The 66,201-nt window shown below is 44.7% G+C and overlaps 1 protein-coding gene across 1 annotated transcript; it reads left to right on the forward strand.

Moving 5' to 3' along the window:
* Positions 1–10,561: 10,561 nt before the first annotated feature.
* On the forward strand, positions 10,562–19,880 carry LOC136456079 (uncharacterized). The gene is made up of 5 exons (XM_066455841.1): positions 10,562–10,768; positions 14,256–14,398; positions 14,538–14,667; positions 16,001–16,192; positions 19,498–19,880. Exons 1-5 carry the CDS (start codon positions 10,598–10,600, stop codon positions 19,708–19,710), a joined length of 849 nt encoding a protein of 282 aa, XP_066311938.1. The 5' UTR covers positions 10,562–10,597; the 3' UTR covers positions 19,711–19,880.
* The last annotated feature ends 46,321 nt before the right edge of the window (positions 19,881–66,201 follow it).

The raw sequence follows: 66,201 nt of genomic DNA on the forward strand, positions 1-66,201 counted from the left end.
GCGACAATCAGGCTATGAGTGCTATGTTCGCCGCCATCAGAGCGTATGAGGGTCTTGAGAGTACCTACTGGACTTTGACTGGCTTACATGGTCATGATAAGCTCAATGGGAGAAAGCAGAAGAAGAGACAGGCATGTGCTATAGCTAGTTTGTAGGAGCAGTTGGCTAATATGAACTTACAGCAAGACCAGGCGGTTGAGAGAGGTGATAGAGCTATGCAGCGGGTGCATACGTTGACTCAAGCCAACAATAATGCAGACCGCATGATTGGACAGTTGGTTCAGGAAAGGAATGAAGCCTGGGATAAGAGGGACCTTCTGCTGTAGAGGGTCGATGAGCTAGAGGAGTACAACATCAACCTACACAAGGAGTTTCATGCGCTCTACAATGGGGTTGGCCCATATGCTCCTCCAGACGCCGCTAGCATGGACATCGATGACGACAACGAGGATGAGCCTGTAGTTTCACCTAGGGGAAATGGTGACATCTCCGATCTCGATGATGGTCCCAAGGAGTAGGCTAGATGCCTTGCGCTAGTATCTAGGTCCTATCGTGATGACCTTTCTTTTGTTGGCATGTAACCTAATGTATTTTGCTTCGAACCTATGAGACTTGACATGTGATTGGAACTTGGCTATTAATGCGATATCTGAACACATAAAAGTCCTAGTGTATGTATGCTGGCAATTGGTTGTATGGACGCGAAGTTTGCTGTTGAAGTAATTTGATTAAGTGATGTTGTTTTAATTGGGATGCGATTGTTGTGCCTCTGTTTTATTGTATGAATTTATTCTCTCCAGTAAATTCAGTATGGCATAATTTTTCCTTCACTCGCAATTATTACAGCTTCACTTAATTATTACTTGTTGCTAAAATATGCAGATGACAAACACTCGCTGTACCACGTATGAAGCCGCTGAGACCGGTGCTAACGATGTGGGGACCGGTGGTGGTGGTGGAAACCATGGCAACAACAATGAGCCTCCCCATGAACCGCATTTGCCACCTCCTCCCCCGTTTACCCCAGAGATGTTCCTCGCACAATTGCTTGGGAGTCAGCGCAACACGGAACAATCCCAGAAGAACATGGAGGATTTTCTACGTACCATCGCCAACAATGTTCAGCGCAGTAACAATCAGGGTGGTGGCATTGGGGTGAACCAATATAGTAGCTTCAAAGATTTTATGGACACCAGGCCGCCAATATTCAAGGAAGCAACAGAGCCACTTGATGCTGAGGAATGGATCAACACTATGGAAGATAAATTCCGTGTGTTGAGGATGACTGAGGTATTGAAAATGGAGTATGCTGCACATCAGTTGCAAGGACCCGCGGGAATGTGGTGGAAGCACCATCGCACCACCTTCCCCCCAAATGCTCAAATTTCGTGGAGAGAGTTCGCTGAGGCCTTCCGTGGAGTTTATATTCCACTTGGGCTGACCGAGATGAAGTTGGGAGAGTTCTTGGCATTGAATCAGGGCACCAAGACCGTGACTGCAATATTTGCATGCCTTCAACAACTTGTGTCGTTATGCTCCCGACATGGTTGACACCGATGCGAAGAGAATCACTAGTTTCAAGAGGGGACTCAATCTAAAGATGATGAAGCATGTGGGTACCAACAACCATGCTAGATTCAATGACTTCATCAGCGATTGTCTAAAGCAGGAAAAGAATAACAACGCCAGCACCATAGCTAAGACTCACAAGAGAGCCCTAGAAGGTGGTCCTTCCCAAGCACGAGCACCTGCAGGAGGTCATCCTCCCTATCGTCTATCTGCACCTGGCGCGAGGTTCAGGCCACCTCAGCAGAGAAGTCAAAATTTCTGTGGACCCTAGAAGCCTTACAAGATGGCAGTACAACCCAACAAGGCAGCTGCAATTGCGGTACAAGGCAGTTCCAAGGGAGTTGTGGGATCTGCTGGGATAGTGAGGGGACCCTGCTATAATTGTGATCAACCCGGCCACTTCTCGAGGTTTTGTCCTTATCCACTCAAGAAGAAGCAGTAGACTTATAATGCTAGGGTGCATAGTACGACTGTGGATGAGATTCCTGAAGGAGAGCCCGTAACCGCTGGTAAGTTTCCTGTTAACGAAAACCCTGCAGTTGTTCTATTTGATTCTGGATCATCGTATTCTTTTATGAGTCAAGCATTTGCACAGAAACATGAACAACTATGCATAGAATTAGGGTATGGTTACCGTATAAGTTCAGCAGGGGCTGATGTTTTGACCAATCGGATGATTCGAGGGGCAACCCTTGAATTAGGTAGCAGAAAGTTTTGAGTAAACTTGATAGTTATGCCTAGACTAGTTTTGGATGTCATTATAGGGATGAATTGGATGAAGGATTGGGGAGCAGTCATAGATATCAGGAAGTCGGGTACTTACCCTTAAGGATCCCTGGGTGAGGGTACTTTTCAAGTACCATTGCCTCGGAGAACAGACCTTATAAGTGTGACATGTGCTACTGAAGTTATTCCTATTCGTCAGATTCCGATAGTGTGTGAGTTTCCGGATGTATTTCCAGATGACTTACCTGGTCTTCCGCCAGATAGGGATATTGAGTTTGGAATTGAGTTAATCCCCGGGACAGCTCCGATTTCAAGGAGACCCTATCGGATGCCTCCAGATGAATTAGTTGAGCTAAAGAAGCAACTAGAAGAGTTATCAACAAAGGGGTTTATCTGGCCAAGCAAGTCTGAATGGGGATGTCCTGCCTTGTTTGTGAAGAAGAAGAAAGAGGGCACGTTGAGAATGTGCATGGATTACAGGCCACTTAACGCTGTAACCATCAAGAATAAGTATCCCTTGCCTCATATTGATGTTCTGTTTGACCAATTATCCAAGGCTAAGGTGTTCTCAAAAATAGACTTGAGATCCAGTTATCATCATATCAAGATTAGGCAACAAGATATCCCAAAAACTACATTTTCCACCAGATACGGGTTGTATGAGTATCTTGTCATGTCCTTTGGCTTGACAAATGCTCCTACATACTTTATGTTTTTGATGAATATAGTTTTCATGCCAGAATTGGATAAGTTCGTGGTTGTGTTCATCGATGACATTCTGGTGTACTCCGAGAATGAGAAGGATCATGAAGAGCATCTGAGAATTGTCTTGACCAGACTTAGAGATCATAAGCTGTATGCTAAGTTTAGCAAATGCGAATTCTGGTTGAAGAAAGTTCCTTTCCTTGGTCACATTCTGTTAGAAAATGGAGTTTCAGTCGATCCAAGTAAGGTGCAAGAGGTTATGGATTGGAAGGCACCGACCACCATTCCTGAGATTAGAAGTTTCTTAGGACTAGCCAGTTACTACCATCATTTTATACCAGACTTCTCAAAGATTGCCAAGCCTATGACAAGTCTGCTATAGAAGGATCATAAGTTTGTGTGGACAGAGGAATGCGAAACAGCTTTCCACACTTTGCGGAAACTGTTGACCACTGCTCCTGTTCTTGCACAACCGGACATTGAGAAACCATTTGATGTGTTTTGCGACGCATCGAAAACTAGATTGGGCTGTGTTCTTATGCAAGAAAGGAGAGTCATTGCTTATGCCTCACGTCAATTGAGAAAGCACGAGGTCAACTATCCAACACATGATCTTGAACTTGCTGCAGTTGTGCATGCCCTAAAAATTTGGAGACATTATCTACTTGGTAATGTGTGCAACATTTTCACAGATCACAAGAGTCTCAAGTACATCTTTACCCAACCAAAGTTGAATATGAGACAACGAAGATGGTTGGAATTGATCAAAGATTACAACTTAAATGTGCAATATCATCCTGGAAAAGCCAATGTAGTGGCAGATGCTTTGAGCAGAAAGTCACATTACTTGAATGTGCAGCCATTACTTGAAGATGGGTTCGATCTGATGCATCCTACTATGTTACATAGTATTCAGATTAGTTGCTCTTTGGATAGTAAGATAATAGAAGGCCAGAAAATCGACAAGGGAATATTCCACATCAAAGAGAAAATAAAAGAAAAGCCGTCTCAGCACTTTAAAGTGGATGAACAGGGCATGTTGTGGTTTGACGACCGTCTTGTAGTTCCCAAGGATCGAGAGCTTAGGAATAAACTCATGGATGAAGCTCACCTTTCTAAGCTAGCTATCCATCCGGGAAGTAGTAAGATGTATCAAGAACTAAGACCTCATTATTGGTGGACCAAAATGAAGAAAGAAGTTACAGCATATGTTGCCAGATGTGACACGTGTTGTAGAGTGAAAGCTATTCATATGAAACCTACCGGTTTGTTGCAACCTTTGTCCATACCTAGTTGGAAGTGGGATGATATAAGTATGGATTTTATCTCGGGTTTGCCCACTACTCAAAAGGAACATGATTCGATTTGGGTGATTGTGGACCGTCTTACTAAGACCGCTCATTTCTTGCCTGTCAAGACAGAGTATCGACCACCTCAATATGCCGAGAAGTATATCGTAGAAATTGTGAGGTTGCATGGTATACCAAAGACTATAGTATCTGATAGAGGGTCACAGTTCACGGCTCACTTTTGAGGAACATTTACACAAAGGCTTAGGAACTAGTTTGATTCATAGTACCGCTTATCATCCTCAGACAGATGGTCAGACTGAACGAGTGAATGCTGTTTTGGAGGATATGTTAAGAGCCTGTGTGTTGTCTTCTAAGGGATCATGGGAGTCATAGTTACCATTAGCTGAGTTTGCTTACAATAATAGTTATCAAGAAAGCATCAAGATGGCTCCATTCGAAGCTTTGTATGGCAGAAAATGTAGAACACCACTAAATTGGGTCGAGCCTGGAGATATAAGGTATTATGGCATTGACTTTGTAGAAGAGGCCGAGAAGAAAGTTCATATTATTCAACAAAATATGAAGGCAGCCCAATCGCGTCAGAAAAATTATGCAGACAGAAGAAGGAGACCTCTTGTGTTTGAAGTTGGTGACTATGTTTATCTGAAGGTCACGCCAATGAAGAAGAAACGGTTTGGAGTCCGAAGAAAGCTTGCAGCTAGATTCATAGGACCATACAAGATCTTGGAAAGAAGAGGTCCAGTAGCTTACAAGTTAGAGTTACCTGAGACAATGAGTACCGTCTTCCCAATTTTTCATGTATCACATCTCAAGAAGTGTTTGCGTGTTCCGGAGGAAAGAATAGAACCTCGGGGCATCAAACTCAAATCAGATTTGGTGTATCGTGAGCAACCAGTCTGTGTGTTAGACACTAAAGAACATGCTACTTGGAATAGTGTGGTAAAAACATACAAGATACAGTGGAATCATCATGATGAGGGAGATGCAACTTGGGAAACGGGAGAATATCTACAAAAAGCTTATGAAGTTTTTTATAACAAATGTTTCGTAACCCAAATCTCAGGATGAGATTTTTATAAGGGGGAGGGCTGTAACACCCCGGTGTTATGCCAACATTTAGGCACTGCAAATCATGCATATTATGCATCATCAAGCATCCTAATTATACATGCCTAATCGTGTAAATAATAACTGAAACCTTGCTTTGAAACATATGAAACATGCTCGTGAAACATGAATGTTGCATACACTTGTTTAGAGTTGTTTTTGTCCTAATTATGTTTGCTAGGTTAGTAAAACATGTTTGGCTATGATTGTAAATCATCTAGAATTATTTAGCACAATTTTTAGAGCAAAGTTTGTATTCAAATTATTGCCAAATTTTGCTTTAAAAATAATTTTCCAAAATTAGGATTTTGAGTTAAAATTTACTTTAATTTTATAATTCAAAATCTATCAAGAATTGGACTTTGGTCATAAGAGCAAAGTTATAGAGGATTAAATTCTAAGCAATTTTTATTTCTGGGCCATTTTCAAAAGAAGTCATTTTCTTGCTCAAAAGGTTATTTGAAAACTGATATTTGAAATTTCCTTGAAAGTCAAAAATCGAAAAATGCTTTTCTCCTTTCATGGGCCGTCGCCTCCCTTCTCGACCCACGGCCGAAGCTGGCCTGCCTCAGCGCCGCTCGCCCACGCGCGTCTGGCCCAGCAGCCCGCCGCTCGCCCGCGCGCTTCTGACCCAGCAGGCCATCGCCTCGGCCCAGCCCCGCGCCGTGTCTGGCCAGCCTCCGTGCTGCGCCGCGCCCAACCGCGTCAGGCGATGCCCGCCGCGCGGCAGCCACGGCCTGACTCCTGCCTCCATGCGCGCGCCTTCTTCTGCCCGGCAGCGCCGCGTTCCTCACTCACCTCCCCACTCAGCTAGCCACAGCAGCCTCAGCTCCCATGCGCAGCGAGCTCTGCCACTGAGCGCCGCGATCGCTCCATCGGCGACGTGCTCCTCCTCCCACGCCTCATTCCTCGATTCCTCCCACCAGCAGCTCCACCTCGTCAATCTCCTTTGGTGGTGCCCGCGTGTGTCTACCGTGGGCGAGGTGAGAGGCTGTGGTGGCCGACTTTCTTCTCCACACCGCCATGGCTGAGCTCGCCGGAGCTCATGCCTACGTAGGCGACCCGCTCCACCTCTATCCTCCTTTTCTCGCGCATCAGCACCGCTTTGCCCCCGCGACCCTTGTGCGCGCCTCCCCGTGGCTTGCTGTGGCCAGGAGTGCCCGCCCACGGGTATGCCGCGCCACCGTGTCGCCATGTGCGCCGGCGAGCTCGCGTCCGAGCTACTCTAGTGCCGCTCTTGGCACCTCGGGTTCGCCTTGACGCGGGGAAGCCGCTGGTGGTGACCTCACCGCCAGCAAGCTCACCGGTGGCGAGAGCCGGTCGGTCAACGGCGACCTCTGCTTCGGCTCCGGCTGACGCGTGGGTTTGGCTTGACCGCGGGTCCCACGTGGCAGCCTCTCAAGGTGCACTGCACCGGGTGTACCTAGCCTATTTGGGTCGCTGGATTTTTGTTTTAAAGAAAGGGATTTCTAAAATGGTTTCAAAAATTGATTAAAATGCTTGGAAAATGTATATCTCGAGTTATAGTGCTCCAAAATGGATGAAACAAATTTTGTTGTGCTTTTTTGTGACTAGATCTATCTGTTAAAAATATTGCATGTCATTTTTTAGATACTTTTCTATAGAGCTTTATTTAATTCTTGATATTGCTGATATCTTGTAAAATGGTTAGTAAATTCCATATGTATCAGAAAATATGATTCCAAGTGTGTTACTCTTCTTGTGTAATGTACTTCCTAGGAAAAATATGTGTCATGTATATACTGTAGAAAAATTATGAGGTGTAGTTCAAGTGCCTTTAATGACTGATTTTTGTTATTTTTGCTAGAGAGCAAAATTTGTATAAAACATGCATGTGAAAATTTTTGTACAGTGATTATTTGTTGTGTAGAACATAGAAAAAATATTTCATCTGGTGTTTGATACTTTTCACAGTACAAAGTATTTTCATATTCATGATCATGCCATATCTTGTTATTTTTGTGTAGACTAATCCACTTATTCAAATGCCATAAAATCTGATGGTAGACTACTTAGGGTACTACTGTGCTATGGTAATTTTCTAAGATTTTTCTAAGTAATAAAAATAAATGTTGCTATTCAAACCTATTATTAATTAGGGTTTAATCAAGTGTTATTTTATGTGTGATTAAGAAATTAGTGAAGCTTTGGTGTATCTTTGAAGCATTTAATGAGATGTGTTAACTTAGCATATTAGTAGTAGAAGAGAATGCAGTAGATGACATGTGCTTGTAGTATATATTCTTGGATGATGTTGACTACCTTGCATTCAAGCATATCCATTGTATTCATTTCATCCGATGCACTTTTCGCAAAAGCACTTACGCACATGCATCATATAGGATCGTAAACCAAGAACCCAGTCGTCATACCCGAGGAGCCCAAGGAGCAGCTCGAGGTGCAGCCGCAGGAAGTGCCCGAAGCCGACGAGGAGGACGTTGAGGAACTCCTAGAGTGCCCCGATCACCGTCCGAGCTCCTTCGAGAAGGGCAAGCCCCGGAGCATTTTCTCCCTGGTTTGCAATTGCTAATTAAATACTTTACTTTCATTGATGCATTACGTTCAGGAGTTGTTTGTAACCGTTGCTGCAATTATACCTTGTCTACCTTTGTTATACTATATCCTTGTTACCCTGGTATCCGCAGTCGAGTCAATGCTTAGCTGGCTTAGATCGATAGAAGTCGGGTGATTTCCTGTCACCTGCGAGCTATAGGTGGTTACCTGGATCTGCTTGGATAACTATGTAGTCATGGTATAACTAAGTGTTAAATAAAGTTGAGACCGGACGGAGACTTGCAGAGTTTTGGACTGTAGTGCTTTCCGTCTGTGTCGATTAAGGACCGACCGTTGTTGGGCCTCGAGTTCATGTTGAACGCATGCCTTATATTTAGCTGGCCGAATAAAGTACCTTCCGACCGTGAACCTAGGGAGATTATTCGGACTGAGTAGATTGCCCACAGCGCACTGTGTCAGAGCAGGTGTGGTAGGACACGGGGGCGAGATGATAAGACCAAAGTGCAGTCGGTCGGCCCCCGGGTACATGTGGTTCCTGGCAAACTCGAGATTCCTGGATAGTTGACTCGGTGACCAATACCTCACTTTATCGGGTGAGTGAGGTTTGTGTAAGGAATAAATCACCAGCTAGGTTAGGAATCGATTTGAATCGTCCATCGCTCCTAGATAGTGAGCACTTGACTTGAGTTACTTCATCGTAGTAATGTTAATGGAACATTTGGACAGTTATAATGAATATGACATTATGGAAGTTGTTAATGATCATTGGTTATCATTATTGGCTTAGTCACATGCTTGATCTAGTATAAGTGTAAATCTAGTAGACAGGTTAATAATAATTAACTTGACAATAATGCTTTTGGAAAGGTTCTTAAAATGCTAAAAATACTTCTTTTTGCAAATGAGTCAGCTACCCTACTATAAAGCCTTCATAATCCTTGGTGTCACTTTATTTTGGTTATGTCGGGTAAGTCTAGCTGAGTACCTTCTCGTACTTAGGGTTTTATTCTCACTTGTTGCAGATGGGCAGATGTATTACGACTACTGTATCAACTGCCTTTATCCTGCGATGGGTGATGCTTAGGACCATGGGCATGGTCATTCCATATGTCTTGTCTAATGCTTTTGTTGTAGATGATCATCCAGCTGGCACTGTATTTGAACTCCATGTGAGTGTGTGTGGTTTTAAATAAATGGCTTCCGCTACTTTTATTCGAACTCGTTTTGTAATAACTATGTTTACACTCTGATGTATCTGAGATGCGAACTTTTATGTAATATGTGATGGTGACCGCTAAACTTATTACGATCTTGGCTGGGATGTGAGTTGGTTTGAAATCCTTCGTGATTTCACGGACTACCGGATTATACGGGCTTAAGTTTGCTAAATCGTCTACTCTGGCGGATGATTTTCTTACTTAATTTCGTATAATTGGTCGATTCTGTTACAGCCAACACTCCCGAGCCTTTTGCAATAAAAAAAGGTGGTCGCAGTCTCCGTCAAAATCTATTGCACATCGAACAGATTGTTTCGGTTTTGCTACTTCTTTTTAGATTATTCCAAACTGGTAGGCTGTTGTGGACGAAACGCCAAAAGAACATTTGGACCTTGTTTGGCACTTTCAGCTACCATATTTTGTGCCAAGGGCATTGAAATTTCGCTAAGCTCCACTCCGCAGACGTCCCAGCTGTCCGCCCAGCCTCGTTGTCGCTAATCTGTACAGCAAGCTTGTATGTCGAGAAAAGACCCTTTGAATCGAAGTGCCAAGCTAGCCAATTCAGCATGCCTTCTTCGTTTGAGATTGGCAAAATAGCCTCGGCTTCCTCTTCCTAGAAAGTATCACGTACCAACTGTTCGTCCCACCCACCTGTGTTCGGATCAATGAGTTCAGTCCACTCTTGTTAGCTTCATCAGAGTTTGACTTGTATTTAATAAGCCGCGGCATAAACATTTATTATGATGTGGCAATATTTTTTAGAAGAGAGAGAAGAATTGAGTTTCATGGAAATGAAACTCTTTTGGCATGGTTATCAACTCTATACAAGTCATCAAATTAAATTTCTATAAAACCGTAGAATGAATCTTTCCATTGAAAATAGATGTTTCAACCTACATTTCATTTTATTCTATATAACTCTTGGAAATACCGCAATGAAAGTCCTTATTACAGATCATAAACGAAAAGCTCTATAAACATACTCTACTAACTAAGATATGAGAAATACTAATTAGTTAAAGTTGTAAAGATATAAAATGGTGTGGCAAAGATTTTTAAACGGCTACTACTTCTGTCTTGAAAGGAATACAAATTTAGACACGTTCTTGATTAAAGTGTTCAAAGTTTAACCAAATAGTATATAAATAAAAATATTAATTTTTTTAATGCACAATAAATATATTATGAAATATATCTAATTATAAATTCAATAATACTTATTTAATGACATAACTATTTATATTTTTATATGTAATTGGCTAAATTTAAATTACTTTAACTCCGTGCTGAGTTATATTTTTCGAGACGTATATATATCGTTAAAAAATGAAAAAACGGAAAATTACGCAACTAGCCTGGATTTGGTGCAGTGCGGTGCGGGCCTGCGGGAGCAAGCTCAGGAGTCAGGACTCAGGAGGGAAAGGGATGGCCACAGCGCACCAGCTCCGCCGCGCCTCCTCCGCCTTCCTCTTCAGCACCACCAACCCATTGCGCTCGTGCTCCCCTCTCGTCCGCCTCCAGCACCCCCGCGCCGCCATGGCCACCGACTCCTCGACCGCCCCGTTCCAGAAGATCCAGATCCAGCGCGAGGACAACGTACGTTACCCTTTTCTTTCACTCCCGTCCCCCCTCTCCCCTCCGTCTCTTCGCGCACACAGCCCGTTCGACCGAAAGGGCTCTTCCAGGGTTTATGGTGCCCTTCCTCCATTTAATCCACCTACTCTTCTTTCGAATCCGACTTGCATTTGGCGTCGACTGCCAGGCATTGAGGGTTCTCCCAATTACGTTCGATTTCGTTTAGGAAGCTCAAATGATAGTTTGTTTCTTTGTAATAATGAGATGAATTGAGTGTTTGTGGGTGGGCTGTCTTATGCATGATCAATCGATTTTATGATTTTCGTACATAATCCTTTTTTTTACTTGCATGGATTCTTTTATCATTCTTCCCTGTTCTCTTCCTCTTCAAATTTGGCTTCTTTTCTTGGTTGCTCGGCTTTCTCCTTTGCCTTTTCTTTTGTCTATCGAAGGAACATGTTTTTTTTTTCCTTTGCAAAAGATAAAAGGGCAACACATGTGGTTATGGTGTCGACAGAATACCCGCTCGCAAAAAAAAAAAAAAAACAGAGTAAATTGCACGGACGGTGGGACGAGTTTCATTTGGGTCCCTAAAGTACGAAATCACACGTTTGGCTCTTTAATGTATTTTAAGTGATCCAATCTGGTTTAAAATAGATACGAGGAGGGTTAGAGCTGACGTGGTTGTCCACGTGGGCAGCCACGTACCCGTGGGATCAAGGCCGCTCGCCCAGCCGGCCATGGCCACCACCGGCAGTGACAACCTCGCCGCTGGCCACAGCTGGCCGTGGTGACCCCGGCCCACATCGCGCTGGACCCCCTCGCATGCGAGCGCTACCCCAGCGCCTCCGCGTACGTGAGGCCGCGTGCTTCGGCACCTTGGTGGCTGAGGCTGACCCTGCCTCACGGTGCCGCTGCTGCCGCGTTCGCGCGTTACCGCTGCCGCTTCTGCATGCTGCCCGCCCTGCCCTGCTCGCTGGCCGCCTCTGAGCGCCGCTGCCCCCTGTGCCGCTGCAAAAAGCCGCTGCCACCATCCTGTGCACCGCGCCAGGCCAAGCCAATGAGGCAGCGCGCGTGCGCCCCTCGCCGAGGCATATTCCGCTCCGTTCGGTCGCTACGCGACGACCAACGACCAACGGCGCCTGGCCCATCTGCACCCACGCTGGCACGCTCTCTTAGCTTGGCCGGCCTTGGCCGAGCCAGAAACTCGTGGCCGCCGTCACCGCCATGGACGCCGGTAAACACCGCCACCTCCCCGTTTCCAAATTCGCGCAACTCGAGGCCTCCCGCTCCAATTCCTCGCACACATAGCTGCGCCCAGTTATCGTGTAGACCCTGGAAGTGACCCCGTTGCAAACCATCCACTGTGAGTGGCGAATTTTGGAATCTCGCCGCTGCGGTCCGCCATGGCCGAGCGAGCTCTTGCTGCGCCGCGTTCCACCGCCACCAAGCCTCCCCTCGCTCGACCACTAGCACCTTGAGGCAGGGTCAGCCACGGAGCCGTCGGATCACGCGGCCGCGCGTACGCGGAGGCACTGGGGCAGCGCTCGCGTGCGTGGGGGCGTCGGGACGGGGTGGGGCGGCGTCTGGCCAGAGGAACAGCAGAGGAGAGGTGGCCACGGGGCGAGGAGGTCGAGCGCGATGCGGGCCAGGGTTGCCTCGGCCAGCGCGGCTGGTGGCGAGGCTGTCGCTTCCGGCGGCGGCCATGGCCTGCTGGGCGAGTACGCCTCGAGCCCACGGGTACGTGGCTAACCACGTGGACGACCACGTCACCTTCTAACCTTCCTCGTGTTTATTTTTGACCTGGATGAAATCACTTAGATACATTGAGGAGTCAAACGTGCGATTTCGTAGTTTGGGGTTTGGGGACTTAGATGAAACCTGCCCAATACTTTAAGGACCGGCCGTGCAATTTACTAAAAAAAATGGTGTCAATAGAATACCCGTAAGGGAATTGCTACGTTGCCAGGAAACTAGTTGAATCCAATTCTGTTATTTACTGTCTTAAAAATTAGTTGGTAAATCAATGAGTTTTAGAAGTGGCTAAAACATGTTTAGAGCATATTCGTTGGCTTCTCCTCCAATAGTTCGTAGAACCTTGCTCCTAAAATATAGAAGAAAATTTTGCATCGGAAATCCTAAACTATTTCTAAATCACAACACTTTTATACTTTCTTTATCTCTTACTCTTTATTCTTCTCAAATCCTTCCACCTCCAGATTGGCACGTTGATACACGTGCACACCGCGCGATTGGATCGATTTTCCCAAGTGCGGAAAGATTGGGTGTTGAGATAGGGAGTTGTTGGAGAGCAGTTTTTTTTCAATCTTACTAAAAAAATCTAGATTGGGAGTAGGTTTTGGAAACTCTTGGAGATGCTTATGTTATGACCGGCGTCACATATACCAGGCGGAGGCCCATTAGTGGCTGAGCTTGTGCGCCGGCATTAGGGGGCTAACAGCCCATATTATCTATTATTTAGCCTATTTATTAGATATATCCCTTATTTGTGAGAGCTATATATATGGCTTGTAAGACATTTGGATAATTAAGCAGAAACAATCTATTGTTTCCGGCTTCCCCTGGGAGCCGGGAGTTCCTAACCCTAGCCGCCTCTACTGTAGCTACGCGAGGGTTAGGGCTACAGCCGCAGCCGCCCATCCTCCACCACGGCGTCCAGCCGCCGGCAGCGAGGTTCCCAGCCTGCTCCACCTCCCTCTCACCCCTACAGTACTCCTGTGATCTAGGCGGTAGGATCCGTAATCCTATCAGCTTAGTTCAATTTTGGATTTTGCTATGTTTGTTCGTCTGCTAATTTTCTATACTATGTACACCCTTACAGTATTATAGTAAACTATCAGGAAACCCGGATTTATTGAGGATTTTACAGAATCACTATTTTTTACCTTGACTATTTCAGATTTCTATCTTATTTTTGACTTCGTCGCATTTTTATATTTACTTGCCCTGTAATGAAATAGAAACACCATTAGTCCTTCAATGATTGGCCAACTATTTATTACCTAATTGACTTCAATGTGATTGGAATAACTTTGAATTTCAGTAATAAGATCTACGTGATGTATGGAATGCTATATCTTAGATAGATTTTCATAGATTTATATACGAAATTGATTCTCTGGTATAACTTATGACCTTATCCTATCCTAGATGGAAGGGTCAGAGTATAAATAGCAAAAATAAGGGAGATGTGATTTCAGCCAGATAATTTGGTGCAAACAGTGTAACAAAGCTTAGCATTTGTCTTGGTGACATGTGCAGCTGGCTTGGAGCTTGGAGCTTGGAGCTCCTGACATGGCTGTCTTGTTACCAAAATTTGAATACTAAAAGAATTGCTAGATAAGGATGCTTTCGCTTCTTTTTTTTTCTGTGAGCAAAAAGTCTATATGTATAACAAGTTTTCCTGAGACGCTACATATACAGTTCTAACAAGTTCTATTGCTTTGGTCAGTTTATCTCATATTCAAATGTAACCTCTTACCTGTAGACTTTTGATGCCTATGTTGTTGGCAAAGAAAATGCTCCTGGAATTGTGGTTTTGCAAGAATGGTGGGGAGTTGACTATGAGATAAAGAACCATGCGATCCACATTTCCCAACTTGGTGGAGGATACAGAGCACTCATTCCAGAGTATGATCATGTCTTGTGTTGCCACCTGTTTATCACTTGAGCTTATAAAATGAATGCTTCTTAAGATGTCAATACTTGCTTATAATATAGTGACTTGGCCAAGAACTTCGTCTCTTGACATGTTCTTTTCCCTTATCAGTTTATACCGTGGAAAAGTTGCTCTTGATGTTGCTGAGGCACAGCATCTGATGGAGGGTCTCGACTGGCAGGGTGCAGTCAAGGATATTCAGGCTTCAGTTAAATGGCTGAAGTCAAATGGATCACCCAAGGTAGGAGTTTCTTTATTTTGTTCTGCTTAGTCATTTGCTATCTGTATTTTCTGTTATCGTATGTTATATATTCTTACATGGAAATCGTTTCAATGAACTAACTGTTGTGAATCTATCACTAGCACCATACTAGGGTCCTTTCTTGTGAAAGAACCCATGATTGGCCCCCGGATGATATTAAACTCCAAAAGTCTCCAATCCTCTTGTTGAAAAGAATAGATTAGGCTTACAATTATACAGCTACCTTGGGTGTTTCTTTTCTTTACAGGAAAGATATGGTGCTCTTATTCAAGGTCTTGTAGACTTGAATAAAAGGGGTGTATTTCACTTGATTAACATTATGTTAATCCTACAGTTTACTGGCTTGGCCATCCAAACGTGTTGTTTTTGAAGCAGATTACTAACAACTAAAAACATTTACTTTTCCATACTAGAAAAATACTCAAAAATCAAATCTCTTATGTTATCTTCTTTTCAAGCTTTATGAGTAGATCTCCATGCATAAAAAGAACAAAGGCTAATGATAAACTTGTACCGCAAAATTCTATTTTCTGAGATATTTTGTGGTCCTGAATCTCCTTATAGTGTGCTGAAGAATTTCCATCTACAGTATAGGATCCGTGGATCAGGATTAGCCTGATTAATGCACGGTGCAAATTACCTAATTGTGGTAAGGACTCAAGACTACTGACTAGTGAGTAACAAATTCATGAAACAAAATCAGTGTAAACTTGTCTGAATAACTAAGGCATTTCATGTGCCTGAAAGTTTGCAGGAACTGCTGATCCAAAAACATTTAGAATAGGATTTTGTGCCCCGCACAGAATTTGTGCTATAGAGCAGTCTAACCATAACCAGTACAACATGAATAAAGGTATAACCCATACAGTATTATTTTATACTCCCTCCGTCTCAGGATAGTAGGCGCAACTCAAAAAACGCTAAGACCAAGGAGCATCTAATTACCGCATGAGTCTCTTCAGTTCCGTTTCTAAATAAATGCTGCCTCTTCACTTCCACCTCCAGATATAACTGCGGGAAACGTCACCATTAACCAAATCGTCTGGCCCACGCGCATGCATGTGCATGGAAATTTTCTCCCTGTCTACTCTAACTGACGTGCGCTAACGAGACGGGAGTAGTACTAGTCCAACAACCAGCAGCAGTAAATTCTGCATGCAAGCCGAGCAAGCGCCCTGTATCCTGGGACTAGCAAGAAAAACAGTTACGCCTACTATCATGAGACGGAGGGAGTAGTGATTAACATGCACAGTATCATACATATACACTAATCAGAAGTTGATAACCTTCTTTTCCATCTTTTTGTAACTAGGTTGGTGTTACTGGCTATTGCATGGGAGGTGCTTTATCAATTGCAAGTGGAGTTTTAGTCCCAGAGGTTGATGCTGTTGTTGCTTTCTATGGGACACCATCTTCTGAGCTTGCTGATCCTTCTAAGGCTAAGGCTCCTATACAGGCTCATTTCGGGGAGCATGACAGTTTTGTTGGTTTTTCAGATGTCACTGTAAGGCTATACCTCACAAGTCACTTATCTCTGTTGCTACGGCATTTGCCAAATATACATGATTTCCCTTTCTGTTTTGTATTTTTGTTTTTCACAATGCATACTTTTCACCGATTGATGCTGCTATTTAGCTCTTATTGTTGTCTCTATTTAGCTCAACTGTTGTCCATATCCAAGTTCCTTTTGATTTAGAAAGTAGATTATTTTCTATGCTTCATGTGGCAGATGTTGATGAACCTTGGGATTGCACTGCCCCCATGATAAGAGCAGTACACACTTAGTTTTTACCAACAATAACAACATAGCCTTTCAGTACCAAGCAAGTTGGGGTATGCTAGAGTTGAAACCCACCAAGAGCCCCGTCACGGTTCAGGCACTTCAATAGCTGCTTTCCAAGTACTCCTATTCAAACATAGATTTCTAGGTATATCTCAGCTTTCAAATCTATTTTTATTGCCTCCCCCCATGTCAATTTCGGTCTTCCTCTACCTCTCCTCATATTATTAGCTTGGCTTAGGACTCCACAATGGTGCCTCTGGAGGTCTCCTTTGGACATGGACAAACCACCTCAACCGATATTGGACAAGCTTTTCTTCAATTGGTGCTATCTCTAGGTCATCACGTATATCATCGTTCTGAACTCGGTCCATTCTTGTGCGACCGCAAATCCATCGCAACATACGTATTTCTGCAACACTCAGTTGTTGAACATGTCGAATCTTTGTAGGCCAACATTCTGCTCCATACAATATAGCCGGTCTAATCGCCGTTCTATAGAACTTGCCTTTTAGCTTTTGTGGTACCCTCTTGTCACAGAGAATGCCAGAAGCTTGTCGCCACTTGATCCACCCTGCTTTGATTCTATGGCTAACGTCCGCATCAATATCTCCATCCCTCTGTAGCATCAGTCCCAGATACCGAAAGGTATCCTTCTTAGGCGCTACTTGACCTTCCAAACTCACATCTCCCTCCTCCTGTACAATTCCGCCAAAGTCGCATCTCATGTATTTGGTTTTAGTTCTGCTCAATCTAAAACCTTTAGACTCAAGGGTCTAGCCGCCATAACTCTAGTTTCCTATTTACTCCTGTTTGGCTTTCGTCCACTAACACTACATCATCAGCGAACAACATACACCAAGGGATATCCTCTTATATGTTCCTGGTAACCTCATCCATTACCAAGGCAAAGAGATACGGGCTTAAGGCTGACCCTTGATGAAGTCCAATTTTAATCGGGAAGTAATCTGTGTTACCATCGTTTGTTCGAACACTAGTTATAATAGTTGTTGTACATGTCCTTGATGAAGGTCACGTACTTTGATGGGACTTTATGTTTATTCAAAGATCACCACATAACATTTCTTGGTATTTTGTCATAAGCCTTCTCCAAGTCAATGAAAACCAAGTGAAGGTCCTTCTGCTCTCTAAACCGTTTCATAACCTGTCTTATTAAGAAGATTGCTTCTGTGGTTGACCTTCCGGGTATAAAACTAAATTGGTTTGTTGATATATGCGTCGTTCCTCGCAGGCGCTGCTCGATGACTCTCTCCCATAACTTCATAGTGTGGCTCATCAAATTAAATCTCCGATAATTAGTACAACCTTGGATATCTCTCTTGTTCTTGTAGATTGTTACGAATATGCTTCTTCACTCCTTAGGCATCTTGTTCGATCGAAAGATATTATTGGACATCTTGGTTAGCCGTACTATAGCTATATCCCCGAGACATCTCCACACCTTGATTGGAATACCATCAGGGCCCATCGTTTTGGCCCCTTTCATCCTTTTCAAGGCTTCTCTGGCCTTCGATTCTTGAATCCTCCTCAAAAAGCGTCTGTTAGTGTCATCAAACGAGTCGTCCAGCTGAACGGTGGTGTTCTCGTTCTCACCATTGAACAATTTATCAAAATACTCTTGCCATCTGTCTGATCTCATCCTCCTTCACCAAAAGCTGCTCCCTCTCATCCTTTATGCACTTGAATTGGTTGAAGTCCCTTGTCTTCCTATCGCGAGCCCTAGTCATCCTATAAATGTCCTTCTCTCCTTTCTTCGTACTCAAACGTCGGTAAAGATTCTCATAGGCCCGTCCCTTTGCCTCACTCACCGCTCGTTTTGCCGTCTTCTTTGCCACCTTATACTTCTCTATGTTATTTGCACACCTGTCATGATACAAGAGCTTATAGCACTCCTTTTCCTTAATAGCCTTTTGCACATCTTCATTCCACCACCAAGTGTCTTTCGAGTCGCATCCGCTCCCTTTGGTCACTCCAAGCACCTCTGAAGCAACCTTCCTAACGCATGTTGCCATCTTCTCCCACATACTGTTTGCATCGCCTTCATCATTCCAAGGGTCCTCTTCAATGACCTTTTCCTTAAAGACTTTTGATGCCTCCCCTTCTAATTCCCACCACTTCGTTCTAGCAACCCTAGCTTGTTTGTTCCCACAAGCTTGCACCAGAAAGCGGAAGTCAGCCGCCACCAGCTTGTGTTGAGCGACCACACATTCTCCTGGTATCACCTTACAGTCCACACATGTTCATTTATCCCTCCTTGTAAGGACAAAATCGATTTGACTAGAGTATTGGCCGCTACTAAATGTCACTAAATGGGACCGTCTCTTATGGAAGAAAGTATTAGCTATCATCAGATCAAAAGCTATGGCGAATTCTAAGACATCCTCTCGCTCCTGGTTCCTACTACCATATCTGAAACCCCCATGAACCGCCTCGAAACCTGCACTTGATGTACCTACATGGCCATTAAGATCACCTCCTATAAAGAGCTTCTCGCTACTAGGGACAGCTTTGCTATAATAGACCCAAGCTGGAGCAAGGAATTAGTAGTTTCAGTGTTTGCCACCATGCCATTTGGTTCATCTTTTATATATATACTTCATCATCTGTAGTCATTACCATTAGCATCTCTTTAGGAGACATTTCCATGAGGGCAAACTCATAATTAGGCCTGAAAATTTACATGAAAACTGGGATTGCCCAGATCTCACTCTTCATGTGAACAAGGCCTGGGCAAGAGTGAAGTCAGTGTTGTAGCCTTCATGGCAATCTTTAATAATGTTATGTGCCTAGCATTTGGTGGATAACTAATATTTCTCATTATGTGTTAGTAATAGCAGTAAGTGGAAACATAGTTGTGTACGATATCTGCGTGTTAGTTTTGTATCTGGTGCTCCCAAATTGTCTCTCTACTTGATAACTACTCAAACAAACATAAAATACAGGAAGAGCATATGATGTGTATATTGGATTCTTTGAATCTAACACTACTATCTTATATGATGTTTCAGGCAGCCAAGTCCCTGGAGGAGAAGCTCAAATCTTCAGGGATACCATATGAAGTTCACATATACCCTGGATGTTCACATGCCTTCATGAACACTTCGCCTGAGGCCCTCAAGAGGAAGAAGGGGATGGGTCTGACTGATGAGAACCAGGAAGCAGTCGACCTGGCCTGGTCTCGCTTCTCTTCTTGGATGGGCCTTTTCCTCGGATCTGCTTGAGCCATTCCCCACTTTATGTGCTGTGTGATTATGTGTGGAGTCAGGTCCCATGAATAAAATGTTCAGATTCAGGATGCTCTATCCAAACCATACAAATAGACTGGGTTGTACGGTGCTCTGGATTTGGTCGTCCTGTTTATGGATAAATATACCGCAGTGTCGTTTCCTTATTTAATGTGGATGGATGCATATTGTGGAATAGCCGTCGTTGCCTTCTGGCAGCGAGCAGCGAGAAGGCAGCTAACTGCTGAACTTAGTGCTGGCACAGACACAAAGCTGACAATTAGCCTAGTTGAGGACGAGCTTTAGCTGGAGCATCTCCTAGAGCTGTATTAAACAACCTAATTTTCAATAAAAAGAAAAATAACAGACTCTAACTGTATGACTTTACAAATAATAAGTACTTCCTCCTTTCTCAACTGTAAGTCTTCTGACTTTTCTATTTATATAGTTCTGCTATGTACTACCTCTATCCTAAAAAGAATGCAACTATGAGTTACGTGCTATAAAAAGTAGTTCACGTTTGATCAAGTTTTTAATGAATAATATTCATAGTTATGTCTTTAAATTAATTTATTATGAAAATATATTTCGTAATTAATCTGATGGTATTTATTTGATATCATAAATATGGATACTTTTTATCTATAATTGATCAACTTAAGGTACTAAAACGTGGCATTGTGCTATAATTGCATTATTTTAGGGACGGAGGTAATACCTAGATATACATTATGTCTAATATATATAGTAAAAGACATAAAACAAGGTAGAATACATTACAATTTAAAATGGAGGGAGCGTAGGGTAATCTCTTGAATTTAAAAATATGTGCATGTGTTTTGGCATCTGCGTTATGTATGCTCTCTTGTCGTCACCGGTATGCATCTTGCTAGAAGCCCTAATTTGATTTTGATAATTGAGTGATAAATATTGGACTAATGTTTTCAATAAATATGATTGAGTTAGGTCCACATGATGGGTTTGAGCAAGGCTAGGAGATAGTGGAGACCATGATCATGGCCATAAGCAAGTGCTCAACCTCAGAGAAGAGATGGAAACCAAGGCCGAAGGCAAAGGTATATCGACAGGGCTTTGCTTTTGTAGGCCAAGGTGCAATAGAGGACATGATCGGATTTAGAATAGGTAGCCGTACTATTAAGTGGGGAGCTCTAAAGTAATTGTAATTGTCTAATGCCACTAGGTGAGCACTAACAATGCATGTGCATTAGACTTAGTGATGTGGTGAGAAGCAAGTGGAAAAGTTGAAAATCATTTGAAAAATGCTAACTTAATGTGCTTGAAGGTGAGGGTTGACACCTAAGAGGGGTGGATTAGGCAACTTAAAAACTATTTCTAAACTATGGCCTCTAATTTTAACCTAAGCAAAACCTATGCAAAGATAAACTATCTAGATATGCAACTACGATTTTGCTAGGAGTGTTGCTATCTCTACCACAAAAGAGTCATGCAACCTAGGTTTTAAACCTATCAAGTAAGCTAGGATGGTAAAGCATACAACCAGGGAACACAATGTAAATGTGGAAGGTAAACGGGCGACAGAGATGCAAACTCCCATTCGACGACGCCGGTGTTTTTACCAAGGTATCGAGAAGCGCGCAAGCTTCCCCATAGTCCTCGTTGGAGCCTCTCGCAAAGGCCAAGCTCCTAGTCGGGTAACTCTATGGATAGCACCGGGCCTTTCCTCATGCGCAAGTGGGTCTCTAGAATGCCTCTCCCAGACTGCTCCCCGCCATTTTCACTATCGAGCTTTCAGCCGAACCGTAGGCCTCGTTTCCTCCGGTACACGGTGGTGGCCACACCATAAATACGGTTGGTGTGGTCTCACAAAACTACAATCAACTCCGAGTACAAGCACGATGCATGCAAGCACCTTATGATCAAGAGGTATGCAAACCTCACTAAACACTAGGCCTAAACCTAGAGTAAGTGTTAAAGCGGGGGGTCTAACTAACATAAGCACTTCGCAAAGCACCTACGCAAATCACGGTGTATCACTAAACACTTTGGTGCCTAGAGCAACTAGAGATGAGTCTCAACTCACACAAGTCTTACTTGAGCTCACACTTCATTTTGTCGGTTATTTATAGCCCTAAATGTAAGATGTAGCCGTTGGAGGCACGCAAGCTTTTCTGGCCACCATTGGACTGTCCGACGCCTACCCGCCGGACCATTATGTCAGGGTCTAACCCTCACAACGGTCACGAATTGCATGTGTTGAGAATGCAAACCAACGGGGCAAGTGACACAATGACTTTTCCCCAAGGTCCGTTGAGATAGATCCCAAGTTCACCACTTCACTTAGAATGCCAGTAGAACACTAGGGAACTCTCCAAACCTAGATTGATGTCACTATAGTTTCTCTTGGCAAATCTCCTACGGGGACGAGCACAAAGCCCTCACAATTGCCAAAGACCGGAGACACCAACAATCACCAAGATTTTCTCCATGGTCCACCACAAACACCAAGCTAGGTGACGGTAATCACCAAGAGTAACTAGAAATCCCTAATCACAAAGATTACCTAGTGCTAATGGTGTAGCCAGGCCAAAATGGCGTCGAGGTCAGGTGTAATTCACACTGGGGTCTTTGCTTTTAGAGAACAGTGCAAAACAGTAATTCTCACTTAGTTTGCATAAATTCACTAGGGTCAACTGACCCCGACAGCAAAGCGTAGCTTTGCCCTTGCCTAGTGCCACCAAATGCAACTCTCAAATGCAAGTACTAGGTTTTTCCAACCTCTCACACAAATGAGCACCAAGCTTAGAGAGGGAGAGGAGAGGGAGGAGGTGTTCTTCAAGCTCTCAAGATCAACCACTAGAATACTCAATCTCTCACTAGGGTTCGCACCAACATTTGAGAGAGAGAGAGGAGAGGAGGAAAAAACACGGGCACTTTTTTGAATCTCAATGTTTTTCGGAAAAGGGGAAGAGAGTGAGAGACAAGGAGGAGGGAGTGGCCTTATCCACACCCAGCCGATAGCCCCTCCTCTCGGCCTTTTGGCCCAGGCGCACACCCCGCCTCAAAATTTCTGGCCCAAGGAAAATTCTAGGGCATCCCAACCAGCTCCAACAGTCACAAGAACGAATGCCCTAGTTGTTACACTCACTAACGTGCGGCCCTCATGGTTGGTCAACAGCAATGTTAGCACGTGCCCTCATAGCGAAATTTCTAGCTGGTCGGCCCAAAAATTCTGGTGTAGACCCTTAACGCGCGCTCGATCAATGGCCCACACAAGGTCCGCGCACCCCTACTCAGCCCACATCGGAAATATCAGTGTAGGTTGGCCTAATTTCTGGGACAGGGCCACATGCCCAGCAGTAGCTCACATGCTCTCTCTCTCTCCCTCCCTCTCTGCCTCCGAAAATGCTAAGGTGGCCTAGCACAATTGTCGGATCAGCAACATGCTCAACAAAGGGCCTCTGGCCGAGAAAACAGGTCGGCTAAGCCAGAAATTCTAGCCCAGCACTAGGCTCCAGCAGCAACCCCTTCAAGCACTTGAAGCTTCTCCTTTTTATATTAAGTGCTAACTTTTCCAAGGGAACCAAAACAAGTTGAGCACTAGAGTTAGCTTTTGACAAAGAATTTCTAGGGTTTTCTCATGCATCTCACCACATCACTAAGCACAATGCAAATGCAAATGAAACTCACACTTAGTAGCACTAGATGACCATTGCAAGTAAAACTTTTCCCTATTTATAGTATGACAACTGTGCACTCTATTGCACCTTGCTTGGCAAAAGCAAAACCCTATTATATACCTTTGCCTTGTGGCTTGTTTTGCTCCATCTTCTCACTATTTGAAGAACTTTTGCATGTGTGATCATGATCTCCATCTCCATTACCTCCTACGGCTTGTTCATCAATCATCAAGTGGACTCTAGCCAAACATCTTAAGTGAAAGCATTAGTCGACATGGTTGGCACTCAATTACCAAAACTAAAATAGGCTTTCAGAGATGCTCTTTGCCTTCCTCCGGTAGGGATGAGCTCAATAGCCCCACACAAAACCTTCTCTGAGCACCGTACAATTGTAACACCCTCGGTGTTATGCCCTAAACAACTACTAAATCATGTCATGAGCATCATATTTATGTGATAATGTATGTGATGGAATGTGTAGAGAACATTTTTGTAACTTCAGATGATCAATAAAAATGCTAAATGATAACCTATTCCATAACTCATATGTATGAAGTAGGGTTTCAAACTAATTTTTATTGAACAAAAATGCTATAGAACATATATGTGGTGCTAAATAAAGTTTGGAATATGAGTGAAAGCATCTAGGCCCCTAGTTGGGTTTTAGTGATTAATGACAATACAAGATTACTATGACTAACGTGTGTTTTGCAGAGGCAATTAAGTTAGGTCATGGTAATGGAGATCGATTGGGCAATCAAGGTGGTCATGGCCCTACGATGGAAATCATTTTGGTTTTCAAAGGATGGATGACGAGGTTAAGGATGGACTAGTTCTAAGTGTCGATTGGAGTTGAAGAGACACTTAGAGTAGTTTAGGACTTTGTTTTTCCTTTGGCCGTACTATTAAGGGGGGTATGGATGGATAGCTTGACCTAGGTGGTCATGGCTCAGGGTCCGGTCTATTCATTTGACCAAGGTGATTACGTCTGGTTTGATTGGACGCTGAGAGGTCAAGTGACTGGACGCTAAGAGGCATCGTCTGGTCGACTCCAGTAAGATTCTAGAAAGGGAAAATCGTGACTGGACACTAGCAGCGTCTGGTCACACTATAAACTCTAGAGTTCGGGGTGTACTGACCGGAGCGTCCGATCAACATGACCAAAGCGTCTGGTCACCCCGCAGAGGCACATAACGGTTCATTTTTCAGCCGGTGTTATAAATACCACCTCCACTCATATGTGGGGGTACTTTTGCTCATTCCAACAGCTGAGAAACACCTTAGAGAGTGCCAAGAAGAGCAAGGTCCTAGTGAGTTGATTGAGATTTGAGAATCCCAAAGAGAGCCCTCATTATTGAAGATCAAGAGTAGCAAAGTGTGCATCCACCTTCTCATTAGGCTTGTCGTGGTCAAGTGAGAGTTCGTGCTTGTTACTCTTGGTGATCACCATCACCTAGATAGCTTGGTAGTTATTGGGAGCTTGGTGATCATCCGGGGAGCTTATGGATGACCCAACTCATATTGTGAGCGGTTGTGGATGATTCACTGTGATGGAGTATCGAAGAATCAACCCATAGAGAGCACTTGATCCTTGCGCGGATCAAGGGGGAGCCACACCCTTGCGCGGGTGCTCCAACGAGGACTAGTGGGTTGTGGCAACTCTCTGATACCTCGGCAAAACATCGCCGCGTTCCTTCCTCTCTATTTACTTTGAGCATTTACTTTGTGCAATTCAATTCAAGTCTTTACATTCTTAGAATTGCCATGCTAGAGTAGGATTGGAACTTAGGTTGCATGTCTTTTATGCGGTAGAACAATTAGAAACACTTTGTAGGCACAAGGGGTTAATTGGGCTAACCATAGGACTTAATTATTGCAAAGAAATTTAGAATTAGCTCAATTCACCCCCCCCCCTCTTGGGCATCTTGATCCTTTTAATTGGTATCAGAGCCCCATGCTCACATATTTAGGCTTAACCGCCTAGAGCAAGATGTCTCACGGGGATGGACCTCCTCCTATCTTTGAGGGAGATGACTTTCCATATTGGAAAATTCGCATGGAGGCGTATCTAGAGGCTCTAGATGTTGGTATACTTAGAGCTGCCTCATAAGGCTTCCCAAAACCTTGGGATGCTACTAACCTACAAGGCGATGAGGTTAATTACGAGAAGTGGAATGCAAAGGCTCGAAACACCATCTTTAGAGGCTTTGCAAAGATGTGTTTAATTGGGTGAGGAACCACAAAGACGCACATGCACTATGGTCGGACGTTTGTGCGCTCCATGAGGGAACTAAGAGTGAGCATGAGGAACGCTATCATCTTGTCATGAAAAAGCTCAAGTCTTTTGAAATGCTTCCTAAGGAAAGTGCTAATGAAATGTATTCATGTTTGAATGTTCTTGTAGAGGAAGTCAATGGGCTTGGACTTACTCAAATGCAACCATCCGATGTTGTAAGAAAGATCTTGAGTGTCCTCCCCATTAACAAATATGGGCATATTGTGACCATGCTACATCAAGGTGATCTTTCCACCGCTACACCGACATAAATCTTGGGGAAGATCAATGCTCATGAGATGTACATGCACATCACGCCACAAGATGGCTCATCCTCTATCAAGAAGAAAGATAAGGACTTAGCATTCAAAGCTAGCCAAGAGAAGGGCAAGGCAAGACTTGAGTATGAGAGCTCAAGTGAAGATGAAGTTGATGATGAAAGTCTTGCTCTCATGGTGAAGAAGACCGCCAAGATGCTTAAGAAGCTAAACAAGAGTGGCATCAAGTTTGATGGCAAGAAGAAGTTCTTCACTAGCTCTAGAAGGAAGCCAATCTCTGAAATGGATTGCTACAATTATGGAGAACTTGGTCATCTAGCTCACCAATGCACAAAGCCCAAGAAAGACAAGTTCAAGAACAAGAACAAGGGCAAGAGAGATGATTCAAGCAATTAAGATGAAGATGAGGAGAAAAAGAACAAGCCATACAAGAAGAGAGATGGCAAGAAGGACTTCCACAAGAAGAAGAAGAGTGGAAAGGCTTACATCGTTGGTGATTGGCTCACGGACATTAATTCATCTAGTGGGTCATTTGATGATGAAAGTGACAACGAGAAGGTGGCTGCCATTGCTATTGATTTATCATCTTCACCGCCACCACCGCCATCATCCTCTACTCACCTATGCCTTATGGCTAAGGGTGAATGCAAGGTATCACATGATGATGATAGTAGTGGTGATGATCATGCTCATAATGATGATACTAATAGCGATGATGAGTATGAGTCACCTACCTATGATGATCTTGCTAAATTACTAAAGAAATATACTAAGATCATTATAAAGACTAGAGCTAAAAATGAAAAGCTTGAGATTAAGAATGATTCTCTTTTAGCTAAATGTGAGATAGCCAAAAAGGCTAGTGTTGAGCTTAGAGAAGCAAATGATGCTATGTCATCCAAACTCAAGGAGCTCAAATCTTCTAAGAAAGAGCTTAAAGATAAACATGATAAACTTGAGTGGGTGCACAAAGAGCTCATCACTAGCCATAACAAGCTAAAAGATGAATATACCACTCTTAAAGTTAATCATGATACCCTTGTTATTGCTCAAGAATTCTTATCAAATGAGCCACATGATGCTACTAACTATGTTGTTAAGATTGATATAGCTACATCATGTGATGACTTGATTATTGAGAGCATTGAGCAAAGTTCTAGTAGCAAGGGTAAGCAAGTGGTTGAAGTTGATGACTATGATGAGTTTGTCAAGCTTAAGAATGATAATGCAAAGCTCAAGAAAGATCTTGAAGAACTCAAAACCACCAAGCCTATTGTGCTAGAAACTATTGTTCATGATAATGGTTTGATCCTTGAGAATGAGAAGCTCAAAGATGAGAACAAGAAGCTCAAGGAAGAAAAGAACAATGATGCTCTCAAGGAAGAAAACAACAAGCTCAAGATGGAGAAAGAGCATCTTAAGATTGGATTGAGCAAATTCACTAGAGGCAAATATCTTCAAAGTGAGCTTCTAATGAATACCATCATGAAGATGGATAGAAGTGGCATTGGGTACATGGCAAACAAAGAGAAGAAGGCTCAAGCTCAACAACAATAATCCAAGCCAAAGAGATGCTTTGAGTGTGGACAAGAAGGCCACTTTGCTCATGAGTACCAAACTCCACCACCACAACCCTTACCCAAGCATGCTAGACCCATTTGCCTTTAATGCTCACTACATGCTTAGAAAAGATTCTAGTGGAAAGATGAAAGTGATGTTCTTAGGACCTCCCAATAAAAATAGGCCTAAGAAAATTTGGGTTGCAAAGTCACTTGTTGAGAAGGTGAAGGGCCCTCAACAAGTTTGGGTTCCTAAAGCTTGATCTCTTATGTGTAGGTGAACTATAAGACCGGTGGAAGTCATTGGGTTATTGATAGTGGTTGCACACAACATATGACCGGTGATCCTTGTATGTTCATGTCACTAGATGAAGAAGTAGATGGACAAGAAATAATCACATTCGGGGATAATTCAAAGGGCAAGGTTAAAGGATTGGGCAAAGTGGCAATATCAAATGACCATTCAATCTCCAATGTGCTATATGTTGCTTCATTGAGCTTCAACTTGCTATCCGTTGGGCAATTGTGTGATCTTGGTTTCCAATGCTTGTTTACCGAAAAGGAAGTTGTTGTATCTAAGAAGGATGATGAACAAGTGATATTCAAAGGATTTAGATACAACAATCTATATCTAGTGGACTTCACCTCCGAAGATGCAAACTTGAAGACTTGCCTATTCACCAAAACAACACTTGGGTGGCTATGGCATAGAAGACTTGCTCATGTTGGGATGAGCTCACTCAATAAGCTAATGAAGAATGATTTGGTGAGAGGGTTGAAGGATGTGAAGTTTAAGAAGGACAAGCTTTGTAGTGCATGTCAAGCCGGCAAGCAAGTTGCAAATACTCATTCAACCAAAGCTTTCATATCAACCACAAGAGTGCTAGAACTCCTTCACATGGATTTATTTGGACCAACAACATATAAGAGTTTGGGAGGAAATCTTTATTGTATTGTGATTGTTGATGATTATTCAAGGTATACATGGGTATTCTTTCTTCATGACAAATCCGAAGTTGCATCTTGCTTCAAGAAGTTTGCCAAGAGAGCACAAAATAAATTTGAAGTGAAGCTCAAGAAGATAAGAAGTGACAATGTGAAAGAATTTGACAACACAAACATAGAAGCTTATTGTGATGAAGTTGGAATCAAACATGAAGTCTCCGTAACTTATACTCCTCAACAAAATGTTGTAGTTGAGAGGAAGAACCGGACATTGATCACTCTTGCAAGAACAATGCTTGATGAGTACAACACCCCCAAAGCTTTATGGGTGGAAGCAATCAACACCGCATGCTATGCATCCAACCACCTATTCCTTCAAAAGTTTCTTGGCAAGACTCCTTATGAGTTGCTCAATGGGAAGAAGCTAGACGTCTCCTTCTTTAGGGTGTTTGGTTGCAAATGCTACATCTATAAGAAGCGGCAACACCTAGGGAAGTTCCAAAGACGTTGTGATATTGGTTTTCTTGTTGGTTACTCATCAAAGTCCAAAGCATATAGAGTATTTAATCATGCCACCAGCTTGGTTGAAGAAACATATGATGTGGAATTTGATGAATCTAACGGCTCCCAAGGAGCACATGAGAATCTTGATGATGTAGGTGATGAACCATTAAAGGAGGCTATGAAGAACATTCCGGTTGGAGACATCAAGCCTAAAGATGATGAAGATGATGTACAAGTGATTGATCCACCTTCTTCATCAAATGTTCCACAAGATGATGAAAAAGATGGGGAGTAAAAAATAAAGATACTCATGTCTCCCATGAACAAATGGTGGTACAAGCACAAGATGTTGATGCTCCACAACCTCCCCCTCAAGTGGTCAATAGAAGAAATACACCCCTACTTCAAGATCATTCATAAGATCTCATCATAGGGAGTCCATCAAAGGGTGTAATGACTCAATCTCAAAAACTTACTTCATTTATTGCTCATCACTCTTTTGTCTCTTGCTTTGAGCCTACTAAGGTAGAAGAAGTTCTTCAACATCCGGATTGGATAAATGCTATGCATGAAGAGTTGAACAACTTCACTCACAATGAAGTTTGGACTCTTGAAGAGCGGCCAAAAGGTGCAAGAGTCATTGGAACAAAGTGGGTGTTCTGAAACAAGCAAGATGATCAAGGTGTTGTTGTGAGGAACAAGGCAAGACTAGTTGCAAAGGGGTTCTCTCAAGTTGAAGGTTTGGATTTTGGAGAGACCTTTGTCCCGGTTGCAAGATTAGAAGCCATTCGTATCCTCTTTGCATGTGCATCACATCATGAAATAAAACTTTATCAAATAGATGTGAAAAGTGCATTTTTAAATGGCTTTATTAATGAACTAGTCTATGTTGATCAACCTCCCGGGTTTGAAGACCCTAGATATCCTAATCATGTTTATAGGTTGTCCAAGGCACTATATGGGCTTAAGCAAGCCCCAAGAGCTTGGTATGAGTACCTTTGGAATTTCCTCATTGAGAAGGGCTTCATCATTAGGAAGGTCGACACTACACTATTCACCAACAAGCTTGATGGGCATATCTTCATTTGTCAAGTGTATGTTGATGATATTATCTTTGGATCATCAAATGAAGATTCATGCAAAGAATTTGGTGAATTGATGTCGAAGGAGTTCAAGATGTCAATGATTGGAGAGCTTACATTCTGTAACACCCTGGTGTTACGATTCTTTTTAGCACCACGATTTAGGCCTCAGTAAAAATTTCAAAACGAGTTTCTCGAAATTTGGATTTAAAATATACGAGAAACAATAAACGAAGATTGCGTAAATTAGTAAACCGTGTAAAAGTTATGATGGATGAACGTGCTCCAAAGCAAAGTGTTGTTACGATGATATAAATTAAAGTGCCTGAGTCAGAAGCACGTGGTCCTGTTACTGAGTCAACTCATGTCAATTCGCCGCGCTGTTCTTGTTTTGATGGAGTTGGCTGGAACCGCACACGTCTCCCTGCCACTGCTATTTCTTTTAATCAATGCTTTTGTCTGCCGTGTCTCTCTCTATCTTGCTTGTCATTGCGCCACTGTTTCCCCCTGCCCCTACTGTTTCCTGCCGTCCTTCTCTGTTTTCCCTTTCCTTCTACCTGGCCAGCAGCCGGAGCATCACCTACCGAGCTCGTCGTCGTTGTTCATTGCTGCACCATCCTCCCTGCTCATCCTCGCTCCTCTGTGTGGCTGAGGTTACTTCCACCATAGGTCGTGCACCCCTTTCCCTTTTCCCCCTGCTGACCGCGCACAAGCGCCAGCCATGGCCAGCCACCCACACCGCGCCTGGGATGCAGCACCGCGTACGAGCGCTATTTCCCCTCCCTACTTTTTCTCTCCGTGGCGCATTCCATGTGCAGGCCGCGAGCACTACTCTTCCTTCCCCACGTGCCCCTTGGTCTCGGCCACGCTAGAGCCACAGTCCAGCTACTGCTTCCCCCTCGGCGCTGCCTCACGCGAGCGCTCGCACGTCCCCTCTCCTTCCCCCCCCCCTCTGCCTTGGTCCGCCGCTGTGGCCAGGCGCCTATGCCCAGCTGTCGCCCAAGCACGCAACCGCACCTACGCATAGCTTCGCCACTCTCCTAGCTTCTCCCTTTGCGCGGCTGGCCACACTACTTGTGCCGAGTCAGTGCACAACTCCGCCGTGCACGCGAGCTGCCGGCACCAATATCCGCTCCTTTTCCTTTCCAGCGTTTGGCGCCCTGGCGTCTGTGCCGTGTGCCCACCGATGAGCCACCCCTTCCACGCCTGGAAGTCATCCCCATGCCGTCCGGTGCCATCCTTCCTCGGGCAAGCGCACGCGGACCCTCGGTCCCGCTGCTCCTCGGCCTTACTAGACCGAGCCCCTCGCGCACGTGACCTGGCCGAGCCACAACCGCCCATGCCACTGCCTCCTCGTGCCGAGCTCCGGAGCACCATGCCGCCATCCGCGTGCGTCCTCGGTCCCACGCCAGACCCACTACTCTGTCGTGCACCCTTTTTTTCTTCCCCACGTGCGTGTCGCCGATGCCCCTCCTCTTCCTCCTCCGCCGGCCACGTGTGGCCCTACTACTGCCAGGCGCACCTCGAGTGCTCTGCTTCTGCACCGGTGTCTCCGTTTCTTCTTCCTCGCGCACGCATGCACGTCGTGCCATGCCATCACTGCCCAGGCCGTAGGGCTCCACCGTCGTCTACGCCTGGCTTCCCCTGCTGCCGTGCGCCCTGCACTCCGGCGTGGCCGCACCCTTGCTACCTCTACGCACGCTGTGCGCCCATGCACACCGCGGCGCCCCTGTTCCCTATGCTGGCCAGTGCTCTCGGCCCCGATGCTGCCCACGTTGCCGTGGCTGGTCCGCTGCCGCTGGGCCACCTTCGCCGGTGCGCCGCGACTTGTCAACCCGGGGCCGAGGAGTCCACCATGCGCCGTCCAGGAGCCTACCACACCGCCGATGTCGCTGAGAAGGTCGTCCTGTGCCTTCTCTACTTTGGAAGAAGACAGAGGGTATGAATCCAAGCCAAGTTTTTATACGGGGACCTTTTTGCGAAATACGCGACCTAGGTAAATAGTGTCGATGTACTGCTGGGTACTTTGTTAGAAACTCGAGGGCCTCGTCGCATATATGCCATCGCCGGTTCGCTGGGCAGCGACTTGCTTTTCGCTAGGCCATCCTGTTGCGGGCTACTGTGCTTGCTAGGCCGTCCGGGCCACTGGCTGTGCCTGGGCAGACCTGGTGCCTCTTGGGCCACTACCGCGCGCCCGCTGGCTGGCTGTGGGCCGCACTGCTGGGCCACCGATTGCGCTGGCCGCTGGGCCGGCTGGTGTTGCCGCCTAGGCTGCTTGGTCGCTGGGCCAGGCCGAGCTAAGCCAGTTTTAATGACTGACGGCCTCCTTTAGTTTCTAGAGTATTTGATAATTTAGCTTATAAAGTAAACTTGTAAAATTCATAGAAAATCATAAAAATGCCAAACCAATTTTGTTAGTCTTCTAAAATTATTCTCTATCTGTTGGTATATTTTGTTCACAAGTTTGGCTATATTTTTGGGAGCTATATAAGTATTTTAAAATGCTTAATATTGTTAAAAGATGAACTTGTAGGAATTTCTAGGATAAATCGGTAATAGTGTTGACTCTAAAAATTTGACAGGAAAATACTAATATTATTATCTACTCACCATAATTTTGTAACTCTAGAATAATTAGTTGCTAGATAAATAATAATGTCCTATTGCGAATAAAGAAGCAACTTGGGTTATATAACTAAAATAATCGTTGGGAAATAACGTCTTATTCGATAACATGGGTATGTAGCCTAAGTACGGTCATCGTTAGGTCTAGCTCGTTAACTTGAGCGGCGTAAAGCGTATTTATATGAGTCACGATGGCAGTTGATTAATTACATCATTGCATTGCATCGCATGCATATCATATAGGTACGATGACGGATCATGGAGTCATCGGGAGTTGCTAGGAGAAATGGTGCCTTTGGAGATCATGTCGCCATGATGGAAAGCTAACTTCTAATTATATTTTACCCAGGCAAGCCCCGGTGCATAACCCCTACTTTTCTGCAGTATAAATTATATTTGTGAATTAAGTTTTAAGGAGTTGAATGAAACCCACTTGCATATATATCTTTATCCTATGAGTCTTACAAGTATGATAGGATCGTGTAGATTGCTATGCTACAGGACTCCGGTAGAAGTCGAGTGATTGCCTGTCACTTGCGAGATATAGGAAATATGTTACTATCACTTAGAAAATATAAAGATGGTGGAAGGGAAAATGGTGATCGGGCAGGGATATGGTTTGGGTATTGGTGGGTGTAAGAAGTTGTGTCGCCGCAGAGGCGGGTTATGGCTTGGTTACACCGTTTTTCCCTGTCTGGTCGGTTAAGGACCGATCATTGCATATGACTCTAGGTAGGTCACAGACTTATTATCCTAAGCACATACTTGTGTATGGGTGCTTGGAAGACTTGTTGCTCTATTGTCGCGAATCTAGCTCTTTTCGGACCGACTGTTAGGGTTTGTTTTGGTGGAGGAGGTCCTTGCACCGCACTGAGTCTAGGACTCAGGGGCGAGGGCTTGGAGTCCTAGTTTGGATGGGGACCTAGACACCCGGGACAGGAGAGCGATGGGTTGGTCCGGCTTGTGCCTGGGGCACAAGCGGGGCATGTGTTTTTGAGGTACCTAGCTGGGGGCATTGATTCGCGAATCGCCTGGCTATCCAGTACGGCTTGTCTACGGTTTAGCATCATAGTAAGAACTAAAGATGAAAGATGGAAGACGGAAAAGGTAATCTAATTGCGTACCACTTGCTTGAAAGTAGCACAGGTGCTTATATAGAATGGATAGTTAATGAACCAATGCGGCTATTAATAAAAATCGAACATAAGGATGCACGCTTAGTAATGCTTACTGCAAATGCAATAAACCCACCAGCCAGATAGCCTTGCATATCCTTGGAGTCTTTTCTTTTCTCCTATCGGGTAAGTCTTGCTGAGTACAATTGAGTACTTAGGGTTTTATTTCCCCCTGTTGCAGGTAACAGGTGGACGCTTGAGCTGACCTTTGTGTGTGGAGTTCTCCTGGTGGGCTCAGAGAGGATTTCCTTTACGCTGCGATCGTAGTTGTTATTTATGACTCTCACCAAATACTTTTATAAATGAAAGTTTCATAATCTGTTGCCATAGGCTATATATCAATACTTCATCATGTCTTTAATAGATGTTTATTTCCTGTTGTAACTCTGTTCACATGTTTCTATTCCACTGTTCAATTAAATTATTTATAACTCTGATAATATGATTTCATTCCGCTATTATTTTAATAAATGTTATACTCTAATGTTGTATTAAAGTGATGTAAGAAATGGTTAAGAATGGTGTATGCTTTATTCTCTCATTTGTGATCCTGATGGCAAAAATGTGGATTTTTGGGTTCTCCCCTGGGGTGTGCTCGACAGAACCGAGTAATTTAGTGTTCTCCCTTGAGTGCTTAGTATCTAATGGAAGGCAAGCACTCCTGTGAGGCATTAGATTAGACAGTTCTACCACAAGTGGTATCAGAGCGCAAATGAGGAAATACAACTTCAAAAACCTTTTCTAAACTAAAATTTGACAACAAATTCTTTCAAAAAGTTAGGACGTTTGTATGCGAAGTTATATAAGTAGCCCTATTACTATAGTTATGTATCTAGGATAGATGGCACTCTGCTGACCTAGATAGGATTAATCAAGTTTGTGTAGGTACACTGACTCGAGCATAGTTTGATAGTATAGACTAGTTATAGGGAGGGAACGTTGTGCCAGAAATATGAGAACGTTTGCCTTATATGTTGGCAACAGTGAAAGGACGTATAGGGCGTGTATTCATGCATATCAGGTTTGTGCATTGTAGCATCCATATTGCTTCTAGATACGCCATCCTTAGGTGTCACACGTGTTGTATTGTGCATGTCTGACTCGTTCCTATTCTAGAGTTAGGTCTGCACTATGGCTTCATGTTTTGCGTTTGCCTATGGTTCGCGCCAATCGTGACCCACTGTCTCTCTATACCCCTTCTCTACGCTCTTGTTAGACCCTTGCCCTAGCAGTCGTACTAGTCAGTAAAGGCATCGCACGTCGTTCACCTCGAACGCGCAGAATTTGGTCGATCCGCCGTAGTGATCTCGCGCGGGAACCCTGGTGAACCACACCAGGACCACTAAATGCTCCACCTTTATAAGTAGAGCCTGACTTAGCCATTGGTACCACCACTCAGCGCACTTTAGCTCGCTTAGCTTTTCCTTCGAGCTAGCTTTTCGCTCAGCCTTCCTTGCAACCACCGCCAGAGATGGCAGGAGCCTGGGTTAGTACCTACTACCTGAATGTTGAGGGTTTTCCTAGAATCCTGCATGCCACCATGCAAAAGCTCAGAGTCAATGATTGCCCCGAGTATGAGGGCCATGAGTATGAGGAGCATGGCACTAAGCGGTGTGAGGTTACCGTCTACATCGAGAAGAGTGAGGAGTTCCCCGACCTCACTGAAGCCTGGAGTGTGACCGCAACTGGGTTTTGCTTCGTCGACACCTACCAGGTTGTGGCTAGCAAAGCCTTGCAGTACCTCTACCAGATCTATGAGGAGCCCATTGCCCGTACCCCCATGTGGTTTTTTCCTCCTTTGGACAAGAATCGGAGAGCATGGAGGGCCCGCATGGAGGCTTTGCAAGGATGAGATGTGCAAGAGGATAGTCCCACTGTGGTGCACTTGACCACGTACCTGCTCGCTCTAGATGAGCAGTACGACCGTCAAGCCTTGGAGCTGAGGGCGTGCCTTCGACGCACCTGAGGAAGCCGAGGTCTTCAACCGGATGCTCCAGGTGCAGCTCGCTGAAGCGCATGCCAGTGCTGCAGCTGCTGAGAGCCGAGAGGCTGCCATGGAGGAAGCTCTAAAGGGGGCTAAAGATCGACATGTCCATTAGCTATGGGTGGCCTATCTTGTCACCAGGGCCGAGCGAAGGACACTAGCTGCTGAAAGGTAGGATGCCCCGATCTTGGAAGGGATCCCTATCCACCCTCCCGAGAGAAGAAGAACCAGTGTTGCAGCACCGCCAGCACCTCCACCCTCAGAAGTGTTAGAAGAAGAACCCTTAATTCCTCTCGCTCAGCCGTTGCCCCATGAGGATGTAGACTAGTTGCCTTGGGATGTTGTGCCCATAGTAGTAGTGCATTTCGTCACTGTCCCCCGTATGGTACTCTTGCCGTTGTTGTCATCCGTAGTGGTTGAGATCGTCCGACCGTAGGTGAATGTTGTGTCATGAATGGGAGCCTGAATGCCTGTATGACGTACCCATATAAGATCATTGGAACATGCATTTTGTTATTTTGCTGTGTTTATTGCATTTATCTACCTTAAGTTCATTAGATGTGCTTAAGTTTTCTAGGGTGGTATTAAGCGGGTTACAAGAGAAGTTGCCATTCAGATACCAGCAGATCAACCATGATTGGATAATATAGGACACTGTATCGACTAATGGTGGATGTCCTAACAGAACACTTGAATCTCTTTAAACCAAATCCACCATTGGATTTGAATTCCTTGTCCCTTGTTGTGAAGGGAACCCTTGTTGTTTGAATTTTCCATTGCAATACTCCCCTTATTCTATGGTCTACGACCCCACTGCCTTCATGGCGTGTAAGTTGGTAGTAGTTGCCTAGTTAAAAGCTTGGTGCCATGATGAAACCGAGGGCTCCCTATGGAACAGCTACCACATGGTGATGCTGCTTGGCACACGCTGGTATCAAGGTTGTTGACCAAGTACCTTTACCAAGTTACACCGTCGTACCGTTTTGTTTTAAAATTTTTCTCCTTGGAAATGATCAGGTTTTCAAACGAGAAATCCACAACGGAGTGATGCAGAAGTGTTCTCTCAAGGTACACAAGAGATGGTTTGGAGAAAGAAAGTATGACATGATCTGGGTTTACAGAAAAGACGGATGTGGTCAAGCAAGGTTAGCAGTGGATAGTCAGGAGTAGTTGCAAAAGTCAGAGTGGACGTCTTGTCCTAACCCCTATTTTTAGTTGACCGTGCTTCGCATGCTAGGTCATTTCGCTGTGTGTCCTATGAACATTGTCTATATTAGGTCTTTAGCTCCCCATTTTCACGTGGCCGTGGCATTGTGCAGTGCTCGCCGTCTTTGTGCACTGTGCGTTGTTCTTTTTCCCCAGCATCCGGTCGGCTCTCGACTCTCACGCCTCGTCCTTCATACCGGACCCCCCTTTTTCCCTCTCCTTTCTTTCTTCTTTTGGGACATGATCACCCGCACGCCTGCCTCATCAAGCGGACCCCTCCCCCTCTCCTCTCCTTTATTTCCCCCTCCGCTGCTTGTCCAGGAAGCACGCCATGTTTCCTGACCTTATCTCCATAGCATGCACCGTCTGTGTATCCCATCCCCGCCGCATCTGCCTCCAGTGTGTTGCTTCCCACCTCCGTTTGCCTACATAAATACCCTTGGTCCTTGCTCTTCTTCTTCATCCCATTCTCTCGCATTCACAGTAGAGCTACAAAATTCAGGCGACGTTGTGAAGCTAGGTTCGTCTGTCTGAGGTGATGGTGTGATCTGAGAAGAAGAAAGGATCCAGTTCATCAAAGAAGTTCAAGTTCCCTTGGTTAGTTGGCCTTAGGATTCACGATGTTTTACTTCTTAGTCGACTGTTTCTGGATTTGTTGGTGCTACGCCATGATTTGGATAATCATTATCTTGTTGTTTCTCCATTGTCCTCGTCTATCTTGACTTCTGAATTAGATCTTGATTGTATCAAGTTGCTCTTAACCATGTATCCCTAGATCCCGTGTGGTTTAGTATTTGAAGTCGTGTAATCTTTCGTGTAATCCCTGATCTACGGAATGTAATCGCGTTTCCCCTTTTTTGCTTCCAGTTTCGAATCTCGGGACGAGATTTTTTTAGGGGGGTTGGTTGTAACACCATGGTGTTACGATTCTTTTTAACGCCACGATTTAGGCCTCAGTAAAAATTTTGAAACGAGTTTCTCGAAATTTGGATTTAAAATATACGGGAAACGATAAACGAAGATTGCGTAAATTAGTAAACCGTGTAAAAGTTACGATGGATGAACGTGCTCCAAAGCAAAGTGCTGTTATGATAATATATATAAAAGTGCGTGAGTCAGAAGCACATGGTCCTGTTACTGAGTCAACTCATGTCAATTCGCCGCACTGTTCCTGTTTTGATGGAGTTGGCCAGAACCGCACACGTCTCCCTACCGCTGCTGTTTCTTTTAATCAATGCTTTTGTCTACCGTGTCTCTCTCTATCTTGCTTGTCATTGCACCACTATTTCCCCCTGCCCCTGCTGTCTCCTGCCGTCCTTCTCTGTTTTCCCTTTCCTTCTACCAGGCCAGCAGCCGGAGCATCACCTACCGAGCTCATCGTCGTTGTTCGTTGCTGCACCTTCCTCCATGCTCATCCTCGCTCCTCCGCACGGCCGAGGTTACTTCCACCATCAGTCATGCACCCCTTTCCCTTTTCCCCCTGCTAACCGCACACAAGCGCCAGCCATGGCCAGCCACCCACATCGCGCCTAGGACGTAGCACCGCATACGAGCGCTGCTTTCCTTCCCTACTTTTTCTCTCCATGGTGCATTCCATGCGCAGGCCGAGCGCTACTCTTCCTTCCCCACGTGCCCCTCGGTCCTGGCCGCGCTGGAGCCACGGTCCAGCTACTGCTTCCCCCCTCAGCGCTGCTTCACACGAGCGCCCGCACGTCCCCTCTCCTCCCCCCGCCCTCTGCCTCGGTCCACCACTGTGGCCAGGCGCCTGTGCCCAGCTGCCGCCCAAGCATGCAACCGCACCCATGCGTAGCTTCACCACTCTCCAAGCTCCTACCTTTGCATGGCTGGCTGCACTACTTGCACCGAGTCAGTGCGCAACTCCGCTGCGCACGCGAGCTGCCGGCACCGGTGTCCGCTCCTTTTCCTTTCCAGCATTCGGTGCCCTGGCGTCCGTGCCATGTGCCCACCGACAAGCCGCCCCTTCCGCGCCTGGAGGTCTTCCCCGCGCTGTTCCATGCCGTCTAGTGCCATCCTTCCTCGCGCAAGCACACGCGGACCCCCGGTACCGCTGCTCCTCGGACTTACTGGACCAAGCCCCTCACGCAAATGACCCGGCTGAGCCACAACCGCCCACGCCACTGCCTCCTCGCATCGAGCTCTGGAGCACCACGCCGCCGTCCACGCGTGTCCTCGGCCCCACGCCGAACCTGCTACTCTGTTGCGCACCCTTTTTTTCTTCCCCGTGCGCGCCGCCGCCGATGCCCCTCCTCTTCCTCCTCCGCCGGCCACGTGTGGCCCTGCTGCTGCCAGGCGCACCTCGGGTGCGCTGCTTCCGCACAGGTGCCTCCTTTTCTTCTTCCTTGCGCGCGCGTGCACGCCGCGCCATGCCATCACCGCCCGGGCCGTAGGGCTTTGCCGTCATCTACGCCCGGCTTCCCTTGCTGCCGTGCGCCCTGCACTCCAGCGTGGCCGTGCCCTTGCTACCTCTGAGTGTGCTGTGCACCCATGCACACCGCGGTGCCCCTGTTCCCTATGCTGGCCGCGCTCTCGGCCCCGATGCTGCCTACGTTGCTATGGCCGGTCCGCTGCCGCTGGGCCACCTTCGCCGGTGCGCCGCGACTTGTCAGCCTAGGGCCGAGGAGTCCGCCGTGCGCCATCCAGGAGCCTACCGCACCGCCAATGTCACTGAGAAGGTCGTCCCGTGCCTGCTCTGCTTTGGAAGAAGACGGAGGGTATGAATCCAAGCCGAATTTTTATACGGGGACCTTTCTGTGAAATACGCGACCTAGGTAAATAGTGCCAATGTACTGCTGGGTTCTTTGTTAGAAACTCGAGGGCCTCGTCGCATATATGCCATCGCCAGTTTGCTGGGCAGCAGCCTGCTTTTCGCTGGGCCGTCCTGTTGTGGGCTACTATGCGAGCTGGGCCGTCTAGGCCACTGCCTGTGCCTAGGCTGGCCTGGTGCCTCTTAGGCCACTACCGCGCGTCCGCTGGCCGACTGTGGGCCGCACTGCTGGGCCACCGATTGCGTTGGCCGCTGGGCTGGCTGGTGCTGCCGCCTGAGCTGCTTGCTCGCTGGGCCAGGCTGAGCTGGGCCGTTTTAATGACTGACGGCCTCCTTTAGTTTCTAGAGTATTTGATAATTTAGCTTATAAAGTAAACTTGTAAAATTCATAGAAAATCATAGAAAAATCATAAAAATGCCAAACCAGTTTTGTTAGTCTCCTAAAATTATGCTGTATCTGTTGGTATATTTTGTTCACAAGTTTGGCAATATTTTTGGGAGCTATATAAGTATTTTAAAATGCTTAATATTGTTAAAAGATGAACTTGTAGGAATTTCCGGGATAAATCGGTAATAGTGTTGATTCTAAAAATTTGATAGGAAAATACTAATATTATTATCTACTCACCATAATTTTGTAACTCTAGAATAATTAGTTGCTAGATGAATAATAATGTCCTATTGCGAATAAAGAAGCAACTTGGGTTATATAACTAAAATAATCGTTGGGAAATAATGTCTTATTTGATAACATGGGTATGTAGCCTAAGTACGGTCGTCATTAGGTCTAGCTCGTTAACTTGAGCGGCGTAAAGCATATTTATATGAGTCACGATGGTAGTTGATTAATTACATCGTTGCATTGCATCGCATGCATATCATATAGGTATGATGACGGATCACGGAGTCATCCAGAGTTGCTGGTAAATTGGTGCTTTTGGAGATCATGTCGCCATGATGGAAAGCTAACTTCTAATTATATTTTACTTAGGCAAGCCCCGGTGCATAACCCCTACTTTTCTACAGTATAAATTATATTTGTGCATTAAGTTTTAAGGATTTGAATGAAACCCACTTGCATATATATCTTTATCCTATGTGTCTTACTAGTATGACAGGATCATGTAGATTGCTATGCTACAGGACTCCGGTAGAAGTCGAGTGATTGCCTGTCACTCATGAGATATAGGAAATATGTTACTATCACTTGGAAAATATAAAGATGGTGGAAGGGAAAATGGTGATCGGGCCAGGATATGGTTTGGGTATTGGTGGGTGTAAGAAGTTGTGTTGCCGTGGAGGCGGGTCATAGCTTGGTTACACTGTTTTTCCCTGTCTGGTCAGTTAAGGACCGATCGTTGCATATGACTCTAGGCAGGTCACAGACTAATTATCCCGAGCACATACTTGTGTATGGGCGCTTGGAAGACTTGTTGCTCTCTTGTCGTGGAACCGGCTCTTTCCGGACTGACTGTTAGGGTTTGTTTTGGTGGAGGAGGTCCTTGCACCGCACTGAGTCCGAGACTCAGGGGCGGGGGCTTGGAGTCCTAGTTTGGATGGGACCTGGACACCCATGATAGGAGAGCGACGGGTTGGTCCGGCTTGTGCCTGGGGCACAAGCGGGGCATGTGTTTTTGGGGTACCCAGCTGGGGGCATTGATTCGCGAATCGCCGGGCTATCCGGTACGGCTTGTCTACGGTTTAGCATCGTAGTAAGAACTGAAGATGAAAGATGGAAGATGGAAAAGGTAATCTGATTGCGTACCACTTGATTGAAAGTAGCATAGGTGCTTATATAGAATGGTTAGTTAATGAACCAATGCGGCTATTAATAAAAATCAAACATAAGGACACACGCTTAGTAATGCTTCCTGCAAATGCAATAAACCCACCAGCCAGATAGCCTTGCATATCCTTGGAGTCTTTTCTTTTCTCCTATCGGTTAAGTCTTGCTGAGTACAATTGAGTACTCAGGGTTTTATTTCCCCCTGTTGCAGGTAACAGGTGGACGCTTGAGCTGACCTTTGTGTGTGGAGTTCTCCTGGTGGGCTCAGAGAGGATTTCCTTTACGCTGCGATCATAGTTGTTATTTATGACTCTCACCAAATACTTTTATAAATGAAAGTTTCATAATCTGTTGACGTAGGCTATATATCAATACTTCATCATGTCATTAATAGATGTTTATTTCCGCTGTAACTCTATTCACATGTTTCTATTCCGCTGTTCAATTAAATTATTTATAACTCTGATAATATGATTTCATTCCGCTATTATATTAATAAATGTTATACTCTGATGTTGTATTAAAGTGATGTAAGAAATGGTTAAGAATGATATAAGCATTATTCTCTCATTTGTGATCCTGATGGCAAAAATGTGGATTTTCAGGTTCTCCCCTAGGGTGTGCCCGATGGAACTGAGTAATTTAGTGTTCTCCCTTGAGTGCTTAGTGTCGAATGGAAGGCAAGCACTCCTGTGAGGCATTAGATTAGGCGGTTCTGCCACACATTCTTTCTTGGTTTTCAAGTCAAGCAAATGAGAGAAGGGATTTTCATCTCAAGAGAAATACACTAATGATCTTCTCAAGAGATTCAAGATGGATGAATGTAAGCCAATCAAGACACCAATGCCAACCAATGGACATCTTGACCTAGATGAGGGAGGTAACCTGGTTGATCAAACTCTCTACCGCTCTATGATTGGTAGCTTGTTGTATTTGACCGCATCTAGGCCTGACATCATGTTTATTGTGTGTATGTGTGCTAGGTTTCAAGCTAATCCTAAGGAAACTCATTTAATTGCCATAAAAAGAATCCTTAAGTATCTTAAGCACACACCAAGCATTGGCCTTTGGTATCCCAAAGGAGCTAGATTTGAATTAATTGGCTATTCTGATTTGGATTATGCCAGGTGCAAAGTTGATAGAAAAAGCACATCCGGAGGGTGCCATTTGCTTGGTAGATCACTTGTGTCTTGGTCCTCCAAGAAACAAAATAGTGTGGCTTTGTCCACCGCCGAAGCGGAATACATTGCCGCGGGTGCTTGTTGTGCACAAATACTTTACATGAAACAAACTTTGCTAGACTATAGTGTAGTGCTAGATAAAGTACCTCTTTTGTGCGACAATGAAAGTGCGGTAAAACTTGCAAATAATCTAGTTCAACACTCTCGCACCAAGCACATAGATATCCACCATTACTTTCTAAGAGATCATGTGGCTAAAAATGATATATCACTAGAAGGTGTAAGGACCGAGGATCAATTGGCGGATATCTTTACTAAACCACTAGATGAGGCAACATTTTGTAGATTGTGAAATGAACTAAATGTGCTTGATTTTAGTAACTTCACTAAAAATTGAGCTTGTGTTGTCCCTTGCATTGCATTGTAATATACAACATGTTTAATGCTTTATAATGCATATAGGGCTTGTCTAACATGGTTAAGATAACCGCCGAAAAGCGTGTGAAGAACCTTAACCTTGGATCAAACTTGACAAGCAACTAGATTTACATTCAAGTATTGCATATGCATGAATGTTGTTTTGTCATTTGTCTTCAAATCGCCCTCTTTTCGCCTATTTTCTTAAAAAGAATTATAGCCTAAGGCAAAATATTTTGAAAATCTTGAGGGTTTGAGAGAGGTCACTCACATCAGTCCCAATTGGTGTTTATTTGGATCTTATTGGAGTTGGGACTTGATTGGGAATAGGCAGTGCGAAGGACTTTGAAGATTTGCTGAAGGAGTGACCAAACACTGCACCGGACTCTGGTGTCCAGCGTCTGGTCAGTTCACAGGAGGTGAACCTGCTGCCGAAGGAGTGATCGAATGTTAAAACAGTGTTTTCCAGCGTCCAGTCAGAAGGTGCCTCAGCGTCCGGTCGATGATGAAGATGTCAAGGCTAGGTGACCAGACTCTGGATGCATCCGATCGGTGTCCATCGGACGCGTCCGGTCATGATTCCAGAGGATTTGGACCTCTCTGGAATCGACCGGACGCTAGGTGGTAGCGTCCGGTCACTACCACCGGAGCATCCAATCAGTAGAAAACGTGTGGCATCAGATCTCTTTTCCTATTTTCTTCTCTGATTCAGGGTGGCACCTTATTTAATCCAACTATAGGCGTTGACCTATCCTATTCCTCTTCCACGCCGTGCCGACTTCACCCATGCGCCGTCGTGCTGCCCTAGCAGCCGCAAGTCGCCGCCTTAGCCGCTGCAGTTCCACGCCGCCGCCGTAGCTGCGCCTAATCATCGGATTCGCCCGTGCGCCACCGTTCGGCCACGCACCATCGCTTGCCCGCACACCACCGCAGCCGCCATGCTACCCTACTCTGCACTGCCGCATCCTCCCACGCCAGCTCTGCATCCACAGCCTATGCAACCCACTCCTCCCTGCATCACCTTGTCTCCTAGCCATTGCCACTAGGCTCCCATCGGCAACAGAGCCGCCACTGAGCCAGCCGCGCTCCCACACCGCCAAGATCCATTGCAGTGTCTTCACCCCACAATCAGCGCTGGTAAGGCCCTACCCGTGCCCAAGCATCCTCATTGCAACTCACCCATGACCTAGCCATTCATCGTAGCACTGATTTCATAGGGCCATCGATTCATCGCCAACCCTAACCCTTGACTTGGTGGTTCCCCGCGTGTCGCTTCTCTTTTCTCCTCGAGTCTCCTGTTTGTCAGGTAGAAAGCCCATCGTTTCAACTTCGTATCTAAATTGCTTTCTTCCTAGGGTTTCGCATCTATTAGGTATATTGTATTTATTTGTATACCCTATCTATTCCATCGTGCAGCGAGTTGGTGCCATTGAGATCATGTGGCAGTTGATAGTTTAACTCGGAGCCAAGCTCGCGAGTAAGGATCAAGGCCAAGCCTCGAAAGTGTCAACAGCAGTTGATCTTCGATAGAGGCAGTTGTTTCTTTATCAGGGGCAGTTGATTCCTCTTTGATCCATCAGATGGCTTGCGTGAAGAATGTCGGTGGTGGTCCGGGTGATGAGGATCGGAGGCCCCCACCTCACCAACCTACAGATCCTAAAGGTAAAGCAACAAAGAAGCTAGCAACCCGGAAGCAAAAATATCTAGATGTAGAGACAGCAAGAGTAGTAGCAGTTGCAGAGGCCACAGAGCGTGCCAAGAGAGGAGGTGCACGTAGTGGAGTTGTTATTGCAGATCATCTATCACCAGAAGCGTAGGGTAGACTTGAGCGTATTGAGCGTCTTCATGGTAGTCCACCTAGGACTATCATGATGCAAGGATGACATCTTGCCATTGAGCAGCCTCAACCTCAGGGGGAGTCACAGCAGGAGCCACAGCAACAGCCCCCACTAGCAGAGCCGATAGAGCAGACTCGGGAGGGCCAGCAGGCCAAGGAGATAGAGCAGGCACCTCAGCCATAGCTTCACCGCTCTGGTTGTACCCATGCCCTAGTTTCACCGAGGCCAGCCACTTAGCAGAGGGGTTCTCATCCACCACCTCGACCACAGGGTCCACCTCTAGTGACCCATCTTGATCTGAGGGCCACCACGGCCAAGCAGGTGCAGCAGTTGAGGTTTGTTGACTTTGAGGTATGGTTTCCACCCAGGAGGGATGAGAGCATCAGAGGGATTCTATACACCCCTGTAGGAGGACTTCTACAATGCCTATCTGAATAGTGGAGCGGTCTTTAGACCACAGAGAGTATGTAGCATTGAGTTTATTGTTGTAGCAGCTGGAGAGCATATTCGCCCCTACCTTGCATATCTGCCGGGGCTAATAGATCTGATTGGATGAACCAGACTATATGTTCCATCTTTGGTTCGGTAGTTCTATGCTTCTCTCTTTATTGACCCGCACCATCACTTTATTCACTTTGCATTCGGTGGGAGAGACTATCGATTGATGAGCACTAGGGCCAGGGAGATTTTTAGGCTTTAGGAGTAGCCAGTCAGGCTCCATGAAGTGTGCTATGGACAGACTGCACCCCAGACATCCTCATGGTGGCTTGGTACCCCCTATAGACTTGGTGCGTCACTACTTCACTGAGCCTTTTGGCGAGGGTTCGAGGAGGAACCCCAGTGATCTCACGCCTACTGCTCACGTGCTTGAGGCAGTTATGAGGAGGACTTTACTCCCAAGGATGGGATACAGAGAGTGATTGACTCAGATTCAGCTTTGGCTTGTCAACTCTCTGATGCAGCAGACAGTCTTCGACATCTAGGATCTCCTTCTGTTCGAGATGGAGGACACTATTGCTAAGGGCTTCAGAGGTCACAGGCAGCTACCCTATGCTCACTGGGTCACTTTTCTTATCCATAGAGCTATGTTAATGAAGTCACATGAGATGATTGTTGAGTATAGTGGTGCCACAATAGAGTTCCCTGCTTATAACTTGTCTCAGATGATTCGGCACAGTACACCATAGGCACCGAGTCAGCTGCGTCGTCGTCTAGAGGTGCTCGAGTCTATAGCCCAGTAGGATGATATCATCAAGGGCATTGCAGCTATAGAGGAGGAGGAGCTTGCTCAGCAGGAGGGGTTGGTCACTAGCGAGCCCAGTGATAGTTTTGATGATGATTACCAGCCCATTCCATAGATGCCTCCACGACGACATGATGCTGAGGTCGGCAGCTCCAGTTCAGCGCCACCTGCCCCGTAGACTGACCCCGCTCTTCTTGTGATACTTGAGCGGATGAGGCAGGACTAGGCTAGATAGGCTCAGGAGACAGCTGCTACACTTGTATAGTTCCAGACTCGGCAGGATGAGTTCTAGCGCCAATAGCTTGTTATTCAGCAGCAGACCTAGGCACTACAGCAGCAGCAGCAGGCTATGCATCAGTAGCAGATACTCATGCAGTAGCAGCTTCTCGGGTTTATGCAGCATGTGGTGTAGGCTATTGGGGCCCCACAGCCACAGACTACGCGCTAGCTTGGTCATCCTATCACCACTTCCATGACTCTAGTGTTATAGCCTAGTGGGCTTCAGAGTCAGGGACAGCCACCAGCATAGTATGCTTCTCCTATAGAGCAGGTGTCCTAGTGGTTTGCTACGTCAGTGCCAGCCCCACAGTTCACACTGTTTCATATGGGCTTCACATCGGCTGAGACATCATCGCTGCTAGAGCCAAAGACCATAGTCTATAGGAGCCTTGGTGCTTCCTTCAGTGAGTTGATAGGGTAGCCCACTCCTCCATACCTACATGTTCCAGGACCTTCTATGGCAGCACCTATCATAGCGATGACAGAGACACTCCCCTAATCAGTGGCATCATCTGAGCCAGCTGCTTCTGTTATACCATCTCAGCCTACAGTAGCACAAGTTCTTGATCTGACCCAGACTACTTTAGCATCAGTGCTAGCTACAGAGGGTCTGACAGCTCAGAGCTCTGGATCAGACGATGATGGCACCTAGTTCCACCTTGCTACTCGTACCTTAGCGCCCGGCTCATCTGCTGTAGCCCCACCGACTGACCCATAGGTTTTGGTGTTTGACGCCAAAGGGGGAGAGGGTTCGAGTATGTTAGGCTTAGGGGGAGCTACTTATCTAGGGGGAGCGTAGTTATTATATTAGCTTATCTATTTACATTTGGAGTTTCTATTTGTGAGATACACTATTATGCTTTTGTGTGTGTGATACATTATGATATAGACTAGGCCCGATCTTCCAAAAGGTATGATAGCGTCGATTGGTGGAGACTCGACGTTCACAATCTAGGCTTCGAACCAAGATTGATTTGGACCCCCGCAACCGTTATACCACTGCTCTGTTGGTTATCAACCACGCGAACGCAATTGACCTCGCTAAGAAGGCTTTCATGCAAGCGAATCGAGAACACAAGTAAGAACGGGATGAATGCAACCTGACATTGCAAATAAATATGAGGCTTATGAAATCAAGAAAGAGTTCAAGTCTTTATTTGAAAGGACTAATTGCCATAGGTAAACAAGATCAAGAATTGGGGCCTTGGTTCATAGCAAGCAGCCTTAGCGGCGACAGTTGCAGCAAAACGATGTTTGTTTCATGAGAAAATCAAGAACTAAACAAAACCCAAACCCTAAGGAGAGCGACGGCTACTATTTATAGAGTCTTGGGCATCACCCCTTGGACACGCCTCCTAATGGGCCCAAACACGATACATGGTCCAACGGACCAAAAGACGGTGTCACAGCACCCTTGCAGATTCTGGATGCTAACTTGTTTTGATGATTCCCATTGATTCCGAAGGTCTTCTTACATGAAACTGCTTGGATTGGCTTCATTATCAAATTAGCTTTCCAACCATACATGGATCATCAAAAATGGAGTCTAGATGCGTCTTGGGTGACCAGTTTAAGGTAGACTAGTCCTGGAGCCCAAACCGGACTCGAACTTGAGTTGGACTAGGCTTCCACCATGAAAAAGATGACTTGGACGCCCATGCTGGACCTCCTCCTCTACTTGACTTGTATGCAATGAAGTAGTTATGTCCTCATCATCCTCCCTTTCTTGAATTGAAGTCATCCTCGACTGAAGTAGATCGTCTCCTCCATTGGATGACAACAACGATGGTTCTGGAAGAAGACGTTCATCTTGGCACCCCATCCTTCGCAAAGGCAGCTGCCATGGTGGCTTCCCTATTGGGAATTCATCCTCCTTCTCCTGCAAAAGGTTAGTACCAACAAGAGGCATAGCACTAGGAGTAGGACCAAGTGGACATATAGGCGATGTACAAGTTAGAGCATAACATGGTTCATCATGATCAACAAGAATAGATTTAAGAGCAAATAAAACTTCTTTCATGTTACTTGATGGTTCATTTGTTGGTTTGCTAAAATCTTTATCATGGCCTTTCTTTTCCTTTTTAGCAAGTTCCTTTTCATATTGCACAATTTCAGCAGGTGATAAAGGAAGTAAAGCAATAGTCTTTCCTTTAAACATAAAAGTATATCTATTTTACCTACCATGATGTACAACATTATTATCATATTGCTAAGGGCGGCCTAACAAAAGTGAACAAGCTTGCATAGGCACGACATCAAAATCAGCATAATCATGGTATGACCCGATAGAAAATTGCACACGAGCAGATTGTGTTACCTTTGCCTTACCACTATTATTGAACCACTGAACATGGTATGAATGTGGAAGAGCATGTGTAGATAAACCAAGAGTCTTGACAAGCTTAGAACTTACCAAGTTATTGCTGCTCCCTCCATCAATTATAGCATGAACATGGAAATTATTGACAATGAGGAACATTTGAAACAAATTATGGTGTTGTAGTTTGTCTACTGGCTCAACTTGTGTACTCAAAACACGCTGAACAAGAATTGATTTGTAGTCTACAGTGCATGCCACACTATCAATTACCTCATCAGGATCTTCAGCACTATCTGCAAATTTATCTGCATAAAGATCAGTTGCAAGTGCAAATTCATTCTCTTCATCACTAGCACTAGCATACCCACCATCATCAGTAGCAATATATGCGCGTTTGCTAGGGAATTCATTAGCAATATGTCCTATGCCCTTGTAGCGGTGGCACACAACTTTAGAAGAGCTGCTAGAGGAAGGTGTAGTAGATCCACTGGAAGAAGGTGTGATAGGAGAATTCTTCTTTACAGGCGCTGGTGGTGTCTGCACATTAGAAAATTTACTCACCTCGGTTGGACGTGAAGGAATGGATGGAGTCGCGGATGGAGTCGTGGATTGCCTAGGTTGTCGTCCCTGTACTTCCCTTTCAGCTTTAATAGCATAATGATATAATTGGGAAAATCTAGTCCATTCTTTATAGTCAAGAACATCCTGTATTTCACGATGTAAACCTCCAAAAAATCTAGAACACTTATCCATATCATCCTCTTATATGTTACTACGTGCTAGACCAATTAAAAGCTCCTAATAATATTCCTCAATAGTTTTACTACCTTGATTTAAACGTTGTAGTTTTAATCGCAGATCGCGCTGATAGTATGGAGGAACAAATCTTTATTTCATTCATCGTTTAAGTACAGTCTAGGTTTGAGGTATTTGAGCATTAGCATTAGCATTATTGCAAATATCATTCCACCAGCATTAGCATTATTGCAAATATCATTCCACCAGAAAAGAGCAAAACTAGTAAACTCACTAGTAGCAAGTCTAACTCTATATTCTTCAGGTACTTGATGGGAGCTAAATTTTTTATCTATAGCCATCTCCCAATCTAAATATGCTTTAGGATCAGCAGAACTAGAAAAAGGAGGTATCTTAAACTTGGTTTTAGAGAAAGGGTCATTATTACCTTGGTTGTTACCTCTCATACCGCGTTGGTTAAAGTTCAATCGATTACGGTTACGTGCATCCTCAGCATGTCGTTGAGCTTCGGCTTTAGCCTCTACATCGCCATCGTCCTCCTTAGAGAGATCATCATCATCTTCTTCAGGATGTGGTTCAGGATGTCATTGTTCAACATCTTCAATCCTCTTGGCCAAATTGGTGATTTGTTGAAGGATCTCATTGAACTTGTCATCAAGAACGGCACGAAGCTCATTCTTAGAAACACAGTCATTGAAATCTATAGGTGCGTCCTCGTTTCCTTGGCCGCTGCCTCCGGCTTTTCCTGACATGGTTAGTAGAAAGAAAAAGACAACACAAATAGTATTATCCCTATCAACTACTTAGGTTGTGGACAAGGAAAAATAAGGCACTCAACTCTCAAGCGTCTTACCACAGTCTTACAAGTGTTCTTACCAAATCAACAGGCGGTGCAATCGGTCGGTGACTGTGATACCATTGTAGTTTGAGTGTAACAGTTGCAAGGTGAATCTATACTTGGTTAGAAGAGAGTGGAGCTTGGACAGGCACAATATAATAGCAAGGAATAACAAAATTCACAACTAAATAGCAAAGCTGAATAAGTATCCCAAGTACTTATCTTAGTTGCTGGCCTACTCATGTTCCAAGTACTAGATGTATCAAGTGATGTGAATAGCAAGAATATGATTAGGAACAAGGTAGAAATCAGCACACGCAAACACAGCTCAAATGGCGCTCTCTATGTGCTCCTCTAGATATCGTTTCACTTTTGCCCCTCTTTTTTCTCTATTTTTAGGCTGTCGTCGTTTTTTTTGGGATTCTTTGACTTTTTCTTTTTATTTTTTTATATTTTTTCTTCACTTAGGAGCACAAAAGAAGTAACCAAAGAAAATATGAGCCTAAACAAGTGAAAGGCGTGGCCTGTGGAATTTCTAGAAGACATGCTCGAAATTGACAAAGACCTTGTGACCATGAAAAGAGAATCTTGTGACCACTTTTTGACCAAAATAAAAATCTCCAACATTGACAAAGTCGAGGATGGATGGATCCGAAATTTTTTTCTGATCGATTTTGATATATGGAACGTCGAAATCCGAGTTCATATGCGAAAACTAGACCGGTTTTAAGAACGCACTCCTTTTGTGCTAACAAGGATTTGATGAAAACAGTGAAAACAGTGTGCATAAAATTGGTCATGACAGCAAGGATTTGATGAAAACAGTAAAGACAAGTGTAACAAATAAGATGGCATAGACTAGGGTTTGATGAATACAATGGAATCACAGCAATACTTGAAGGTGTTCACGGATTATGATGAAAAACAAAGGGGAAAACACAAACTGGACTAAAATGATCTAAAACCAGCAACAAGAACTTAACCTAGGGCACAAACTCAACAACACAAATCAGAGACAAACTTGCATGGCACAATGAGGCTATAGGACAGGGAATATATGATGATGTATATTTTTTTGGCTTTTTGTGGACTGTAGGTAATGCAAAAATAGTAACAATCTGAAGGGGGAAACAAAACTATACCTAACGGGCAACAAGGGCTCTGATACCACTTGATGTAGACTAGGCCCGATCTTCCAAAAGGTATGATAGCGTAGATTGGTGGAGACTCAATGTTCATGATCTAGGCTTTGAACCAAGATTGATTCAGACCCCCGCAACCGTTACACCACTAATCCATTGGTTATCAACCACGCGAACGTGATTGACCTCACCGAGAAGGATTTCCTGCAAGCAAATCGAGAACACAAGCAAGAACGGGATGAACGCAACCTAACATTGCAAATAAAAATGAGGCTTATGAAATCTAGAAAGAGTTCAAGTCTTTATTCGAAAGGACTAATCACCACAGGCGAACAAGATCAAGAACTAGGGCCCTGGTTCATAGCAAGCGGCCTTAGCGGCGATAGTTGCAACAAAACGATGTCTGTTTCATGAGGAAATCAAGAACTAAACAAAACCCAAACCCTAAGAAGAGTGATGGCTGCTATTTATAGAGTCTTGGGCATCACCCCCCTGGATGTGCCCCTAATGGGCCCAAACACGATACACGGTCCAACGGACCAAAAGACGGTGTCATAGCACCCTAACAGATTCTGGATGCTAACTTGTTTCTATGATTTCTGTTGATTCTGAAGGTCTTTTGATGTGAAACCACTTGGATTGGCTTCCTTATCAAATTAGCTTTCCAACCATATATAGATCGTTGAAAATGGAGTCCGGATGCGTCTTGGGTGACCAGTTTAAGGCAGACTGGTCCTGGAGCCCAAACCGGACTCGAACTTGAGTTGGACTAGGCTTCCACCATGAAAAAGATGACTTGGACGCCCATGCTAGACCTCCTCCTCTACTTGGCTTGTATGTGATGAAGTAGTGATGTCCTCATCACATTATGCATTCATGTTTACTATTATATCTATGTGATAGTGATATCTACATGATTGTGATATATGACATGTGTGCTCTCTACTTTGAATTCTTTATATGTCATATCACTTGTGTTTTGCTCATTTGCCTTTGCTTCCACGTTTTACTCCAATGCAAATGAGCTTTATTAGTTGTACTCATGCTTATTTCATATCTTTTGAGTACATCATGATGGCTTGGGTCATATAAGCTTGTCTAACACCTTTGTTCTTATTGCCTAAAGCTTATATGATCCAAGCATATTAAAAACCTCACCTCTTTCACATACTCGAGGTGGTATTATCATCAATCACCAAAAAGGGGGAGATTGAAAGCATCTAGGCCCCTAGTTGGGTTTCGGTGATTAATGACAATATAAGATTACTATGACTAACGTGTGTTTTGTAGAGGCAATTAAGTTAGGTCATGGTAATGGAGATCGATTAGGCAATCAAGGTGGTCATGCCCCTACGATGGAAATCATTTCGGTTTTCAAAGGATGGACGACAAGGTTAAGGATGGACTAGTTCTAAGTGTCGATTGGAGTTAAAGAGAGACTTAGAGTAGTTTAGGACTTTGTTTTTCCTTTGGCCGTACTATTAAGGGGGTATGGACGGGTAGCTTGACCTAGGTGAGTCTAGTGAGTTAGGTGTGGTGCACACTTGTTAAAACTAGCACTAGGTAGCTCCAAAACAGCCCTATGATCTAATGGAGAAAACTTCATTCACATATGTTCGAGAGTTGGAAGTGAATGGAGGATCAAATACTGACCGGACGCTAGCTCTGGTGTGACCGGACGCTGGCTCAAGGTCTGGTCAGTTCATTTGACCAAGGTGATTACATCTGGTTTGACTGGACGTTGAGAGGTCAAGTGACTGAACGCTGAGAGGCAGCGTCTGGTCGACTTCAATAAGGTTCCAGAGATGGAAAATCATGACCAGTCACGTTTGGTCAGTGCTAATCGGATGCTGACAGCGTCTGGTCACACTATAAACTCTAGAGTTCGAGGTGTACTGATCAGAGCAGTCTGGTCAACATGACCGGAGTGTCTGGTCAACCTGTAGAGGCACATAATGGTTTGTTTTTTAGCCGGTGTTATAAATGCCACCTCCACTCAGTGTGTGGGGGTACTTTTGCTCATTCCAATAGCTGAGAAACACCTTAGAGAGTGCCAAGAAGAGCAAGGTCCTAGTGAGGTGATTGAGATTTGAGAATCCCAAGGAGAGCCCTCATTAGTGAAGATCAAGAGTAGCAAAGTGTGCATCCACCTTCTCATTAGGCTTGTCGTGGTCAAGTGAGAGTTCATGCTTGTTACTCTTGGTGATCGCCATCACCTAGATGGCTTGGTGGTGATTGGGAGCTTGATGATCATCCAGAGAGCTTGTGGATGACCCAACTCACATTGTGAGTGGATGTGGGTGATTCACCGCGACAGAGTGTCGAAGAATCAACCTGTAGAGAGCACTTGATCCTTGCGCGGATCAAGGGGGAGACACACCCTTGTGTGGGTGCTCCAATGAGGACTAGTGGGGAGTGACGACTCTCTGATACCTTGGCAAAACATCGCTGTGTTCCTTCCTCTCTATTTACTTTGAGCATTTACTTTGTGCAATTCAATTCAAGTCTTTACATTCTTAGAATTGCCATGCTAGAGTAGGATTGGAACTTAGGTTGCAAGTCTTTTGTGCGGTAGAACAATTAGAAACACTTTGTAGGCACAAGGGGTTAAATGGGCTAACCATAGGACTTAATTATTGCAAAGAAATTTAGAATTAGCCCAACTCATCCCCCCCTCTTGGGCATCATGATCCGTTCAATGAGCTTTGTAGATGACAATGAAATACTTGTCATGGAAAAATAACAGTGCTAGCCAATATTTCTAATAGCCTAGAAATGCAACATGGAATCAAATTCAGCTCAGAGAAGATTTTTAAGTATATAGACACCTAGACAATGCCATATTTGGCAATTTATTTTGTGAAATCGAGTTAAGAATAGGTGTTATGTTTTCGCTCGGTTTGGTAGCCCCATATGCCATCTTGAGAATGGTGAACATGGTTTAGGTCCAAAAGCAATCATTTAGTTGTTATAGGTGCTTTAAAATGCATGCACGACACGTTCTTGGGTTGGTTGGCCGGGTGGACATGGTCACCACGCTCGGGCGCACGTCGTCGCTGTGGTGGTCGCTCGCACGTGCACATGCTACCGCATGTGGCTGGCCATGGCTACCTTAGGCCTGGTCGCCATTGGCCTCTATCGCGCAGAGCCGCTGCTTGTGTGGCCATGGGGCGCTACTGGCTATCCCGCCGCTCTGGCGCACTGCCGACTCGCCCCATGCCATGACACAGTCGCTACCGGTGCCATCGCCTCACCATCATGTCTGCACTTCTGTCTGCGCTTCTATGCTGCTGCTGGCCCTATTTGAGGTCACCACTACCACACACATGTGGTTGTGCTCGCCATTGCCTTGGCATTTATGGTGCTACGCCGCATGGGCCATGGCTGGTTGGCGACATGCGCGCTTGTCCTTTGAGTCTGAGCGCAAGCCTTCCCAATCACGCCGGGCACGTCCCGCAAAGGCGAGGCCGTGCTGTGCCACCTACCGGCCCATCTCTCTCTCCCTCTCAGCTGCCACCGTTGGAGTCACGCCCCATGCAATTGACTAGCAAGTGGACATCTCCTTTCAATTTCATGCACCTATGTCTTTGCCATCAAGTCCTCTTGCTGCTCGACCCCACCCCGCCTTGAATGGCGCTCGGTCAAGCTCCAATTTGGCATTTTCCTGCCATCGTGCTGATAAGGCTGCGTTCGGCTGTGGACGAGGGCAGCCCTCCTACTGTCCCTCCCAAGCCAATTCTAGTACACCACTAGTTTTGACTTGCCTCCATCTCCACCTTGTGCACGCCAGTGGAACCGCTACCGCCTCCCCGTCGTCGCTGACGTGATCGTGCCGCCATGGTGCTCCACCACATGACTCGACCACACATGGCCTAGCCCTTCTCCGTCATCCTTCACTCCAACCATCACCTCATCCTTGTCCATGGTAGCCTCCTAATGCTCGTGCGCTAACCAAATAGGTCTATAGTTGCCCTAGCTCATCGGAACAATGATACCGGTGTCATGGATGGCCGCACGCCACTGTAGCCTTCCCTAGCAAGTCATGTCACCCTACACCATCGCTTAGCGTAGCCGCTTGGGTCAAAGATGGTGACCGACCCATTAGGAGGGTTAGCGTATGTCCCAGGTGGAGGGGTGTAGTCGTGCTGTGTCATCGCCCGCTGTGCGCTGAGTCACCAAGGGTGCGCGTAGGGGAATTCTAGGAAAGCTAGGGGGTTAAGTGAGAAGGTTTGAGAGAGGGGGAAAATAGCGTTAGGACTTATTTGTAATTTGGGAGAAGTGCGAGGTCTATTTTGCAAAAGCGCCAGCACAGCGCGGGATTCCCTCGCCATGGGCCATCTCGCGTGCGGTCAGCATCGTGTGGGCCATTTCAGTGGGCCGCTGTGCACGTGCTGTGTCACGCGGGCTAGTTCCCCTTACTATCATCTTTGATAGAGGGTCAGTTTTTGTCTCTCGCTTCTAGGAGCAACTACAACAATATCTTAGTACTCGTCTTCCTCAGAAGCTCAGCATATCATCCACAAACTGATGGCCAAACTGAAAGGGTGAACTAGGTGCTCAAAGATATGTTGAGAGCTTGTGCCATTTCTTTACCTTAGAAGTGGGATGGATGCCTGAAGTTAGCTGAATTTTCTTACAATAATAGCTACCAAGAGAGTATTCGTATGGCACAATTTGAAGCTCTGTATGGAAGGAAGTGTAGGACACCACTTAACTGGGTTGAAGTGGGAGACTATGGATATTTTGGGCCTGATTTCATCAAAGAGGCTTGAGAGCAAGTAAGCATTATTTAGAGTCACTTGAAGGTAGCTTAGAGCCAACAAAAAGCTTATATAGACAAGAAAAGAAGGCCCTTGCAGTTTGTAGTTGAGGATTATGTGTATCTCATGGTGTCTCCTATGAGAGGGGTGCATCAGGTTGGTATCCATGGCAAGCTAGCCCCTCGATATGTGGGTCCTTACAAGGTTTTGGCATAGTGTGGCCCAGTTGCTTATCATCTCTAGCTTCTCAATATTTTATCGGTGGTACACGATGTGTTTCATGTCTCACAGTTGAAGAAATATTTGTGGGTCCCTGATGAAGCTATAGAAATTGAAGGACTTCCACTCCAGCCTAATTTGACTTATATTGAGCACCCTGTCAAAATCCTGGACGAAAAGGAAAGAGTGACAAGGAACAATTTGGTGAAGTTCTACAAGGTGCAGTGGAAGAACCACTTAGAGGATAAAGCCACATGGGAACAAGAGAGCTATATATTGAAGCATTACCCCACCTTCTCTCTGGTTCTGATAGATAGTTGTTATGTTGAAATGTATTTTCTATCTCCTTTCCCACACTAGGCACATGAAATCTTGGGTCAATATTTTGTTTTAGGGGGGGTAGATTTGTAACACCCTCGGTGTTACAATGTATAGTCTTTTGCTAAAACACTGCATGAGCATCATATTTGTGTAAATGTATGTAATATAGGGTGTAAAGAAATGTACGTATTCGAAACGTTCAACTGGAAACACGAAACGAATGTTATATTTCATGTTGTGTTATATCGCTTAGAGTTCTAAACGAATTTTTATTGAACAAAAATATTATAGAATGCATATATGGAACTTTAATAACATTTGTAGTATAAGATTTGTAGGTGACAATGAAATACGTGTGGTCGAGAATGGCATTCACTAGCTAGCTTACGTAATAGCTTGGAAATCGCATTCGACGCGAAACCAATCAAGACGTAGTCACATTTCTTAAGTTAGAAAATGGTTTGACAAAGCTAAGTTTGGCAATTTTTGTAGAAGAATCGGGCTAGGTAGTGGTATGGTCTTAGGGTGTGTTCTAGTAGCTTGACATACCATCTCGAGTGTTAAATAGGTGGTTTAGCAACTGGATCACTGAGATGGATTTTTGGGACACTTTAAAATGCGTGCAAGGCACGTTCTCAGCCGGCTTCAGCTTCTGGACGCTGGTCACCAAGCTTCGGGTCAGCTTGGCACTATAGCGCGGGCTTGTCCTGGCGCGCCATGTGCACCACCATGTAGGCCGCACCGCCATTGTCACGCCCTGGGCACACGATTCACGCACGCAGGCGCACGCCACGCTCGGTGACCTAGCTGCTTGGCCACCACCACCATCATCATGGGCCCACTACCCTAGCTAGTCCATTGCCACTGCTTCACCATGTCACTAACTCCGTGCGTCATGTCACCGCGTTGTTGCTAGCTGCAGCTGCTTGTGCGAAGTCGCCCACTTGCGCTCTACCACCGTTGTCGCATCCGCCTAGCCGCTCTACCGCCTTGCACTCGCCTAAGCATGATCGTGCGTGCGTGGCCATGCTTGGCCTGCTATGGCCGACACATGGCCCTGCCCACACATCGCCTTAACGTGCGTGGACTTGCCCCACCTACATTGCCATCACATCCGCTTCGATGCGACGCTATGTTGTTTCCTCCTCAGACCGGCTCCATTCACTGCGACGCGCAGGACCGAGCCGCCGTCATCAGCTTGTGATTTATGGCCATGCGGCCAACATCTAGAGCATGTTTCGTTGTCCCCCCATCACCCTATAGCATGGGCGTGATTGTGTGCTAAGTTGATAGCCATGTCCCACCATGGCAGCGAGGAGCCAAGCCATGCCTGCCTTTCCCTGTTCCTCTATCGCCGTGGTCGCTGGATCCACACCATTCAATTCGGCCTGGTGGAGCCACCTTGGTCCAATTAGCTTGGTCCATGGCTTCACGGTGTAGTCAGCCAACCACCCAACCCCATCGTGCGGTGTTACTCGCCAAGCCATGCTCCAATTTGGAGCTTTCCTCTCGCCGGGTCGTTAAGTCTGTCTCGGCATGTGTCGACGATAAGGCCCCAATCCAATGCTACTCGTGTTCAATTCGTTGCACCACCAACTTCACTTCCACCTACTCATCACCCTACGCACCCTTGCCAAGTCGCTACCACCCTCTAGCCTCACCTGACATAGCCTTGCCACCGTGGTGCACCACCGCATCGTCCGTGTGCATGCGGCCAGCTTGGCTTGAGCCACCTCCGGTCGAACCGCCACATCATCTAGGTCCGTGGTGAGTGCCTAGAGCTCACTCACTGTCCTATTTACCTCAACGTCATTGTAACTCATCGGAAAGCCACCGCCGTGATTGTAGGAGCTCCGCCGCAGTGGATCGTCCTTACTACGGCATCCCGGCACACATTTTCTTCGCCCAGTGCTTCGTGTTCACGCCTAGTTAGGTATCAGCTCCTTAGATAGGGTAGGGAAGGGCTGGTCTGGCCGGCATGACCGCCCTATGCTAGCGCTGCCATGCCGGTGCACGCGTGGGTGCTCGAGGGTATCGCCGTTGCAAAGACAAAGTGTTCTGAGGGCATATCTGCAAAGTAGATGACTGTAGGAATAGTGCCGTAGGTCTCAGGGTGATTCGTCGGTAGGTCAGGGATGTGCTCACAAAATGGCCGTCGCGCACGGGCCTTCCCGTCATGGGCCGTCGTCACTCGGCTGGGCCATGCCCCCATGTGGGTCATGCCAGTGGAGCGCAAGTGAGCTCGCCGAGTGGAGTGGGCTGAGCCGCTCACGCGGGTGGATTCGGTTTTCCTTTTTCCAGAGAAGTATTAAATGTTTATTCAATTTAGTTTTGAATTGAACTTTGAAAAATTATTGTAAATTCTATAGATGTCCAAAAATAATGAAACAAAATTTGTTAGGTTCACAAAAATGCTATCTATCTGGTGGTGTAGTTAGTTTATAGTTAGCTATGGTAATGATAGACTCATAAATTCTCTTTAGAAAGCTTAGTATTATTTAGCTTAATATTTGTAGGAATTTTTGTGGCAAATTGATGATAGCTTTAGCCATGAAATTTTTATAGTAGATTCATTAGATTATTATGTACTCCCTATAAATTTTGTAGCCCTAGAGTAGGTTGATAAATAGAGTAGCTAGTACTCCTTGTTTTATCATATATAGAGTAAATCGGTATTAAGAATAAGAATGCCTTTAGTTGCTAAGGTAGTACATGCCATGTTTCATACTTGTTATTGGTAACAATATGTAATGTAGCACCTGAGTCGGTAGAACTAGCTTAGTATCTTGACAGATGTATTCATATTTTAAGAGTTGTTGTTGCCATATTACTAAGTGTTGCATCATCATTCCATGCATGTAGATCACGAGTTGGTAGAGTTCATGCCTGTGGACTTATAGGACTACGAGGAGATTATTGAGGAGTACGAGGAGGAGATCCTTGTGTAGGAGGGAGCCCCGAACCCATTCGTTGCTGACTTTGTTGATACACCGCCTGCCTAATGCAAGCCCCGGTGCATAACCCCTATTTTTTAATGATTACTAAATATATATATATGATGTGCATTTATGTTATAGGCATTATATGAAAACTACATGCATAGATATACTTACCTATGAGTCCTACTAGTATAGGTCAAGTAGCTGCTATGCTCAGGGTATTGGTAGCGTGAGCAACCTGTCGTTACTCACAATAGGTGAAAAATATGATCACTTATGATAAAATGGTGGAAAGGAAAATGGAGACCGGGCAGGGATATGGTTTAGGTATTGGTGGGTGTAAGTGGTTGTGTCCTGTGGCCAATAGGGCATAGCTTGGTTACACTTTTTCCCTGTCTGTGTCGGTTAAGGACCAGCCCTTGCATAGGTCTCTAGGCAAGTCATAGATTTATTATTCCGAGCACATACTTGGGTATGGGCATAGGGAAGACTTGTTGCTCTCTTGTTTTGGGTTCTGGCTCTTTCCAGACCGACTGGTTAGAGGCGGGGATGGTAGAGGTCCTTGCACCGCACTAAGTCTGGGACTTAGGAGCAGGGGCTTGGAGTCCAAGTTTGGACGGGGACCTAGACCCCATGATAGGACGGTGATGGGTTGGTCCTGCTTGTGCCTGGGGTACAAGCGGGGCATGTGTTTTTGGGGTACCCTATTGGGGGCATTGATTCGTGAATCATTAGGGCAATCTAGTACTGCTTGTCTACGGTCTAGCACCATAGTAAGAACTGAAAGATGAAAGGTGATGAAATGGAATTGATTGCTCAACTCTTGCTTGAAAGTAGAACAGGTGCTTACATAGAATGTCTAGATAATAAATTAATCATGGCTACTAATAATAACATAAATAAGGACTCACTATTAGTATTGCTTTCTGCAAAAAGGAACCCAGCAAACCATAAAGCTTATCATATCCCTTGGAGTCAAGAAATTATTCCCACTAGTCGGATAAGTCTTGAGAATACATTGTGTACTCAGGGTTTATTTACCCCTGTTGCAGGTTCAACTTGAGGAGTACCCATTGTGTGAAGGATTCTTCTGGTGGGCACAGATGGATCATTGTTCATTATCGATAGATGTTTATTATCATTCTGCTGTATTTTGTACTCTGAATTTGGCAATATAATAATGAATTTCTAAGAACTCTGGATGTATGAAATAGATTAAGTATTGTAACTCGTTCTCATTATTGGATCCTTAGGGGACAATGTGGACTATTTAGGCTCTCCCTTCGGGTGTGCCCGACAGAACCCACCTGTTGTAGCTTGCTTTCGGGGTGCTTAGTGTCTGATGGAAGACGAGTGCCTCCGTAAGTGCATTATTTCGAGCGGTTCTGCCACATCAGCAGCCCATAATGTATTCCATATTTCCCAATTAAAGAAGTGTCTGAGGGTTCCCGACGAAGTGGTGGAAATTGAAGGACTCCCTCTCCAACCTGACCTTTCTTATATTGAGCACCCTGTCAAAATCTTGGATGAAAAAGAGAGTCACTAGGAACAAAGTGGTAAACTTCTATAAAGTCCAATGGCAAAATCATTCCGAGGATGAAGCAACTTGGGAACAGGTGAGTTATATTCTGGAGCATTATCCCCATCTCCTTTCTAGTTCACCAAGGTAATTATGTAAATTAAAATTTATTTCTTATCTCTTTCCTACACTAGGCACGCACATGAAATCTTGAGACAAGATTTTATTTAAGGGGGGTAGAGCTAGTAACACCCTCGGTGTTATGCCCTAAACAACTACTAAATCATGTCATGAGCATCATGTTTATGTGATAATGTATGTGATGGAATGTGTAGATGACATTTTTGTAACTTCAGATGATCAATAAAAATGTTAAATGATAAGCTATTCCATAACTCATATGTATCAAGTAGGGTTTCAAACTAATTTTAATTGAACAAAAATGTTATAGAACATATATGGCGCTAAATAAAGTTTGGAATACGAACTTTGTAGATGACAATGAAATACTTGCCGTAGAAAAAATAATAGTGCTAGCCAACATTTCTAATAGCCTAGAAATGCAACTTGGAATCAAATTTAGCTCAAAGAAGATTTTTAAGTATATAGACTGCTAGATAATGCCATGTTTGGCAATTTATTTTATGAAATTGGGTTAAGAATAGGTGTTATATTTTAGCTCGGTTTGGTAGCCTCATATGCCATCTTGAGCATGGTGAATATAGCTTAGGTCTAGAAGCAACCGTTTAGTTGTTATAGGTGCTTTAAAATGTGTGCACGACACATTCTTAGGTTGGTTGGCCAGGTGGACGCTGTCACCACGCTCGAGCACATGTCATCGCCATGCTAGTCACTCACGTGTGCACGTGCTACCCAGAACCTTACCAGCATGCTCTTGGCCTTCATCATGGATCGAGCTATGCTGACCACCATCTGGTTCCGCCGCTCCACCACACCATTCTGCTATGGCTAGTATGGCGTGGTGTGGTGTCGCACCACACCCTAATTCACGCAGTACGTAGCGAACTCCACTGAAGTGAATTCACCGCCACGATCAGTCCACAGCACGCGCAGTGTCTTGCCGCTCTCCGCCTCTACGCGTGCCTTGAACTTCTTGATCACCTTAGTCGCCTCGTCCTTGCTCGTCGAGAGTTGCAGCCACATATAGCGACTACAATCATCCACGAGTAGGAGGAAGTACCACCGACCATCGTTTGTGGCTGACGTGATTGGCACACAGAGATCGCCATGGACGAGCTCAAGAACGTCCACCACACGATACTTGGCCGCCTAAAAGCTCTAGTTTGGTTTTGGTAAATTGATGAAACCCTAAGTGCTAACCTAGTTTATCAAAGTAATTATGAAATAGGTGGCACATTCCATGTGGTGGAGCAAATGAAGACTATGACATGATGATGGTGATGCCATGGTGATGATCAAGAGTTTGGACTTGAAAAGAAGAAAGAAAAAACAAAAGGCTCAAGGCAAAGGTATAAGTGGTAGGAGCCATTTGTTTTAGTGATCGAGACACTTAGAGAGTGTGATCACATTTAGGATCGATAGCCATACTATTAAGAGGGGATAAAACTCGTATCGAAATACGGTTATCAAAGTGCCACTAGATGCTCTAACTCATTGTATATGCATTTAGGATCTAGTGGAGTACTAACACCCTTGAAAACATTTGTGAAAATATGCTAACACATGTGCACAAGGAGATACGCTTGGTGGTTGGCACACTTGGGAGCAAGGGTAAGAAACTTCACTAGCAGACTATACAAAAAAGATAGGGTTTGTAACACCCTAAAATTAGCTACTTTCTAAAAAAAGTAAAATGATTTCTGTTAATTATTTTGTGCTCATAAAAACATAGGTAAAAGAAAATTTTCTTTAAATTAAAATCCAACATAAGGGTAGCAACATGTTTGTACATACATCCGTTGCATTGATACTTTTGTGATGAGTGGTTTGGAAAATAAATTCAAATCTCAATATTTAAAATATTGCTTTCAAGTAGTGATTTAAAAAGAATTTAAAAACTTGCAAAAACAAAAGTTAGATAAGATGCCTTATTTTCAAAATCCAAAGGCTTGAAAAAGGTTTTAAGACACGTTCGAACGATGCCTCTCTTTCCAGGAATCTTTCTAACCTTTTCAGGATTAAATTCATATTTCTTAGAGCTTTGTTTTTTTTCTCGATCAATGCAAAAGTCCTTTCTAGGAGCTAAAACCACTTTGGTTGTGTTCCTTATCCTTCCATCTATCCCTAAGAATTTTATGGAATTTTTTAGAGCTCAAAGATATTTTTCGGAGCCTAAATAGTAATTTCATATTTTCTGGAATTATTTTTAATTCTAGAAAATCAATTATTTCCTAAAATATCTCGGATTTCCAAAATCTATATATATATATATATGCCGGCGTAGCCCTCAACGAGCTGATTCCAAAAGTATGACCGCTTTTCGCGAGCCGCCACTCGTAGCCCCGTAGATCGGACGCCGAAGTTGTGCACCTCTAGGTTTCCAGCGAGCGTTTTCGGCCATCTCCGGCGTCCTCCGTGGAAATCGTCACTACTGCAAGGTAGATCTCGTCGTCCTCTACACCATCGTGCCATCCTTTTCATGAATCCGTGCTCGTTCGTCGTTTCACTAACCTCTCTTTTTCTTCTCCGGCGAGGAACACCATGGACGCGATCTTCTCCTTCGTCACCGGCCACCCGGCGCCACCACAGCACCCTCCCACATCCCAGCCCCATTCCCCACACTGCCGCCCCTGGCCTGTGGCCCTACGCTGCCCCATCCCGCGCCCCTGCTCGTGAGTGAGCAGGATGCCCGCCGCCACCCTGTGCCGTGCGGGTGTAGGCGGGCGCGCTTGCTGCCCTACTCCGGCCCGAGTGGGCCCTGTCCTGGCGCTGCGCCGTTGGCTGGCTAGCAGGCCCTACAGCTAAGGCTGAACCCCCTCCCTTCCCTACGTGGAGCAGCACAGCAGCACTTTCATGGCCATGTCTGTACGTACAAACAACCCAAGGATGAAGATGACCGTATTTACATGAATGCCACTCGTTCGATAAATCTTCGTCGTTTCTTCGTTTTAATTCCGTTTTAGTTCATTCTAGTTGTATTAGTTTCATGTCATGGAGATCTACGTAGTAGCGCTATTAGTTTTCATATTACATGTTTACGAATTTATTTTATTAAAATATAAATTGTGTTTATAATTAATTAATTGTTGTTTAATTAAAGTTGATTTTGGTATTTGATTTCGATTCGATTGCGCGAGTTTCATCGCAATGTGTGATACGTGTTAGCAGCATCATCCAATATAATAAATATTTCTGAATTTTAATATAAGGTATTAATTTAATTTATATTTATTCAATTGCTTTTAATTAAAAGCAACTACATAGGGTTAACTTCGTTCTTGTCGTGTTAAATCGTGTCAATGTAAGGTACGCGCTAGTAGCAACGTTTATCACGCCCCATGTTCATAATATTATAATTTAAATATTAATTTAATTAATGATTACATAAACTTGTTTCTAAATAACAGCAATCTAGGACAGTATCTACCTTTTATAATTACTTGTTAATTAATGTCAACTTAAATATGTATTTATTAATTATAATTTGCTTAGTTTCAACATGATTTATATAAAGTCAGTTAAGATGCTTCCACATGCATTTTTCTCTTGCAAAGTTAAAGTTAATTTGATTAAATGATACGTGCATGTTTATGTATAAAATATGACTAGTTCAACTTGGCTTTTAAATAAAATATGATTTTATGTAACCTGAATTAATATGCTTTATATAGTTTTGCTCAATTAAAATAAATCAAGCATATAGGCTTTTTCTCTCTTTTATAATATAAAATCCCGATAGTTGTTTCTTTTTAATGATAGTTCCATTATCGGTGATTCTTACGTTCCCGTGATTGTAGCGACGATCCCACTCTTTTAGTATATTGTTTAAAGCTTATGGTTTTCTGTTTTATAAGCAAAATCTTCGGTAGATGTATCTTTTCAACTGTAGCTCCGATTAGCGTACCTCTCGTGACTGTGTGTTCGTAGCGATGCGTAGAATCATATTTCAAACTCTTTTACTTATTTTTCTATGATTGGTGTATTGTTCTGATATAGATGCAATTGTATGCTATGCATGTATGTGTATGAATGTTGTGTGGTGTTCTACGATTACGTCCAGTCGGTGAGATATACGTGATGATCCAGAAGAAGAAGAAGGACATTGAAGATTAAAGCTTACCGAAGGATCGGTATTTAAGGCAAGTGTACCAAAGGCCTCTTGTACTTATGAACAATTACTATTCATATTCATGCATGTGTTCAATTTGATATACCCTTAAGGACTTTACCTAGATGAATTCTTGTACTACATATCCTTGTTACCTATGGTTTGGGTATGCATTTTGGATAGATGCTACAACGCTAAATATAGAATAATAGTTAAACATGATTAAAGACATTATGCAATATGATAACATAAAGCTTTTTAGCAACAGATAGGGGGCTACAGTACGGGGTTGAGTACTCTAGTGCCTCTCCATAAGGACTTAATCCTGAAGCAGCAACCTAAGAGGTTCCGTACAACCCCGAGTGTCATATGACTCTAACTTTAACCTGTTAACTAGATTATACTAGCTCGTCTGTATCTCCAATAAGGGTAAGAGGGTATCTTTCCTTTTTTGCTAGGATGTGTGTACCATGCTACGACGCCCACAAGTGCCACTCCTTAGTATGTATGACTTGTTAGTGCGACTAGCTAAGGGTTTCATAGTGAAACCCTGCCACAATTCCTAGGTAGAGGTGTAGTGGGCTTTGCAAACCCTGGCATTGGG

This window comes from Miscanthus floridulus, chromosome 6 (genome assembly GCF_019320115.1).
Source record: "Miscanthus floridulus cultivar M001 chromosome 6, ASM1932011v1, whole genome shotgun sequence".
Lineage (NCBI taxonomy): Eukaryota > Viridiplantae > Streptophyta > Magnoliopsida > Poales > Poaceae > Miscanthus > Miscanthus floridulus.

What these genes read in the sequence shown, in the direction of transcription:
- LOC136456079 (XM_066455841.1), top strand. Translation starts at nt 10,598, where the DNA reads ATGGCCACAGCGCACCAGCTCCGCCGCGCCTCCTCCGCCTTCCTCTTC. An exon ending in AGATCCAGCGCGAGGACAAC is followed by an intron (nt 10,769 to 14,255) that starts GTACGTTACCCT and finishes TCTTACCTGTAG; the next exon opens with ACTTTTGATGCCTATGTTGT. An exon ending in TTGGTTTTTCAGATGTCACT is followed by an intron (nt 16,193 to 19,497) that starts GTAAGGCTATAC and finishes ATGATGTTTCAG; the next exon opens with GCAGCCAAGTCCCTGGAGGA.